This window comes from Dermacentor silvarum, chromosome 5 (assembly GCF_013339745.2).
Source record: "Dermacentor silvarum isolate Dsil-2018 chromosome 5, BIME_Dsil_1.4, whole genome shotgun sequence".
NCBI lineage: Eukaryota > Metazoa > Arthropoda > Arachnida > Ixodida > Ixodidae > Dermacentor > Dermacentor silvarum.
The window spans coordinates 188090650-188162738 of NC_051158.1; the positions used below are offsets into that span (position 1 = coordinate 188090650).

Genomic DNA, 72089 nt, shown 5'->3' on the forward strand with positions numbered 1-72089 from the left:
CCCCCCCCCTCTCCCCCACTTAATTTTGTGTTTCTTTATTTGAAGAGTTTCGAATGGTTTTGAACAGATATAAAAAAAAAAAATCAACCGGCAGTACTAAAACCTACCGCGCGCTCTGGCGTATCCTCCGTGCTCTGACGTTTTCACCACGTGTTGGGCCACCAAACTCGGCTTCAATCGCGTTGCGGTATGCTCACTCCATGGAGGAAGGAAAATATAGGAAGGAGCATTACGTCACGCAGCCAGCCTTGGCAAGCGAACGCTTCGTGTAGCCAGCAGTGGAGGCCCAACACGTGACCTCTTGCGTCGAGATCATGGAGAATCAAGGTTTGCCGAGACGTTTGGTTAGCGGTAGTTTTTACTCGGTGCGCGCTCGGCCGGCAGCTGCTCATGCATGCAGGAAGGAAAAAAGATTTTTCCTTGGTTTTGTTTTTGTTTTTGTTTTTGTAAAGAGTTTCAAATGGTTTCGAAGGGGTATTGAAAAAAGAAATCAACTGGGAGTACTAAAACTTACCGCACGCTTTGACGTATCCTCCGTGCTCTGACATTTTCACACTGTGTTGGGCCACCACAGTCGGCGTCAATCGCGTTGCGGTAGGCTCCCTCCTATCTTTTTCCTTCCTCCATGGCTCCCTCCAAACTTTTTCCTTCCTCCACGCTCACCACCGTGTTGCCCAAACATGGCGACTATGATGACGTCAGTGCACCGGATTATCACGCGCACACTGTTTTGCTTTTTGACGGCTTCTTTTTTTTTCACTGGTTTATCACTGTTATCGCTTTGACGTGCGACGCTAGACGCGCCTGTCGTGCTGTCATACTGTCATGTTTGTTGCTTACGCCACTTCTCGACCTACTAGTACCCAAAGATGGCGTCCGCGATAACGTATGTGAAAACTAACAAAATTTATCGAATTGGTTTTCAACGCGTTCTGGTCGAACGAAGTGCCACGAAGCGTCGCTTCTTAATGAGGCGTGTCCCACTACCTGCTTCTCTTGAGTTGCGTGAGCGCGAATGTTTATAGTGACAAGCTGATGCTATCTGGATGGAACCGCGAACTTCTCGGCGCTGTGGTACACAGTAAGCGCCAACGCATATAATAACACACGAAAGATTTGTGCGACCATGCTTCTCCGGTGTTCTGACACTCCGTAAAAGTGAACACATATAGTGACAGGCAATTACGCTTTTCAGCGAAGTGAATTGTCGCTCAAGAAAACGGAAAAGGACAACGATAGGCACTTAGAGCACATGCGCACCGCGCTGTATATATTGACCCGTTTACTTGCTTATCTTTCTCGGGTGACCGCGTTTCCCCGTCTAGCAAATGTCGATCAGCGCAGGACGGCCCTGCATACGGTTCTGGTATGCTGTGTTCTTGACACTCACTACTACGTGATTGTATGTGTCCTGTGTGCCTTGTCGTCTCCTTGCGCCTAATTTGTGGGGCTATTCCCTCTTGTTAAGATGAATTCCGAATATTTCCGCACGGCTATTCGTAACCAAATTCTATATTTACACTTCAATAAATAGTCACGTTTACCAAGAAGGGGATGATGGACCTGAAATCTAAATGGTCTTCGCACTTCAAAGAGCACGAAAAGTTGCGCTTTGCTCTTTTGGGGCAGGTAAAGAGGACAGGGAGGAATTCTAACTCAGAAATTTCAATAATAAAAAGTCTTGCTAGATAGGAAAGATAAATGAAATCCGCAGATGCAACGTGTTGAAATCATGTGAAGTGGTCCTTTCGCGAAGTGGTCACTTAATAGTAAAAAAAAAACTAAGTACGATGCGCAAAATTTTCTTTATTGTCATACTAGCCAACGTGCAATTTCACGCAGTTTTTGTGTTGAAGCACTATCTCGTTCATAAGCTATAGCAAAACGCAAAGAGCATTTCATGGGAAAGCACACTTCATGACGCCAACGCAGTAGGTTCCGAAGATGAAGGCGATGCCTGATATTTTTGAAGAGAAGAATGGTGAAGAGAAGTTATGCAGAGCACTACGACACAAAAGAGCGTGCTAATGATGACCATATTGTTCACGAGTTCTATTCCTGCGTCTGTAACCTAATGGAGACATGCACGGGCAAACGCGTTCTCGTGCACATCTGAATTCCCATTGGCTACGCCATGTAACCAACATGCCAATCGCCTTAAAAAGCTACTTATCTTTGGCACAAGAGAAGTGTGCGTACAAAGTTTTCGGGTGATTGTGGCACAATGCTGCTGGCACCATCGGCTCAAGGCGTAACCAGCTCCGGAAGCTCTTACACCTCTTCTGAAGCTCTGGCCAAAATTACGTGCAATCCAACTAGTTTCCGTCAATGATATCTACCGAACCAGAGTTTTTCTGAGTGTCACTGGCGTCATGTACATCCATTGTAAGCACGTATGCAGCTGAGGCAATCAATGGACGCGTCCCCATGTGACCAAACATGACATTTCCATCGATATCACCATCATAACGGTATACAGGGTACCTTGTTGTGTGGGCAGGGTGTATGGGCTTCTGTGGCACCTTCGCTACCATGCATACATATACCTTGGCACTGGACGCGTCACCACGTCAAACATGACGGTGCCCACGATATCACCATGAAAACGCTATACAGGGACCTTGTTAAATAAACAGCAGCAGCGGCGTGTTTTAAAACGCATTTCCCTTCAGCAGGGGAACACAAGGCACGTACCTGTGCGTCTCGTAGTTGTTGTTCGATGTGTACTTTGCCAGGCCCTTTGTGGTGGCCTATAAGGGACGGTATCTCTGCGTGTAGGATTCCTGGGACTAATCGCTGGGTTTCCTGCGAGAACGCCGGCGGGAATATTTTCCTGTAACATGAAAAGAAGGCAAAATGCAGTAAAACAGACCAGCATGGTTAATCGCAAAGTCTTTGCCATAGTACATAGGCAGGAAAGTACGTAAGTCGCAGCTTGTGCGCATATACGCATGATAGACAATGACTAAAAAAATGAATAATTTTTAACACGAAAGTGTTTTATTCCGGGGTCCACCAAGACTTCACTGACGCATTTCCGTCACGGAAATACGTCATAGAACATAATACAAAGAAAGAAACCAGAAGAAAAAGTTCCACAAACATGCAAAATTTGGGAATCGAACCCACGACCTCTCGGTCCGCGACGATAGATCGCCGAGCGTTTAACCCATTGCGCCACAAACGCATTTGCAGAGAGCTACACAGACGCGCCTTATATATCTAACACTCCTCCGTGTACCCGCGCTCTTGTTCGGGGCGGTGCCGCCGCCTACGAGCAGAAAAGAGAAGTACTGCATTATGACACTAACGCGCACCGACAGTGAACGCTTCGGTGGTCTCACCACTACGACGCCTCGATGCCAGCATTCGAAGGGACGCTGGCATCAAGAAGCACTACCAACGCCACCTAGGTGGCGTTGGTAGTGGCGTTCACCGTACTCAGCACAGCGGAGCGTGGCCTCCGCAATTAGCTCTGAAAATGTTTCTGAAGTTGATCGCGGAGGCTGCAATTACGACGCGCTGTACGCGCTGATTTGACTCGGTGACGATTCAGTTACGTGCTTTGTCTTGCGCGTTGTATTAGTGTGTCAGTTACGTGCTTCGTCTTTCGCGTTGTGCTAGCGTGTGCAGCGTAGTGCAGCTTCCATATGCACGACGGTTGCTCATGGTCATCGACGTTGGTAGTCGTGATGGAGGAGACGTGCCACCAGGCGTCAGCGTGGGTGCATCAACGCCTAAGGGCGCTTTAGCCACAAAACACCAATAGACATTATATATCAATGTGCAATAAACATTACACTACTTCTGTGAAGACACGTTTCACTTTCGTGTTCTATACCGATTCCTATATAAGAGGGATCAACCACATTTTTTTCCTTCATTCTCTCCACTGCTGTATTGTGAGTTTCCAGTTGCGTAGTACAACTATGTTCATCCTGCCAATGCACTCTTCAGCACGTGGTAATAATAAAAACAGAAAAAAATGCATTTGCATTTCCAACTTTGTACTCTCTGACGCAAATCGGCCCGTGTTCTCGGCTGCTAATGCAATGGCGTATTTATCGCGGTAGCGTTTATACAGACATTCGAGTCACGTTTGCTCCGTCGCCGTCGGTGTCGCTGTGCTGTCCCTAGGAAAGTCCAGGTGCTGGAAGAATGACCCATGCGCAGTGTGTTGGTGGTCACGCAATCTGCCGCGGGCGCGGGCCCGAGTTGAGAAGGCTGGTGGCGTGATGCTTCTTGCCCTGTGCCCACCAATACAATGTTGGAGGGCACGTGGTTGAGCCCCACCACCTCAAGGCCGAACTGGAGGGGGTGAGAGCACGTCTCTCCTTCTCTTACAGTCGCAAAGTTTCAAAGGGAAGCTCCCCGACCTCTTCGGCGATTTGTTTGGCCGCCAGCTCACTGCAGTAAAGGCGCATGCTACCCGCGTGCGCATACTGACCACGCCTACGTCTTTGCATTCTCGATGCATTAGCTCTTTGTCGCAAAGCTGATGAACACATGTCTTCAGGCGGCAAGGCACACGACTTCAAATGTATTGCGGATAGCACGTTCAATTTATTGGTGTTCAATAACGTGATCAACACAAGACACCATTCTCAAAGTATGCCGCCACTTGCAGGTAGCGACGCCTCCCATGATTTCACGCATCTTCTCAACACGGCAGCACCGTCATGTTGCAACAAGTATCGTTAGTCGAGAGCTCAAAGCTTAATATCAAGTGGCTACATCCTCCCAGGCACCTGATCCATATCTAGCCTTGGTGTCCTAGATACAGCCCGCCGTCCCCACATTATTCAACGTTCAGCTTTCAACCTGCTCGCCCAGTACGCGTTCATGAATCCCAGTATATTACCTTGTCCTGCACCACCTTCTAGCTACTGCACTTCTCGGCAACGCAAGCCGTCCTAATGGCTCACCTCGTACACGCCCATATGCTTTCATGGCCGACACATCGGTAAACTGGCTTGATGAAACATGGTTAAATCAGCGCATAAAAGGATGCGACAAAGAAAAATGGCACGTAGGACAATTGCCGAGTCCTCAGTTTAACTTTGGCGATTGTCCTCCGTGCATTCTTTATTCCGTCCTTTTACGGCCGATTTGACCGTTTCAAGTCAACAACCAACTAGCCCATCTAAGCCTATGAATTGGTAAACTGCTTGCTACAACGTTGACCCTCTCCGATGCACTATTCTTTGCCTCCACTACGCCCGTCGCATCTCCTGCTTCTGCGATCATCATCATCATCATCATCAGCATCAGCCTATATTTGCGTCCACTGTAGGATCTGCGATCTCCAATGGGTTACCCCTGTCTTGTGCTAGCTGACTCCAACTTGCGCCTGCGAATTTCTTAACTTCATCACCCCACCTAGTCTTCTTTCATCCTCGACTGCACTTCCCTTTTCTTGGTACCCATTCTGTATCTCTAATTGTCCACAGGTTATCCATCCTACGCATTACATAATATTTCCGGCTCCATTGTTTTCTCTTAATGTCAATTAGAATATCGGCTATCCCGGTTTGCTCTTTGATCCACACCGCTCTCTTCCTGTCTATTTAAGTTAGGCCTAACATTTTTCGTTCCATTGCCCTTTGTGCGGTCCTTAACTTGTTCTCGAGATTCTTTGTTGACCTTCAAGTTTCTGCCCCATATGTTAGCACCGGTAAAATGCAATGTTTATGCACTTCTCTTTTCAACTACAGTGCAAAGCTTGCCGTATGCACTCCAACCCAATTTTATTCTTCTGTAAATGTCCTTCTCATGACCAGGGTCCGCTTTAATTGACTTAGATAAACGTCCTTTACAGACTCTAGAGGCTGACTGGCGATCCTGAATTCTTCTTCCCTTGCCAGGCTGTTGAACATTATCTTTGTCTTCTGCATATTAATCTTCAACGCCACTCTTACACTTTCTCGGTTAAGGTCCTCAATCATTTGTTGTAATTCTGCGATAGTCATGGCTAGATCCCGCTACGCTTGCTGCCCTTCTCTATCAAGCCTATCAACCTCGTTCGCCTCCATCCCATCGCGCTTCCTAGCATAATTTTTTTTCTTTCCACCAGCCACAACCGGAAGACTAGGCAATCCAGCTTCTGGAGTAGGAGCTGCATTGATGACCTTCACAAGACATCCTCGCTTGACCTAGCCCACTAAGCACAACCTCTTAGACGTTCATCTTAATTGCACGCCTAAAGCGTATTGACTGACCCTAGGGTGTATGTGTCTATTAGGAGTGGCATTCGTCACCGTCAAGCTCGCCAAATGCCTTGCATCATCATCTAAACCATTCGTACGAGTCACGATCGACTGGACCATCGCTATTATTGGCGTGTGGCAGGCTCCAGCCGCCATCCTAGATCGATACACTATCGGCCTCTTCACCCTCATAGCACACGGCCCTCACGACTCATAGATAGCCTCGATTTTCTAAACGCCCATTGTGCTCTCATCGACTGTTCGGCCGGCTACGTACGCCCTGTCCTCCCTCTTCTCTCCCTCCCTTATAATATGGCTCGGAGCAGGTTAAGCAACAATGACTTTATTCACGTGACACTTAATACTGTGACACATACCGATTTGTGCTTATTGTCAAGTACATTTAGGGCGCATGTGATGAATACTCGCGCCGATGGGCTGAATGTAATCACTGTCGCCCTTGAACGACTGCTAACTTTTGCTGCGCGTTAACTAAGTTTAGGACATCGTCGGCCGTGCGCGCAGGAGCCACAAAAGAAGAAGTTCAGTAATTGGGATCCGTTTCGAGACTGATTTATTGTACAGTAATAAATGATTAGAGTGGGGAAAGGAAAGTGGCAAGAGAGAAGTAAAGAAATACAGTAAAAGCGCGTGAGTCAGGCAACTGCAGTAAAGCGGAGAGGGTGCAGTGGCCACTGTCGGGTCGGTGACACGGGACACGGTGGTATTCATAATTAACTTGCTCGGATGGTTTTGTTAGGGGCGTCCCTCAGCTCTAGCTTCTCGGTAGCGTCTTCGCGGTTGTCATCGAAGGTCTTATTAGGCGCCCCCGCCTCCGCTCTCGCTTCTCAGTAGCGTCTTCACGGTTGTAATCGAAGGTCTTAACATCCTCCCCCGCAATGAGCACCGGCTCATTCCTGGCCACCATTGTCCACACAGGCTAGCAATTCATTGAGCTCGAAGGGGTAAAAAGCTTGTATGGGTCGACGCAGCTCCCTTTGGTTTGGAAAAAGGATTTCGCAAGCGCGTATTCGGCCGCTTCTTCCTGGAAAGGTTTCCGAAACACGACACATTTTCCACATCTGGCGAGGAGCCTCGATCGTCCCCGAGGAGAACAATTTCACCCCTACTGATGCCTTTTCCGCTGCCTGGCTTAGTGATATGCTCTGAGCGAAGCTGCAGCAGGTATTCGCGTCTCCACCGTTGCCAGAACGAGTCCACAAGCCCGGTGCGTCGCCTCTAGCCACCCTACTTCCATTGGCGTGTTTGTGTCTCTGCTGTCGATTTCACTTGAGCGGTTTCTCGGAAGGGAGGCAAGCTCGTTAGCCTGCGACCGACGAGGAAGTGGGCTGCGGTCAAGGGCATAAGCTCCCCCGCGTCCGAAGAGACTAAAGTCGACGGACGAGTATTTACGGCAGCTTCGGCTTGGGTTGTAACCGTGGAGGGGCTGTCGTAGTCAAGACAGTTCCTTCCGAGCACTCTTTGCACAAGTACGTATACAGCTGGGTTGTTAACTAGCACATCTGCAGTAGTGGTAAAAGTGGATGTACATATAAGCCGATTCGTCATACACTCGTGTCTCCAGCAGTTCGAACGCCAGCGTAGAAGACAACTGCCAAACTCCTCTTCCGCCACCTGAACTCCCTCTCGTGGCCGTCACATGGAGAGCATAGAGGTCAATTAAAGAGCAGAAGAGAAGCTCGACGAACTAATCCGTGCAACTCAGTCGCACCAAGAGCACGTGCCTTTTGTATCGGCGCCGTTGTATTGGTCGACCACCGCCGACCAAAACAGACCGAAACGAAAACTGTGATAGGGCCAAAGAAAATTATTCAGAACGAAAGGAATAGTGAGCGTAATAACGATCATTTTGAGCTCGTGGAGGTTGACGATGGCATGAACGTCTTCCCCAAACGAGTCACTTAAGCAAGAATATAATAAATACATACTTCCATTCCAGTGAGGAGCTTTAGGTCTTGTCGTTGGTGGTTGAAAAGGAGGAGCCGGCACCGGGGTTCTCACTGACAGGCTTGATCTTACCGGAGGGTACTTGGGACCACCTAGGCTCTCCAGCAGAAACCGATGAACTGCTTGTTTTTTGTAGCATTGACTGTAGACAAAATGTGCACAAAAGAAGATATATCTTAAAACATTAAAGGTTTTCAATAGTTTGCATGGCAAAAATTTCCGCGGTGCATTTGCATCGTCTCACACTCCTGTTGATCCTTTAAATACAGAAAAAAAGTTCACTGGTGATTACGATACTCCCTAATGCGAAATTTGAGCACAGCTCTGTTCGTGTCTTTATTTCGCGATATATTGGCTGGCACAAACTATCTGTCTCGTGCGACATAATCTACGCTGTGCGGGCCCACCCGTGCGGTCATAACATGAAAGCCATCTGCAGTAGGGGCATAGTCCCCCCTATGGGCTGGGCTTTCGCGGCTTAGTTCGAGTTGATGCAAGCGCCGGCACGAAGGTCAAATGGCTCGCTGCTGCTGCTGCTGCTGCGCTTACTCGCTACAGCGTTTTGACAGCGAATTTCCGCGGTCATCGAGAGAGATGCGTTCATGTTTGCTTGTGCGCGCGTGACAGTGTGCTTGTTAATTTATTTAATGTACCTATGCTTGTAAGTTCATACGGCCTATAAAGCTACTATCCTTACTTCGTATAGCTGTCCACTAATTTGCTGTCGCAACCGATGCTTCGCCTTTCAGGCGAAACTGCGACTTTTTTACTTCTTTCACCAGATTCGACAGTTGTAATTTGATGGCTTGCATTGCTATTCCATATATTGCGAGAATGGAGGCATGTCCCGGCACCTTTACGCGGGCATTCACCTCTTCTGTCGTCCCTACTCATCTCCCTTTTCATTCACGACGATTGTCGTCGGTAGCCTTTGCCGCGGATAAGATTGCGGCGGTGGCGCTTCGCACTGCCGGTGGAGGTAGCCGCGGCCGGGAGAGCAAGCGCGTGGGAGATCTCTCCGGACAGTCCTGGGGACGTACGCGTTTTTCTCTCGTCCACCGGCCCCTTTGTTAGGGTCTCGGTCTTGAGCTCGGCGACTGCCGAGATCAAGAGCTACGGCGACTGCGTACCTCGTGTTGATCCTTTTCTGAACGCTAAGCCTAAGAGCGGTGCCTAGTGCTCACACATGGTCGTAGGTCCAAGCCGACAGAGATTGCCCGAGCTCCGGTGAGTGGACACCTAGGTTATCGCGAGAGCAAGCAGCATAGCAGTAGGGACACTTTTGCCTAGCGGCTTGTGGCGGGGAGCCATCCTCCCACTGCGACGTGCTAGCGGCACCGCTGTCTGTGTTTTTTGCCCTTGGCGCGGGAGCGCTTTGGGTCCCGTGCCGGCCCGGGAACGGATGTATGTGCTATGATGGGTGTAGCCGGAGACAAATTGACGGTTTCCTTATATCTGTAACATTGCAGGGCCAAGCCTCAAATTAAGTTGTCCCGCGCTGAAAGCTTGACACACTGGACACAAAGAACCATAGCCCGGAGCAAGATTTTTCGGCATTCCCACCGAACCGTTTTATTAGTGTTGCGGAGAGACAATTTGCAGAATCGTTTCATTTTCTCTTTCCATTCATGCAGCTAAGTGGCCGTCCTCGGCGAAATTATCCCCACTTGCAATTGGATGCTGTAAAGGATATATTCAGTCATTAAAGATTAAAAACAAATGAAACAGGAAAAATAAAGAACCAGACAATAGACATTGAGGCGCGAATGGCTTCACCCGCCACCGTCGTTCAACCGCTACTGAGGGAAGCTAAACTTAAGTATCCCACCAGCGCGCCGACAGAAGGTCCCATTCTTTGTGCAGCCAACTGCCCCGTTAGGCGGTGGTCCTTCCGGTCAGCCCAATAATGGATAGATCCAAAGAGAGTTTTTGCATTTGGCAATGGAACGGCAGGGGGTACTCTAACAAGAAAGCCCTTCTGCAACAGTTTTTCAGGTCTATGGCGGTCAAACCTCAGGTCATTGCTCCCCAGGAAACTAATCTTAGTCTCCGCTGCCTCGCTCCAGGGCTACAGAGCAGTGTCGGGCCGGCCCAGGGGCGAGGCATTTGTACCTTGATCAATAAAAGGCTTACTCATCTCACGCACGACCTCAAGCTGGGGAACGGTAGAATCGAATATGTCATGGTTGAGATCCTGCTCGACGCGCCGCAGCGGAATCAGCGCAGAAACAGCGTCTTCGTCCTCAATGTCTATAGCAACCCCAGGGACTCGCGCCAACAGTTCAAGACCATCCTCAAGAAAGCGACCGACCTGGCCGGCCCTCAATCCTTGGTCGTCGTCTGCGACTTCAACACCCCGTACCGCCTCTGGGGTTACGTCTACGACACTACCAAGGGGCGCAACCTGTAGCAAGACGCCAACGAGATGAACCTCACTCTGGTCACCGATAAAGCTTTTCCCACGCGCATCGGCAACTCCGTCAACCGGGACATGACACCCGACCTCGCCTTCGTCAAGAACGTTGAGGACGTGGGCTGCGAGAACACCGCCATGGAGTTTGGCAGCAACCACTACATTATCGAGACCCACTTCAAGGTGGCTCGGAGTAGGGTGAGGTAATTCACGCTCGTCGATTCGGACCATTTTCGCAATATTCGAGAAGAGCCCGGGCGAGCTAGAGCACCCACCAGCCTTGAATAATGGTGCGAATGCATCCGCAACGACGCTTCCGCGGCCACCAAGAAAGTGGAAACTGATCTCGACGTCGAGAGAATGGACAGCAGACTCACCCATCTGATCGAGGCCAAAAACGCCCTGCTCCGCCGATGGAAGGGTCAAAGACTCAATCGCCGACTCCAAAAGAAGATGTCGGAGCTCAACAAGGTAGTTGATGACCACTGCAAAGCGCTATGCCAGCAGCAGTGGGACGAGCTCTGTGAATCCATGGACAGTTGCGCAATGACAAGTCCTGGGGTATGCTGAAGCACCTTCTCGACGAAAGCGGCTCCAAGTGAAATCAGTAGCATACGTTGGCCCGGGTCCATCACGAAGCCACCAGGTCTCACACGGCCGATGTACTCGTCTCCAAGCTCATTCAGAAGTACCTGCCCGTCCGGCGCGACGGGGATCCAACTCCCGGACTACCGAGGCCTTCCTCGCTCCGAGCTGGACGAAGACTTCTCCGTTGCCGAAGCCAGACAGGCCATCTTCGCGCTCAACCGCAAGTCTGTGCCGGGTCCGGACGGAGTCACCAACAGAATGTTGAGAAACCTCAATTACCCGCCGATCATCATTCTGACCGACAAGATCAACGAGTCCTGGAAGAGCGGCATGGTTCCTGCAGAATGGAAGATGGCCTGCACGGTGCTCTTTCCCCAGCTCGGCAAGGCCACGAACATCGAGAACCTCAAGCCGATTTCTCTAAACTCCTGCGTCGACAAGGTCATGGAGCGCGTCGTCCTCAACAGGCTCACTGGGTACCTCAAAGACAACGATGTTTACACGTACACCATATGGGCTTCCGCGAAGGACTCTCGACGCAGGATGCTATAAAACTAATCAAGCATCAGATCATGGACGACCGTTCCTGAGACGCCAAGGCTTTGCTCGGTCTGGACCTCGAGAAGGCTTTCGACAACGTGCTCCACGCCTTCATCGTCAAGACCATTTCAGACCTGGGTATCGGTTCCAGATTTCCACGCTTTTCCATCGGTTCCAGATTTCGGGGGCTGTGGGCTGGTCAAGCTGCATGTGAGCAGCTTTTTTCCCTCCGTCCTCCCATCTAATATGTATGATGGCAAATAAACTTATTATTAGATTCCACAGCTACGTCAGCCCGTTTTCTAGCGGACAGGAAGGCCAAGCTTCGCACTGGAGATTTCCGCTCCGAGGATGGGCTCCTCGGAGGACGGGGCACTCCTCATGGCACCGTAATCTCCCCCACAGTATTTAACATCTGTATGATTGGTCTTTTCGAGAGGTTGGCACGCGTCGTGGACGTCAAGCACACCATCCACGCCGACGACATTACCATCTGGTGCGCCGGTGACTGCGAGGGCAGAGTGGAAGAAGCCATGCAGGAGGCGATCGACGTGATCGAGGAGTATCTCCGCCCCACTGGACTTTGGTGCTCCCCCGCCAAGTCAGAGCTTCTGCTTTACAGAAAAGGGGGGTAGACCCAAAGATTGGAAGCCAGTCTCCGAAAGCAGCATCAGTCTTTGCACTTGTCACGGAGGGGTGATACCCAGGGTCAACGTCATTCGGGTCCTGGGCATGTTTGTCGAATTCAACGGCGGGAACGGAACGGCTCTGCGCAAGATCATAGCAAAGACGGACAACGCTTTCCGCCTCGTTCGCAGAATCGCAAACAGACACCGAGGCATAAAGGAAACCAGTCTCCTCAGCCTGATCAACCCATTCGTATTATGCCATTTTACGTACACGATTTCTATGCACAACTGGCTCAGTGCGGAGCGAGACAAGCTCAACGCTCTCATCCGCAAAGTAGTCAAACGGGCTCTCGTTAAGACCCATACCGAAGATCTCCTCAAACTGGGGGTACACGACACCGCCGAGGAGATTGCTGAAGCCCAAGAACGCGCGCGACTCGCTCGCCTGACCACCACAGCGGCAGGTAAACGCATCCTCGAAGAGCTGGGTTACCCTCCTGCGGTATCCTCGAGGGTCAGTACCCCGATCCCTAGATGCATTCGAGACAAGTTCGAAGTGGCCCCCGTGCCTCGAAACGTCCATCCCGTCAACAACGAGGGCAGACGCAAGGCGAGAGCAGGAGTAATTCTCAAACAGATCAAGCAACAAGGCATCAGAGCAAGCTTCGTAGACGCCGCGGAGTACAGCGATGAGAATACCTTTGCCGTCGTCGCGGTCGACTCCAGCGGCAAGATTTCCAATAGCGCTTCAAATCGCACTTCAGACCCCGAAGTCGCCGAGCAAGCCGCCATCGCGCTCGCCCTGCTAGACGGTCGTGGGTCCGATATCTATAGCGATTCCAAAACGGCAGTTAGGGCTTTTCAGAAGGGTCGCATCGCCGAGCAAGCTGCTCGTCTTCTTAGCGTCTCCAGTCCGGATGCTCTCATGCATCAATCGATTCACTGGTTTCCCGCTCACGTAGGGTCGGTGAGAGGGTGCTACCCCGAACCTCAATGAGTCTGCTCACGATGCTGCCCGCGACCTCACGGACCGCGCTTTCTGTGTACGGAGAGCCGACAGCCCTGCCCCCTACGGCCACAGGGATGCTCCCGCTACTCACAACGAGGTCAAGAAATTCTTCTACATGTCTAGAAGGGTCTTTCCACCGCCTCACCCCAAATTGAATAGGGCGTAAGGTGGTTCTCTTATACTTTTACAGACAGGCACATATCCGTGTCTGGCCGTTCTGCACGTAGTTTACCCTGACGTATATCGCGACGACGCCTGCCCGTCCTGTAGCCAGACCTACACTCCAGCACACATGCTCTGTGAGTGCGGGTTGAGATACCCCAAGTTCAACAAGGAGGAGTGAGGCTCTCTTCTGCGTAGCCCCGCTCCAGATAAGCAAATCCTGGCTGTCCGGCATGCCTTCGAGCGGCCAGTCACGCGTGTATTCGCGGGCTTCTTTCACACTGGGAAAAACGCATTTATGTAGCACGTATTGAGCAACAGAGAGCTGTATCGGTAGTTTTTCATGTTGCTCTACAACTTTCTCATTGACACTTTGATAATTAGGACAGTGCTTCTCGAGTTAGATAATTAATTACAATTACCTAATTAAATCTCAGTAACAAAAAAGTTACTGTCGGCTACTCCAACTGTACTGGAAACAATACGCACTAGGTTTGCTTCGCGTAACACCGTTCCTCTTTTTTAAATCATGCTGCGTGATAGCTGGCACACCCATATATATATACCGGGTGTTCAAAATAAAGCTTTACGGAATTTCTAACAATCGCCTGTGGCAAGCAGCATAATTCTTATCTTTGAGCTGGGTTATGCGAAAATGCAGACATTAGTAGCACGAGAAATCGAAACACATATTCAAATAATTAAAAACGGTTGACTAATGAACTTCTTAGTTATTTATTTTATGACACATATTGGAATTTACGAATTGTAGCCGGTGAGTTTGCAGGACGCATTCACGGGAAATCATTTTCCTGGATGACACCAGTTTCGAGATATTTCCCAAGACGAAATACACGGGCGTTCCAGTTAGTTTTGTGCTTCAATGTATAAAACAGCATTTTTGTAAAAGTGTAAGTGGAACAACAGTGCATTTTTATGGCGAGTTTGATGGCTTATATCTCCAAACTGGTGTCATTCAGGAGCTTCATTCCAAGTGAATTCACCTGACAAGCTCACCGGCTACAATTCGTAAATTGCAACGTGTAGTAAAGTAAGTAACAAAGAAGTTAATTAGTGAATTTTACAGCGGACCTGTTAGAACCTCGCTATAATCGCTATAATAACCTATAATCGTTATAAAAACCTAGCAATAAGCAGCTCGCCCGCCGAGCCGCTTCAATGGAGAGGGGCCGGAATGCCAAGCGCGCGAAGGCAGCGTCGGAGACTGAGAAAGAGCGAGTGGTTTGGTTCGCAAAATGCTCGGACTTGTCGGCTTATAATTTATACCTGGCTTAACGATGAGTGTACACCTAATTATAATAATTAGCTAAATCAAAGGTTAACCATGTGAAACAAATACTTTACCAGGCTAAACCAAGCTTTCGCTTTGCATATCGTGGGTTAGCTGAGCTAAGCCGCAGCCATTTTTTTAACTAGGACAACAGGATAAGTCCAAGGGCTTGCTGAAGGCCTTATAACGCTACGCGCGAGCATGTCGTTGACTTCGTCTTCTATAACCTTGCGTTCAGCAGACGATACACGGTAAGGGTGGTGACGAATGATGCGGGATCCGTCTGTTTCAATGCGATGAGCAGCCATGGTTATTTGACCCAAGCCATCCGAACAAACGTGAAAGCGAATTTGGTGTTTCCTTAAGATGGTCAGCAAGGCATCAGTCTTGGTTGGGCTGAGAACTGAACTCACAGTGGCCCTGAGAGCACTGGGTAAATCGTCTGTGGGCGTATACAGTCTGCGAAGGACGAAACAGGTAAAGCAGTAACTACAGATACTGGTGCTACGTCGATAAGGACGGCAACAGTGTACCCCTGCAGCAGTAGAAGTGGCCCTGATGTCGTGTTGTAGGCAGTCAGACTGGCGCAGCCGCGTGAAAAACGCACTAGACCAGAGGCGATGGCGATTCCCCGAAAAATGCAGCGCTGATAAGGGGAAACCACTGCGTCGCCGTCGATATTTTCTCTTGATCTAACGGTAAAAATTCGGGCTTGGCCGGGTGGAAGAACAAAATCTGGCGCTGTGACAAGGTGGGGCGGCGAGGAATCGGCAGCGTGAGAGAGCTCGGTGTCCATAATATGTATAAGTGGTTCTCCGCACGAAATGACAGCAGATGCATCTGACAAGAAATCCCAGCCTAAGATGATTCGATGGGCGCACGACGAAAGCACAGTAAGCTGTATATGACGGCAAATTCCGTCGACGAGGACGCGAGCAGTACACTGTCCGGTAGTATAAATCGGACTGTCATGGGCGCCAGATAAGACCGGGCCAACATACGGAGTTAGCAATTTTTGTAGACGGAAGCATAGTTCGCGATGAATAACAAAGATGGCGACTCCAGTGTCTATAAGAGCGTCGACTGAAACACCCTCCACACAAACATTACCTTCTGTCACAACTAGGTCTAACACACTAGGCCATGAAAAAAATTCTACTAATACTTTACAAATAAGAATTGAGATTCCTTAAGGTGAGCTTCACTCCCGGGCGAGAAATGGAAGGCCCGATGTTCGAATGTATATTTATGGCGACATGTGAGACAGCACCCCGCCCGAAAACAAGGGGAAGCTCATCAAGCAGGTTGGAAGTGGCGGCGAAAGACCAATTTCAAGCGGGCGAGACGTTAAATACTACTGCTACTTAGCGCTGTCACAAGAGAATTATGCGTGTAACGTATATGCTAGTGATTGTGGCACCATGCTGCTGGCGCCGTTAGGACAAGCCGTAATGAGCCCCTGAAGTGCTTGTACGTCCTCTGAAGCTGTGCCCAAAGTTTCATGCAATCCACCCGGTCCTTGTCAACGATATCTATACACCGAAACAGAGGTTTGCTGAGCGTCACTGGCGTCAAGCACATCTATTGTAAGCGCGGATGCACCTGAGGCAAGCATTGGACGCGCCACCACGTGATCAAACATGATGGTGCCAACGATATCACCATGAAAACTGTATACAGGGACCTTGCTAAATAAACGGCAGCAACAGCGTATTTTCAGATGTATTTCACTTCATCAGGTGAACACAAGGCACGTACCTTTGCGTCTCGTAGTTGTTCGACGTGTACTTTGCCAGGCCCTTTGTGGTGGCCTAAAAGGGACGGTATCTCTGCGTGTAGGATTTTTGGGACTAATCGCTGGGTTTCCTGCGAGAACACAGGTGGGAATATTTCCCTGTAACTTGAAAAGAAGGCAAAATGCAGTAAAAACGACCAGCATGCTTAATCTGAGAATCTTTGCCATAGTTCATAGGCAGAAAAGTACGTTAGGTCACAGCTTGTGCGCTTATAGGTATGTTAGACAGTGGATAAAAAAATGAAATCAAACATTCACCTTTGTTCTCTCCACTGCTGTATTGTGAGTTGCCTGCTGCTTAGTACAAATATAGTCAGTGCGTGTGATAGCTTAAAACAAAAAAATCCATAATTTTTTTTCTTACTTTACTCTCTCTGTCGCAATACTGTCTGTGGTTTCTGCTGCTGAATGCAATGGTGTATTTATCGCGGTAGCGTTTATACAGACACTAGAGTCGCGTTTGCCCCGCCGCCGTCGATGCCGCTGTGCTGTCCCTAGGAAAGTGAAAGTACTAGGACAATGACCCTTGCGCAGTGTGTCGGTGGTCACATGGTCTGTCGCGGGTGCGGGACCATGGCCCACGGCTCGATGCTTGCCCTGTGCCCACCACTAAAATGTTGGAGGCCACGTGACTGAGCCGCACCGCCTGGAGTCCGAGCTAGAGGAGGTGAGAGCACCTCTTGCCTCCTCTTACAGTCGCGAAGGCTCAATGAGAAGCTTGCCGACCTGTTCGGCGATTTGTTTGGTCACCAGCTCGCCGCAATAAGGCCGCGTGCTACACGCGTGCAGATATTGACCCCCCCCCCCCCCCCCCTACTTCTCTGGCATTCGCGGCATGTTAGTTATTTGCCACCAAGTGGAAGAACACATTTCTTACTATAAGGTTCCACACACAAGCGGCTATCGTGTGGCGCTGCTAATCACGAGGTCATGGGGTCAAATCCCGGCCGCGGCGGCCTCATTTCGATGGGTGCATAATACAAAAACGCCCATGTCCCGTGCATTGGGGCCACGTTAAAGATCCCCTGGTGCTCACAATTAATCCTGAGTGCTTCACTGCGGCGTGCCTCATAATAAAATCGTGGTTCTCTCTCGTAAAACCCCAGGATTCAATTCAGTTCACGCGTCTCCTCAACACGACAGCACCGTCGTCTTGCAACAAGCGTCGTTAGTCGAGAGCTCAAATCTGCATAGCAAGTAGATACCTCCTCCCAGGCACCTGATCCGTCGCTAGCCTTGATTTCCTCGATCCAACCCGCCGTCCGCCCAGAATTTGCAAACTTCGGCCTTCATGCTGTTTGCCTGGTACGCGCTCATGAACCCCAGTATTCTCCCGTGTCCACACTACATTCTAGCTACTGCCCTTCTCGATAACGCAATGGACGGATCCATGGATGCTATGAGCGTCCCCTTTGAAACGGGGTGGTGGGTTGCGCTACCAAGCTCTTATTATTTGGCCTAATGTCCTAGTTTTATTTTTGAGAAACACACAAATACAAAGAATTCCAGGCATCAACCTTTTTGAACCATTACTGGAAACTCTGTTTCTGTATACGACTCCGTTGTTTGTGGTCTCCCTACTTTTCTACCACCAAACCTCCAACCGCCTCTTACTAATCTCTACAGCTGACATTTTTACTTTGCCCGTGCTATCCCTGAGCCCAAGGACTTCAAGGAAGTCAGAGGAGCCTAGACTTGCAGCTGGGTAGATTTCTTCACATTGCAATAAAACATGTTCCGCCGTTTCTCTAGCTTTACCACAGCAAGCACATGCGGCTGCGTCCTTGGTGTACTTCGCTTTATAACTGCGCGTTCTAAGGCATCCTAATCTCGCTTCTAAAAGTAAGCAGCTTCCCTTTGAGTTATCATAAATTGTTTCTTTCCTGATTTCCCTTTTTCCTTTGAGGTAGTTAGTCATAGTTATTTGACTAGTCATAGTCATAGACATACGCAACACGTCCTAATAAAGCGCCCCCTACAAGCCCACGTCCTGCCATGGCCGACACATCGGTAAACTGCTCATTATTGCCGCAACCGTTCGGAATCTTCGGCTGCTCACGCCCATGTAAAGGTCCCTTCGACTTCACTACGCCCGTCCCAATTACTCCTTCTGCGATAGCCGTGGATAGCGCTTGCTCCCTTTCGTCAAGCCTGCAATCAGCTGCATTGATGACCTTCACAAGAAATCCTCGCTTGACCTTGCGCACAAAACACATGCCTCTCGGACGTTCATCTCAATTATATCCCTATAAGCGCGTTCATAAATACTAGGGTGCTCGTTTCTGTTATGAGCGGTATTCTTCACCGTCAAGCTCAAAAAAAAAAAAACCTTACACCTTCATCGAAACTATTTGTGCGAGTCGGGATCGACGGAACGATCGCTATTATTGGTATGGGGCTTGCGCGAGTTGCAATCGTCGACCGACCCACTTCCGGCCTCTTCACCGTCATAGCACATGGCACTCATGAACTCATACCTATAGCCTCGACTTTCACACCACCCATTATGCCCTCTGCGACTGTTAGGCCGGCTATATTCTCTGGGCCTTCTCTCTGACCCTCATCTCTGAAGTTATGCCCACGCGCGGTGTCCCCTTTAGTACTCACGATCACATACAACCGGCACCTGCCTTTCTCTTGTTAATTTTCAATGACCACGCAAGTGCACCCGCAAGGATTATAACTGGCCCACACTTGTTCACTGCAAGAACACCAATCTGGCATTTCTCCGCATACGACTCCTGCAGCTTATACAATGCCTCGACGTCACTTGCGTAGGGGTGCGGCAGACATTCGGCGCTGGCGTGACGAAATGAAACCAAGGGGAACCATCCTCGTTAGACAGTACCGACATGAAATTAAAGAAAGAACAACGTTAGATTGACGTTTACTGTGCGTTCCACTCATACCAGTGCGTATACACAGAGCAACTCATCAGGAACACTAGTGTGCTTATAATATGCTTGTGCACAAGGGTCATATGTCAGCAGCGAAAGGGAGAACAAGAACTTGCGAGGTGGTCTACCATTGCATTCTTTTCGCTTAGGAAACTGACTCAACGGGAAAACGCAGGCAAATACTTAATCGGGATCATTAGCACGCAGATTTCATACGTTTCTAAAGATTTTAGACTTCCTGCTTGCATGCACTTACGCCGATTTTCTTATTATCTTGCATTCTATTGGTTCATATTGTGTGAGCGAATGATCTACAGTTCTTACTTCGTCGATAAACCATGTCATCCTACAAATTCTTCTCTGGGTGTGTTTAGCTGTTGAGGCCCATGTTTCTCTGGGGTCTCCTGGCGATATCCCCCACGATAACGGGCCAAGGCCATAGAGGGAAAAAAAGTCGCAGTTTCGCCCGAAAGGCGAAACATCAACTGCGCTAGCAAATTAGTAGAGAGCTATACGGAGTTAGGATAGTAGTTTTATCAGCTGTATTAACTTCGCTTACTAACTGAACTAACAAGCATGGTGTCAGCGCGACCAAGTAAACGTGAATAGATCCCACTCCATGACCGCAGACAACCGCTGCCAAAACGCTGGCGTGAGCAAGCGCGGCGGGAGCCGCGAGCGAATGTTCGTGCAGTATATCGCTTCAACGGAAACTGAGCGGCGAAAGCATAGCGCATACAAAGGTAGGAGCCGTGTGCAGATCACTTTCAAGATACGTGCGCGCGACCGCCCGCAGCCACGCACGCAGTTGTTGGCAGAGTAGAAGCCGCACCCCTCCCTCCCGCGTTGCCTTCTCGCTTTCCTCTTTTCGCGCGCGAGGTTCAGCCGCCAATTCCCCTTGCAACCGGTTGCAAAAGACACAGTTAACTGGTGCCGCAGCACAACGTCGCCCCTACTCCCACCCTCCAATCCCCCACGGCCTTTCGCGCGACGGAAGACATAGCGTTTGCTCTCCGCCGTGCGTTCGCTCTCCGTGAAAGCGAGCGCCCTTCGCACGCTTTCACTCGCGCATACAGCCTACGGCACGCGGCGACGATTTTATCGCCATTGGACTTTATACAGAACCTCACGGCGATGGCTACGGCAGAAATCCGCTTGGAGTGTCCATATAATTGCTATCGCAATAAAATACAGTTCCGCTTCTTGTTTAACTAGCACCGTCAAAGCCCTTCCTGGGTCCGCTATTGAAACAGATTGTAATTTATGAACCTCATCAGCAACATCTCATGCCGCATGCTAAATATAGTCGAAACACTGCCGCTGGACGCACAAGGTAAAATAGCCACCGTAACCTTTGAAAACCACACATACCTGGTCTTTCACTTAAAACAAAAGCTGGTTACTTCGTTTCGTTCCCGTACCAGCGTTTGCACAAATTGACATGATATATGCCACAAGTAGGACGTGCACCCTAGCTGCACCCGTTGCCCAACATGTGGGTAAACGTCTTGTTTCTTACCACTTACCAAGACAAAACCAAACAACATGTGATCGCAAAAGGTACATCGAAATACCAGCGTATCCAGACTGTTTTTACCTAACCGCGTGCCTCTATAACTTATTTGCTTGTTATACGCCACGGTATTTTTATAACCTAACAAGGAGAAAGCATATCATCATTATCATCATCATTGTCGTGTCCTCCTATTTCTTACGCCCACTGCAAAACGAAGGCCTCTCCCTGCGATCTCCAATTACCCCTATCTTGCGCTAGCTGATTATAATTTGCGCTTAAAAGTTTCTCATTTTATCACCCCACCTAATTTTATGCCATCCTCGAGTGGGATTTCTTTGCCTTGGCACTCAACCGTAAATGGTTCCCTGCTTATCTGTCCTACGCATTACGTAGTCCTGTCCAGTTTCATTTTTTTACTCCTAATTATCTACGAGTGTTTTATACCCCTGCACAGATAATTGACACGAAAAAAAAAACTTTCTGTTCGGAATATCCTACTTTCTTTCTGCTGTATGCCGTACTGCCTGCATTTCTTTCAGCGAAAGGCCCTTCTTTTATTTCCCGTTCTTTTTTGTTTGCGTCACATATGCCTTTAACGTCAGAGGCAGCAAACCACAGAATTTGCGCGTTACGCATGGTTGCTGCACTGAGCACAAGATTTATTTCTAAAAAGAACTTTTTGCCGTTGGTTGAAGCATTGTAATTGAACCACACAGCGATAAAATCGTTATGACTAGACAGCTCTTGTATTCTAGTGCAGTGCATTGTTCACTAGCCATCAATAGTCTACTACGACAACACTGCAACCACAGCCGAAAATGTTCTCTTAGAGTGACGTATTTCTATTCTAGCGGTATCCTTGTACGCTCGGTAGAACAAAAAACAATGAAATCGTTTTATCCTCACGCATCCATTTTTTTTCTTTGCTTATGCAGGGCTTGCATGAGAGCATTGATTTATTTTGCAAACGCAGATACGCAATACGAAGCTCGGTCGAAGCTGCGCCATGACATCGAAGCCTCCTAAAGAGCAGCTGGTTGTATACATTCTCTTAAGTTTTGATATTATTAACTTTATTCGCGTAATCTAGAACTAGACGCACAACACGCAAGTAGCTGTGCGTGATTCATCCTTTATACCGTGCCCGTTTTACTTATGCGTGGCGCTTTTTAACGGTGATACATTGCTTCCTTTTTGTTCCGCAGAGAATATATTGAAATCTATTAATAAATTACTACTTTGGTTTAGGGTGCCATTTTTCAGCCAGGAGTTTTCTTTGCCCCGAAAAACGAGGTGGTAAGCCTTCGGTTGTACGTGGCGCAGACCTAATACGTGCTAGCGAATTGCTGGGTGAGAGCCTGTAAACGTCGAGACGAATAAAATAATATACAAAACATTTTCTACAAAACATTCGGAGTGCTCATAGTCCGGAATGTACATGTGGCCACGCGGATGAGGATGTACAGCCTCTTAGAATGTCCGCGACACACACACAGACAATGACTAGCACGTGATTTAAGTGCCATTAGACCGCAGGACCTTCAGCCTCAGAAAGATCTTCGGTCCTTGGCCAACATATTCATTGCAAAGATGGGCGTTAATGATCCTCCAAAGATTTCTCGAAGTGAGCAATATTCTCGGAAACTATTGCAAAGAGTATTGATCTGTGATAAGCTCCCTCTATGGGATTTTTTAGTTTACTTGATTTTGGTCAGTTCAACACATGGGTTCATGTGCCTTCATTTAAATCTAATCAGTGCTTTCCTATGTGCCCTGATTTTAGTACAGTTACGTGACCGGACTTTGTGTCCATTTTAGTGCACCTATGTTACTGAACTTTGTGTTGCTGTGTTTCTGAGTTGACTTTCAGTTTTAGCGTGGCATTAGTGTACTTATGTGACTAGACTTTGTGTTATTGTTATTTGTAGTCTACTTTTAGTTCTAATGCGTGTAGGTGAATTCTGTTTTTTATATGTCTATGCGAAAAGGAGTATCCAGCGCCATCTAAAGGCGACAATATCTCTCAATACCATATCACAAAAAGAAAGAAATACCCGCCTCAACCACCGCCACGGGGAATGGACTGGTACATTTAAGCAATATCATGATGGCAGCCGCATACACTACTCACTGAGCTTCTGCAAAAGTACCGGTTCAAAGCCTATGATGGAACATCAACGATAATGCAGAAATTATAGCCCTTCGCGCTGCTGTTGCCTTCGGAAATGGCGAGGTACCATATACATGGTGAATAGCCTGTGATTCCGATGCATCACTCCAGAGTTTACTGTTCGCTCTGCGTCACAGGTCACAGGGACCACTTCGTCGAGGAGCTCAGACAAGTCCACCATCAACCAACTCACAAAACACACGAGATAATATTTCAGTGGTGCCCTAATTACCGTGCCTCGCATGGTAGCGATAAAGCAGGCACAGCTGCCCAAGACAGTGCTACGTGGGTTGCCATCACTATTTTGTGGTCCGATGCGGCGAAAAAATTTCGCGCGCTGGCAGGTCACCTAGCATTGCACTGACGGAATGCATCCGAATTTACAAGCGACGCACTCACATCTTGGACCCTAATTTATGACTTCGTATTCTGCTCAAACTCTGATAATATACAGGATCAGCTTTGGACTTGTTCCCACGTTCAACACACAGTACAAGAAATATTTTCTGCCCACCAGATTTCACCCCACTCATAGAGCCAATAGATCACTTCGCTTGAAAAAATATGATGCGTCGAACATCGTATAGCCAGAGAGGTATTCTAGAATAATTCTCCGGTTGACTACTCTACAAAGGAGGATTGGGTAAAGGCAGAAAGAATGAGAAGAAAAGAAGTTGAAAAAATCTGTCCTACACTAAAACTTTTCAACCAGCCCCGATAATCTTAAAAACACAAAATCACTTTTAAAGCATTTCGGAACGACGTCGGCTGAGAGCATGGTCCGAGAATTCTGGCTTCCGTAAGGGAACGGATGTCAATCTTGTCGAGCGTGGTATTGACACTTTTGTTTGTTCATTGAAACGACTACAATCGCACAGAATGTGCACTATCGCCTCTTTCCACCACGAATTTCCCATTCCAGACCCCTGGTCACTCCTATGACGTAGGAGTATATGATAGCAAAAGTTCCTGCAAGCCAGACACCACAAATGACTGTTAGCTCCCGTCGTGGTAAGCCATGCGGAAGCCGGAGCTCTAAGTGCCGATCTAAGAAACAAAGGCAAACGCATTGTAACGTCTACCGAATTCCATTGGACCAAAGTGAGCTAATGAGAAAGCACATGGAGGTTTCCCGCTGCATCAGTATAGCAACGCAATCATCACTGTCATGGGCAGATTGAGTGGCTGCATCTGCTTGCTGCAGTTTCACGTCCTTTCTCAATGTCCAATGATCAATTCCTATTGTCTCTGCGGTAAGCTGTTCCTCGGTAAGTTGTTACTCAGTTCTGCGGTATAATGCAGAGGGCAAATTCTCGAGGAGATGATAGGTCGTTTCGAGGGCAGTGCCTGACTGATGAGTTGAAGTGCTGCGCACGGAGTTGCAAGTTTGGTAGCCATCGTTGAGGTCAAGTGCAATGTCTTGAATTGTATCTCAATAGATTTTTCTGGGACACATACTGCAGCTGCTGAACTAGAGTGCATGGCTGATTCATCGCCGTAAGCATGTAAGCGGTCACAGTGAACTTCATGTAGTAGCAATAATATTGGCTGCCATAATGCTGCTGGCGGCATTTATGCCTTGTGATAGTCCCCTCGCCTTCACTGTGCCGGAAATGGTAAGTCTTACTTGAAGTGAGCTACTTGGAGAATATGGTGGATCATTTTGATACCGCAAATAAGATTGTCTTGTGATCTCGAATACTACACCTTCGTGTTAGCTCGGTTTGTGGAGCAAAATAAATATTTGCCTATCTCTCGCTCACGACGTTACTTCACCCTTCTACCCATGTGTTGCTTGGAATTGCATTTTCAAAAGCCTGCTCATTTCTCATTGGAATGGCCAATAGCCCATTTTGTGAATATTGCGGCTGCAGTGTGCAAAAGAACTGTGAGAGCTCCAAGTGAGGCTTCGGCAGCAACATTGCGGGCTCTACTTAGTTGTGTCGCAGAATGGCGGAGCCTTGCTTCTGCATTATGATTTTATTTATTGCGATAGAATTATAGGCGAACTTCACACACTGCGGAGGCATCACATTCTTCTGACGAATGGGACTACCAGCGTTTCATTACCAGTTCGATTACCAGCGAAGCAGTTTGCACGTGACATAGAGGCAACACATAATTTAGATCAAAGGTATAAACAGTGGTGATGACGGCGGTCATCCCGAAGAAAGACACAAGCACGCACACGTTTATTTTGATCGGTGGTCTTGATCGGCCGCATACATTCGCGTGGAAGATTACCGCCACCTCGGGGAACCACAGGAAACTACACACGCGCGACGGGACCGCCACTTCGGGAGAGCGGAAGGAAACTAGGTACACAAGCGCTTAGAATGATGACAAAGAGAGGGCGGTGCGAGCGTACACATGGCCTACGCGGGTCGCACCGCTGCAAATCTTTGAGAAACGCTTATGTGCCTGCGAGTCTACTGATCCTGAAAATGGTGCCAATTGATAACTAATGTACGGAACATGCATATCCAAGGGAGGAGACACAAGCGTTTGCATAGAATAAAGCTATTTTGCATCCATTTCGGGAGCTGAGTTTTTTCGCACGCAGATTTGTTAACGGACACGAAAACTCCATGGAACCGTAGCCATAGATAGCTTCACTGTAAAATATGGGCTGATGCATAAGGATGTGCAGTCTAACAAAGCTCCCCAAAGGGCACTGCTAGAAATGAAAGGATGCTGCAACAAAAACATGTAGGGTGTCGACATACCGGAGTGCGTCACAATGTGCGGTTTATAACAAACTGATAAATAATACGAGGATAGAAACGTCACTGTGGTATATGAGAGTGTATCAGGTCGCCCTTGACACAGGCGCCCGTTGCTGCCCAGACGCCACAATCATCGCTTTCCTAGTATGCAATTGTACAGGGTGCTTCAGTTAACTTGGGCAAAACTTTAAAAATATGCAAATGCTACGTAGCTGGACAGAACCAATTCAGATAACGTTGCTTGCCGTCGCTTGGAGATAGATTATTTGGTGCATCCCGCCTAATAAGATAATTATTCTTAAATCATTTTTCAATTTTTCAATTATCATATATTAGATTAAAATTGTCAATGAGAAAATTGTAGAGCAATATGAGCAACTGCCGATACAGCTTTTGGTTGCTCAATACATGCTACATAAAAGCGTTTTTCCGTGCGTGAAAGAATCCCGCGAATACACGCAAAGTACCTCGAGCGACCAGGGGCACGGCAATTTTGGATGTATAGCGGGCTTTTTTCATGCTTATAAAAACAATTGCACGCTCTCTGGTGTTGTGACCAATCCAAAAAAATGGTCGGGAACATTCGAGACACGCAGTTACTTGTCTAACCGGTGGTGGAAGAAGCTTACCATTTTTTTTTTTGTATGTGTGTGAAAATGGAATTCGGCAAAATAAATGCAGGCAACTAGCTTTTATCGTTTTTATTTTCTGTTTAAACAGATAACTCGGAACACTATTTATAACCTGTGAAAAAAGAGTTGACGGGTGGGGTGGGTGACGAATGCGCGCTGGCCAATTTGCCCACGCCAGACGCCACGTAACCGCTTCAAACCACTACCTTTATACAACTTAGTGTGAGGAGCTGGCGTTGATTTGAGCTGTGCGTAAACTAGGGCTGTAAGCATACCAAGATCAGAGTCTGTGTGCTGATAGTTTCAATTTTCGACTATAGTTCTAATTGTCGTCGGATGTCTTCGAATTCTTAGTTTTGTTAGTTAGCGGATAAGGTAGTTAAATCGTAGTGCGCTAAACTGGTATTGCAATTGTGCTGCATGGCCACAGCTGTTTCGGAGCGGGCACGATTGTTAAACGTCTTCTTTAAAAAAATCAATTTGCATATTGCAGTCGCCAGTATTGTTAGCAATGAGACCATTTCACTCGAGGTCAGACGTTAACGTAAACCCTACCTATGTTTCGGAAATCTGGGTAGTGCTGTACAACTAAATGTATAAATGAACTGAGGAAGGCACAAGTATGTCTAACTGTCATGCTTACGCATTTTCCCCCATTAACTGACACTTACCATTTAATGCCGCAGTCTACTAGCCTAGTGCGAGGCGCACTGAGTTTCAGGTGGTCTGAAGTTTATATATATATATATATATATATATATATATATATATATAATAATAATAATTTATTTCTGCCTCAAGAAATACAGACAGAGGAGTTGCAGAAAAAGATGTCGTAAACAGCTTGACTTGGCCGCAGCCCCGAAATACAAAGCAGCAGCGACCGGCAATCTTATCGCAGACATGACGGCTTGTTTCTGTAATATCTAATACATGGCAGTTAATGTTCGCCATGATGTTATTTACGAAGACCAGAAGCCATAGTGACCTCATTAGGCACCCGTGAGGAACACTGAACATTAAAAAAGATACTGTGACTGTATTTTGTCTTTGTAACAAAATGAGCAACGCGTGTGACACTTCTTACGTGCACTACCATTACACCCCAAGCAATAAAAATGACAAATATGATTTCAATCAACGGTATCAGTTTAAAACTCAGTGAAAAGAACATCGGAACGCGGGACGCCATTTCAAAAACATTGTTGTCACTCTTGCAGATTCGCACCTCTGAGCTCACTCGAGCGTGTTCACACTCACTCATGCGATGGTTTCAGGCAGAGTGAACCACAGCTTGTCAATTATTTGTGAGTTTGTCGACTGAGTGTTATAGTCGCGTCGTAGCATTTGACTTAATCATAGTGTCTGAGGTCTACTGTTAGGATGCGAGGAATATTTGTGTTTATCAGATATTCAATAGTGCCAGAATTTCTTTTTTTGTAAAGTGACAATGAGCCATCAACCTTACAGAACTTACAGGAAAGTGAGAAACTTAACAATGAGCACCAAGAAATTGTCACAGAATTGCCATAGATTTTCTAATTGATTGATAATTATTTTACAGTATGCGGTATGCCAACATCTGAATAAAACAAAATTGAACATATTCAGTATGATCATCTAAGTTTTATTGGAAAGTATATGAACAGCTTTAAACAGAGTACTATTTTTTTATAGCTGTAAGCAACAATCATGGAACGTTGAACTCAAGCCCAATTAGGTTGCTTAGAAAAGAAGATTAGTACACTGAAGCAAAGGATATTTCAAAGCTTTAAAAAATTGTCTTACTCTGGAGGAGGAGGAGGAAACAACTTTATTTTGTTAATTTGGCTTAGTGAGAGGTGGCTACCAGGTGATGCCTTACAACCACCTTCTCGGCTCTTTTGAGGGCCTGAAGTTGAACCTCCAGGTTCGGGTTCATAAGTATCGTTTCCCACGCTTCAGGCGAAGGAGCGGCCAGGAGATCTGGTGGGGGGGGGGGGGGGGGGGGAGGATCTTCTCTGCACTCCCAGAGAATATGATTTAAGGAAGCTATGGACCCACATAATGAGCAGTGTGGGTCTGTCAAGTCAGGGTAAAAGTGTGCGTATATTTGTGGGCTGGGAACGGCGATCATTCAGTCATCGTTCAAGCAATTTTTTCCCATTAAGCATGGACCTGGCCTTGCATCTATCAGACCAACTCACATGAAGCTTCTTTCCGCTGATGTCTCACCTGTCCTTGCTGATATTGTTAACGATATCTTCCAATTTCAAACTTACTTTGTGTTGGTAAAATAATTCCTGTCTTCAAAAAAGGCAATCGTGAAAATATTCACAATTACTGTCCCAATTGTATATCGCCATTTTTAGCAAGGTTATTGAAAAACTTATCTACACTCGCCCCATGAAGTACCTAAATTAATCTAGGCTTATTCCAGTTTGGGGTCAGACATAGCTATTCAACTGAGTCAGCACCAATTCCCTTAACTTACAAAATTAACCAAGCCATTTATCTGGGTCTAATTGTAGGGGCTATATTTATTGATCTTACAAAGGCGTTTGACACACTAAATCCGTGCATCTTATTAAATAAGCAAGAACAGTTCGGCATTACTGGTCTACCTCTCGAACTTCGCCGCTACTTGTTTAATCGTTCCATTGTTTGTGTAAATTATCATTGCTCTACAAATAAATTAATTACCAGTGGTATTCCTGAGGGTTTCATTTTAGGTCCGTTGCTTTTCTTATTATTCATCAATGACTGACCAACTGTACTGACAGACTTAGAGTGCCTATTATATGCCGACGACACCACTCATCTCAGCAAACAATAAACGCCCAGCAAATTACACTCAATACTGATTTCTCCAACGTCTACACGTTGTGTACCTTAAGCAAACTGCGTATAAAACCAGTTAAAACAACGTTTGTTCTGTTAAATAGTCCATCAAAAATAATAGCAAATACCATAACAATTGCTTTGAATGATTATGGAAAACCAATATCTTAAAAAGGGAGATTTCTTCGTGTTACCCTTGACAAATGCCTAAAATACCACTGTCATGTCAGTTCTTTACTGTGCAAAGTGTCATTTGGCATTCCTGTTCTCATCCAAGCACGTGCATACTTTCACTACATATTCTTACTTCCTTATATCATGCATATACAGGGTGTTTCAGCGAACACTTTCAAATAATTTTAAAGGTTGCCTGTGCCAGATGGCACAATTCTAGTTCATGACCTGGTCTGCCCGAAGAGGCGGACATTACTTCCACGAGAAATTGAAATGCATAATCGACGAATTAACAAAAACTAACTAATTAGGTTTTTAATTATTTACCTTATGACCCATATTGCAATTTACAAATTCTAGCCGTGGAGTTCGCAAGGCGGATCCACTTGGAACGAATTCTCACGATGACACCAGTTTCAAGTTTTTCCCGTACTTTGGCGTTCCGGTTACTTTTGTGTTTCAATTTATAAAACTAGGTTTTTTTTAATAAAGTAACCGGCACCGGTTACTTTTGTGCTTCAATGTATAAAACTAGGTTTTTTTAATAAAGTAACCGGAACGCCAATGCATTCCTCCGCAACGTTCGGGAATTAATATCTCGAAACTGGTGTCATCCTGAGAACTCGTTCCAAGGGGATCCGCCTTGCGAACTCTACGGCTAGAATTTGTAAATTGCAATACAGACCATAAAGGAATTAGTTAAAAACTTAATTAGTGAATTTCTGGTAATTACTCGGTTATATATTTCTTTTTTTTTTGCAAGTAATGGCCGCCTCTTGGGGCAGACAAGCTCATGAACTATAATTGTGCCATTTACCACAGGCAACCTTTCAAAATTTTGCGCTGAAACACCTGGTATAGGTAGCCATTTAACATATTGTTTGTCTACATGAGGCAACACATATCCTACTCACATCAAGCCTTTAGAACGCCTTCAAAACCAAGCAATAAAGATCATGACATTTAGACCGATGCGCTGCCATTCCCGACCTATTTACGAACTTCGTGTTCTACCCTTCGGTTCTTGTTTCAATATAAGTTATCACTTCTAATGTTTCCCTTCCTTAATCTTGACCTACCTACGGATGACCTTTGTTTGTGTCGCATCGTTAATTCATACAACACAAGGTTTCCTGAACAGAATAACCTCCTTTTACCAAAAATCGCATCAAATTATGAAAAGTTTACCCTCAGATTCGGGGGTATAAGTGTTTGGAATGCAATTATTGCAGACAATAATATTGCCTCTGCTTTGCACTCCTTTAAACGAAAATTAAAAATAAAATTGTAAGAGCTGCTTTCTCTGTGATCTATTTTTTTCGTGTACTGTTTTTCCCACCTATTTCTTTTTTTTTCCTTTTCTTTTCTGCCGACGCGTATCTTTAGTTTTTTTGTGGGAATTTCTACTATTTATAAATTTCTTCACTCTTATTGGTTATGATGATTTTAAGCAAATACGTTTGTGTTGTATTGTTATAAATTCGCGAGATATACGATCTTGATAATCTCTCTTTAAGCCTGTGTTAGCTTATCCTAATGAAATAACCTTTTTTAAGAGCACATTTCTGTATTTCATTGTATTATCATGTTATTTTGTATTTATTTAACATTCCGCTGTGTGTAATCGCTTGATTAATGTATCTTGCTGCTGTTTATAAGATAATCTTGTATGCATTGTGAAACAGGAGGTCCCCGGACAGTTCTACCTTGGGGACCTCCTAATGTACTCCTGAAGATGTATGCTTATTTTCTCTTGAGCTGCAAATAAACTTCAAACTTCAAAACCTAAAAATATCCCATCAGCTGTCTGAATAACGCAGTATTATGTAGCTGACTCACTGACTGAGTGAGCACAGTGAAGCAATTCGGACTAATTTTAACTACCTTACCGTCCGTAGTCTTTAACTACCCCACATTCCCGAGCTTTACGGTATACAAAATCGAAAAATGCGCGTACAGAATAAAATACAGGAAAGTGAAGAAAAATATTTTTAGTGAGTCAAGTGAGTAATCGCTTTGAAAATCGCTCGATGAGTATCAAACAATACGTTCTCTATTGTGTTAGTGGGAAATATGGTTTTACACTATTTCTGTGCCTTATCGAAAAACATCTTCGAAAAAATGCCATGCGTCAACTGCGTCTATTTGCGCAGTGCTTCGCGACGGTTTTTCAATGTGCAATTGTTTTTCCCTCGAAACTAACATCTCACCTTAAAGCACGTGCACGTCATACAACAAGACTGTCATATGCTGTCCCAAATACCAAGAAAATGACTCATGCTAGAAATGTCAAACTACACATCGATACTGAAACCAAACAAATATGGGAAGAGCTTGTCGAATAAAAAGAAAAAGAAAATAGAGAGCGAGAGTAACATGTTTTGTGTGTGTGTTTCGGAATTCGCATAGGTGTTTTCAAATACAAGCTGTAACTCTAAGCAAATTTAATGCTTGCGGGCAATGACGAAGAACTCTAGCTTTCGCATTCTGGTCCTTCTAGCCATATGTACATTTTTTCCAAGCATAGAAAAAACAGAACACTTTACTGCTTTCTCACTTGGCTACTCAGTTGCCGCAGTGGAAGGACCAAAATATCAGACAGAAAATGCGATGTCCAATGGTTCTACTGTAGTTAAACGTGTACAACATTTTCCACAATCTGCTCTCGACGGCGATGAAAGGCCGCCCGATAATGGTGAGTAAAAACTGTTTGGGACCTTCACAAAGCTTAAGCATCTAGTATTAATACCCGCGGAAGCGATTGCGCATGAACTAGATGGAGAACAATCGTGAGTGCATAGACGCTTTTCTTCGGTCAATTTAGGCACTGCGACAACGTCATGAAAGCGGATCTCGATAGGTACATCTGGCATACTGCTTCGCAGGTGCTTCATTTTTGCGAGTGGACGCCTTGACGTAATTATACATGTTCGTGCCTTTCACAAGACGAGCTGATTATGTCCGAAAGTTCCTGAAGTTTGTCGTTAATTCTATAAGTACATAGACGGGTCTAATGAGGAGTTATTTATTTATTCATTTCGCATACTTTCCTGACCCGAAGGCATTACAGAAAGGAGTGGTAAGTTCAAAAAATAAGCAGTACATTATTATACAATAATAGGTTTTACAAAACGGTAGAAAATACATTGGTATTGAACTCGTCAACATCACAAATGGCAGCGACAGAGGTAGGAAGGTCGTTCCAGTGAGCGCTGGTCTTGGGAATAAAAGAACCATGACACATGGCTCTGTGATTGGGTATCTAGAACTAGCTGGCTTTTTTTTAACACGAAAGTGTTTTATTCCGGGGTCCACCAAGACTTCACTGACGTATTTCCGTCACGGAAATACGTCATAGAACATAATACAAAGAAAGAAACCAGAAGAAAAAGTTCCACAAACATGCAAAATTTGGGAATCGAACCCACGACCTCTCGGTCCGCGACGATAGATCGCCGAGCGTTAACCCATTGCGCCACAAACGCATTCGCAGAGAGCTACACAGACGCGCCTTATATATCTAACACTCCTCCGTGTACCCGCGCTCTTGCTCGGGGCGGTGCGCCGCCTATGAGCAGAAAAGAGAAGTACTGCATTATGACACTAAAGCCCGGGATACATGGAGCGAACTTTCTCGACGAACTTCACGCGTCAAGTAACGACGCGGCGACACGACGCAGGATGTTTGCTGTGTTGCATACATGCGGCGAACGCCGCCGCGCGTTGGCCGCCGTGTTGGCGGCGGTCCCGGCCGCCCGCTTCGAACTGAATTTGGCGTTGTCCTTGTAGAATTCACTTAGTTGGAAGCAAATGACTGCGGTAAACGGCTTTCGCTTAGTCTCAGGCCGCTTCGACGACAGAGTATTATGGATAACCTTGAGTAGTTTTCGAGATCGCTTCTCGTTTCGAACGCGTCTAAGCCTAGCGAAAGAAATATCCGATGCCAACGCCATCTATCGGGGAAGTCGGGAGATAGGCATGACGACAGCATGTGGCCTCTGAGATCAGAAGATTTCTGTTGAAGGTTGTTGTAGAGAGCTTGCACTGCTTGTCTGTTTCCTCGCAGATCAGCGGATATGGGATGTACAAATACAACGCGATTCCTGAGAGATCATACTAGGAACTACTCAATCGGTGCAGAGACATGCAGACACAGCAACACCAACGCGATTGCAGACGACGCGGAAAAGGCGCGCGCGCGCGAAACACCAGCATGCATTGCGACCGGAACTAGTGCCTCCTGATTGGCTGTCGTCCACCGCTGCGCGCTAGACGCTTCCGGCGGCGGCGTTCGCCCGACGAAAATGTTTGGACAGGCAGATCGGCTGCGGACGGCAAATTTCTTGACGCCGGCCGTCGGACGTTCGCCGCCCGACGAAGTTCTTCGCTCGGACGCCGGTTATTCGCTCATGTATTCCGGCCTTAACGCGCACCGACAGTGAACGCTTCGGTGGTCTCAGTACTACGACGCCTCGATGCCAGCATTCGAAGGGACGCTGGCATCAAGAAGCACTACCAACGCCACCTAGGTGGCGTTCACCGTACTCAGCACAGCGGAGCGTGGCCTCCGCAATTAGCTCTGAAAATGTTTCTGAAGTTGATCGCGGAGGCTGCAATTACGACGCGCTGTACGCGCTGATTTGACTCGGTGACGATTCAGTTACGTGCTTTGTCTTGCGCGTTGTATTAGTGTGTCAGTTACGTGCTTCGTCTTTCGCGTTGTGCTAGCGTGTGCAGCGTAGTGCAGCTTCCATATGCACGACGGTTGCTCATGGTCATCGACGTTGGTAGTCGTGATGGAGGAGACGTGCCACCAGGCGTCAGCGTGGGTGCATCAACGCCTAAGGGCGCTTTAGCCACAAAACACCAATAGACATTATATATCAATGTGCAATAAACATTACACTACTTCTGTGAAGACACGTTTCACTTTCGTGTTCTATACCGATTCCTATATAAGAGGGATCAACCACATTTTTTTTAAGTACCCGTAAACGGAACCTTAACAGAAGGCGCTTCTGCGCTTTTTGTAAAAGAATGTTTTTAATAGTTTTTTTTGTTGATAAATCGTAATGATAGCGCTTAGAATATAAATTGAATCGTAGCATGCAGCAGCTACTGCAAATCGTGTTCCGTTGGTGTGGAACTTGATAAGAAACGCGTCCTGCCCATAGGTGAAGAAGATAGGTGACATTTTAAACACTGTTGGTATCAATGTTATTGTGATCGTAAAGTGGCCATGATGTGTTTCCTAATGTCACTGTCTATATAGACCAGCCGCTCCTTTTTATTGCGATACCAATTATATGGACACTTCAACCGGATTTCTGCCGTCGGCGTCGCCGTCGTCGTCGCCGTCGCCGTGAGGTTCCGCATAGATTCCAAGGGTGATAAAATCGTCGCCGCGCGCCGTATGCGCGAGTAAAGAAATACATTACGCTGCTGTAAAAAAAATCTGGATAAATTATGACCATGCATTCTAAAATTGGCCTGCTCCTTAAGAAACTAAAGTTCTGCTTCGATATTAGACCAAGACACCCAAAAAAATTGTCGCAGTTTCGCCTGACAGGCGAAGCATCAATTGCGATAGCAAACTTGTACAGAGCTATACGGAGTAATGATATTAGCTTTATCAGCTGTATAAATTTGGACATGCAGCAGCATCGGCAACACGCAGAACTGTTGTCGACGCCATCGGCGTTTTGCCCGCGTTCGCTCAAAATGCGTGCGGCGCTTGGTGACTGTTGCCGGAGCCTTTGATATAATAGGCACTTCGTGCCGCAGCTAAACGTCGCCTCCCCCACGGCCTCTCGCGCGTCGGAAGAAGGCTCGTTTGCTCTACATATATGGTGATGTAAAGGAGGAAAGAGACGCCTACTTCTGCAGCCCTTAAGCGAGCACGGCGCAGAACGCGCGTTTGTTCTCCGCCGTGCGTTCACTCCCCGTGAAAGACGCGCCCCTCGCGCCCTTTCACTCGCACATACAGCGTTCGGCGCGCGGCGACGATTTCTTCTCCAAATGACGTCATACGGAACCTCACGGCGACGGCGACGGCGACGGCGACGGCGACGCCGACGGCAGAAATCTGCTTTTGTTTGTCCATATAATTGCTATCGCAATAAAACTAGTTGAAGCACGCCATATACATAGACTCTGCCTCATGTGAGAGCAAAATTGTCTCCCTACTTGCAGAACAGGGCAGTCAAATCCATGATTGGCCTGCTTTCGTATGCGCCCAGCATATCTGGCATGCAGCGCGCATCTGTGTGGGTATTTACTTTTGCAACCGAGAAAAAAAGTCAGCTTTGAGTTGACCCGAGTGTCTGAGTGATTGTCCTTCGTTCGTGTCCCGCTGTTTTCGAAGATGCTTATCTACTAACTCGCCCCTCTGGCCAGTTTCAAAGCGATGGTTTAAGTAAGAGATGGTTTTAAGTCGATCATTCTTAATCATCACCGTTCCTGAGAGCTCAGTGTGGAGCACGATTTGGAATTGTACAGGATTAGTTTTTGTGCACTTGATAATGTGCTGTAAACGCTTAAGGTCTGATTGGTGTATAACACAGTAGTGAAATGGAAGCAGAGTTCGGCACCCTGGACGTCTTCCACGGGTTATGCTGCTTTGCGTGTCCCTTATACCCGTCATCTAGTAATGCACGAATAAAATATGATTTCCGTTCATGGCAACATTCCACCTGCAACAATAAATGTAACCACTAAGTAGCCGGTCTAAACAGGCTGGCTTGTCAGCATATAGTTCGTATTTGCTGTAATGTAAATATTCCAATGCCGAAAACATTATATAACATCGCCGTATAATCTAACAATTACACGCACAGATAGCGTTTTATGTCAGTCAAAAATATTTTGCACTTGGACAGCTTAATTTTACGTCTTTGTTCCATCAATCTATTTGTGCACACCACTTTCTTACACAGTAAGTACTTCACCCATGGCTAAGCTATAATTTTTTGTTTTATAGCTCATGAAAGTTTACTTTGTTGCGTGTTTACAACTATGTTTGTAGCAAGCGCTAAATTCCTACAAGACCTTTTTATGCATGCTTATTTGTTGTTGCTTTGTTCTGCTGCAGAAAGGAAATGCACCGCATGCACCACAGAATAATAGGCGCACTTTTAACCTTCATGAGTAACTGAAAAGACGTCAACGGCAAAACTAAAGCGAGCATGCCTCACTGGAAGCGTCACATGTGTGCACCGTGGTAAAAAAGGCGCAGTTTCGCCGGAAAGGCGAAGCATCAATTGCGATAGCAAATTGGTAGAGAGCTATTCGGTAGGGAGGGATAGTACTTTTATCGGCTGCATAAACTTGGACCATTCGCTTTCTAACTGAATTGACAAGCGTGGTGTCATCGCGCACAAGCAAACATGAATAGATCACACTGAATGACCGCAGAACGACTGTCAAAACGCTGGCGCAGCAGCTGCAGCGGGCGAAGAATCGTGCGGCCTATCGCTTCAACGGAAACTGAGCAGCGAATGCACAGCGCATACAAAGGTCAGAGCCATGTGGATATAAGAGACGGTGCGGGCCACCGTCACCACAGCCAGTGCAAGCGTATTTGTTGGCAGAGAAAGCTGCTCCCACCCCCTCCCTGCCGCGCTGCCTACCGCTTTTTTGCTTTAGCGTGAGAGATTGCGTCGCCTATTCCCCTTGCGCTCGTGTAAGATACGCATTTGTGCCCTAGCACAGCGTCGCCCCGCCTCCCTCCCCCCCCCCCCCCATAACCCAGGGCCTTTCGCGCGACGGTCGTGTTAGCTTTTCGCCGTGCGTTGGCTCTCGGGATAGCGCGCGTCCCCCGCGAGCTTAATGCGATCATTAGGACAGCGCCCTGCTTGTCTATTGTACATTTTCTTATACGGCAAAGCTGTCACGCGACTGGGTGACCCCTTAGATTAGGTGACTACGTGACTCCCTAGATTTGTTATTAAATTCACATGTTCTCTGAGGTGCTCGCTGATACACAAGCCTCTTTGGCCTATGGAGCAACTGGCACATGAGAGGGTAATTCGCACTTATAAAGTGGTGCCAGTAAACAAATGCTATTGTGTGTTTCTTATCACAAGTCATTAGGCACCCTGATATAGAGCGATGTGCACTATAACATTTCATGAAAGTCGGCGTTTCCCTCATTCGTATTTTATTAGATGCGAGAGTATCTTATGGGGGCAGTGTCCGTGCTGCGGCGTCCGTACCCACACTGCGCATGCGCAACTCTCCTCATTCTCCTCTCTTACGCAGGTGTGCGCTCTCCTCCTCCCCTCTCCCCTCTCCCCACAGGTGCGGCGCAGCAAATCATTGCATATAACTCTCTCTCTCACTCTCCCACTCTCTCTAAGGGTACGCCGGTAGGCGGCGCTAGTGTCGCGGCGCAGTATAAAGCGTGCCTTCGCTGTGCTTCCGTCATCTCTCTCTGTGCAACGATGTGCGAAAGGCCATGAACAACGTCAATGTCGGCGCTAGTTGAAGCGGCAGCGCCACCGCCGCGGAGCAGAGGAAGGCTCGGGAAGCCGAACGTAAACTTCAGCGTCGGCAAGCGGACCCCGAACTTCGGGCCAGAGAAGCCGAACGTAAACGTCAACGTCGGCAGGAAACTTCTACGGAAGCAACACGGGCTCGGCACGCCGAAGTGGAACGTCAGCGTTATCAAGCCGACCCCGAACTCCGGGCTCGGAAAGTCGAAGCGCAATGGCAGCGTCGAGCGGCAGCTCCCAATCCCGAAGCGACGGGGCAACGCGAGTCTGCGGCCAGAGCAGCAACACGTTCGAGGCCATTACAACGCCCGGGCGTCGACGGTGCTGACGCGTGGTTTAAGCGCAGGACGTCACCCCGTACAAACGTTCTCTTCTCAATACATTCTCTCACTCTAACTTTCATTGGGTTGTGTTGCCAAGTGAAACGAAACGGAAACTCGATGCGCACCCCCCGCGATGCTTTCGCATCTCACCATGGTGCCCGTAGGGTGAGATGATGTGAATTTTCAGCCTGTCATTTGACTTTACTCTATTAGCTTCGAGCTTCAACAGGTACAGTCGCCATCGATATAAAAGGCAACAGCGATTTTTTTAAATAACTCGCAATGCATATGCTCAAATCTAGAAAACTTATAAAATAACAATAGGCTTTCCCGTTAAAGGGTCAGTATCATGGAACACTCTTATGGAGGCCATGTGTGTGTACCACTAGTGGTGTTTGAAAAAATGAAGATGTTCCCCCTCCTACTGATGATAACTGCACCATCTGTTCCATAGCAGTACTCTTTAGCAGAAAAAAAAGCTGCCATATATGACACGTGGTTTCGGATGTCAGCTTAGTTTCTCACAAAGTCCCCAAGTATGCTAAATTAATGCTTCGCTGAAAGGTTTAGTCGAAGTATGCTAAATTAATGCTTCGCTGAAAGGTTTAGTCGAACGCTGTATATTATTAGCAATTTTCGTTACACCATAGACCTCATTCTGTGTACATAGAGTAGCCACATGAATTTTTTTGTCTGTGTGTGTCTGCCATTTATTTGGTTTACTAAGATTTCAGGAACTAAACAACTTGTGGATTTTGTACACAGAGCCTCCTAGGACACAAGTGCCATGTAGCAGAAGGCTGAAGTTAGTAAAATGTTGACTGCCTATTAACCCAGAACCTGCGCAGGAACCAGTAATACCTCTTTTCAGCAATCTTTCGGGCGTCAACGATTACCCCAAAGTGACTTGACCCCCCACTGTTACATTGCCGACATATATGGCGCAAAATGAGCACTAATTGATAAATCTACAAGGTGGTTTCCTTATTCGTGAGCAAGTTAATCTAGAAGTGTTATTTCTTAACAACACACACACAGTGCATATTTTCATTATTAAACGCGCTAAGAATATCGCCCACTTGTGCTAAAAGTTTTGTTATATTCTACTATAAAAACCAATAAACTAGTTTACCTGGACATTTTGCGTCAAGTAGAACTTGGCAGAGCAAGCGCTTCCAGGTTGTTAACTGACGCACCTTGCAAGGCGTGTGTAGATGATTTCAATTAGAAGAATTTAAAACTATAGTCAGCTTTCTACAAGCCGGCGAGCTTCAATGGTGCACAGCGCTGAAAATTGACGCCACAAACTTTTTATATTTTCTTGCACAGGTACAGATGCTGACAGCAACCAAGGATTGATTGCATAATGGGTCATATTGACACGTGAGCCAGGTCTGGCCATGCAGCACAAGGCATATGTGGTAATAGTAAAGTACGTGTTATCAAAATTGTGGGCATAAGAAACCTAAAATCCGTCATTCTCCAAATGTGTAAAATAAATGCTATGAAACCATGGCTCAGACAAACGAGGTGTGGTATGAATATAAAAGATATCTCGCGAAGTAATCATAGGCTAACAATCTAAGGAAGGTATAACATATACCTAACTAAGGTATAGTCAGCAAACCTGATCCAAATTCCGCTTCCTCTATACTGCGCTTGCTCCCTGTCTTCTTCTTCACTACACTACAAAGGAAACTCGTACGGTTTCCTCGAAAGAAAAGCCTCGCAGTTGAAAAACTTTGTCCTGCTCCCGGACTCGAACCCGGGACCACCACCTTTCCGGGGCCGCCGCTTTATCATTTGAGCTAACCAGGCGGCTAGCAGATGGCAGGGAGAAGTCGAATTTATCAGCAACTCGAAGCAAAGGCAATTGTTTGACGTATTAGTTCCGCGGGAAACCCGCTAGGTGGAGAGAATATGTCCATCTTCTTTCCACCCTAGCGGGTTTTCTATGAACTATTACGTCAAACACTTGCCTTCGCTTCGAGTTGTTCTCTGCTGTAAACTATGTGGTCGACCCTCTGACGCCGGTCTAACGACTCTGCCGCGTCGCGGTCGTGAGACCGTGCACGTCAGCCGGCTTAAACCTTATTATGATCCCTTTATCGTGTCGTCACCGTGACTCGCCAGGACAGCTACTCTTCTCTCGTGGGGCCATTGTAATGAGGAAGATAGCACAGCGTCACTGCGGCTGTAAGGCTCCTGAAGTAAGGAACCAAAGCTTGGAGTATCAGTGTCGCTGCTTTTCCTCGCTTGGCTGGAACTGCTCGGCTGCTTGCTGTGCTGGACCTGACGTGCACTGGTGGGATTCCCGCTAAACGCCAATAAACCCCGTACCAACACACAAGCATATATATATATATATATATATATATTTGTTACGTGTAGCTGATGCCCAAGGCTATTTCCAATTTATTTACAGGGAAGCTAACGGAGGTCAAATGGCGACGCTATATCAAGCGGGAACACGTCGCCTCCTTCTCCTCAGTGCAGCCACACTGTGGCGGCGGCTGTTCCGTATCATCACCCCCGGCAGTAGAAGCACCATCCCGGTGCTTAATCTACACATAGGAGATGAAAGGTCTGTGGTATGGCTTTGTTCTCGTCACGTGAGCGATGTCACTTGCAGCTGACGATGACGCTGAGAGGTCGGCGGGGATGATTTCATACGTGACAGCGGTCACTTGTCGCACCACATGGTATGGGCCAGTGTAGCGTGACAGCAGCTTTCAGAAAGGGCCCACACGGGCGAATGGGGGACCAGAGAAGCACCAGAGAACCCCGGACAAAAGTGCGCGTCGCGATGGTGGCAATCAAAGAGGCGTCTCTGATGCTCCTGTGAGGCCTCGAGACGGTTGGCGGGCAAACTGGCGCGCGTGATTGGCGATCGCGTCGCGGGCGTATTCAGTGGCTGAACGTGCGGGCGAGGGCAGCAACGTGTCCAAGGACAACGCGGGTTCTCGGCCCATATAAGAGATAGAATGGTGAATAACGGTGGTGTCATGACACGATGATTATACGCGAAAGTCACATATGGTAACTGAAGATCCCAGTCGTGGTGGTCGACCCGCAACGTACTTCGAAAGTATGACGGTGATGGTCGGTTTGAGGCGCTCCGCGAGGCCGTTGGTCTTGTGGGTGGTAGGACGTGCTGAACTTGTGCTTTGTCGAGCAGGAGCGGAGGCTGTCCTCGATGACTGCCGAAAAAAAAGCTGCGGCCACGGTCAGTGAGTTATTGGCGCGGAGCACCGTGCACTAAAATGATGTCGTAGAGAATAAAGTCAGCAACGTCAGTAGCACAACTTGTCGGGAGGGCTCTGGTGATTGCGTACCGCTTAGCGTAATCACTAGCGACGGCGACATATTTATTTCCGGAGCCCGAGAGAGGAAATGGTCCAAGAAGGTCTAGACCAGCACGAAAAATTTGTTCGGGTGGGATGTCGGTCGGCTGGAGACATCCAGCTGAAGGGGTGGGGGGCTTCTACCGGTGCTGACAGGGCTCACAAGCAGCAACGCAGCGCCGCACGGAGCGGGCAAGACCCGGCCAAAGAATTGATGGCGTACACGGTCATATGTGCGCGAAACGCCCAAGTGTCCAGCCAAGAGAGCGTCGTGAAGTTGGCGGAGGACAGTCGAACGCAGGTGTGATGGAATCACAAGCCGAAGGTCAGGGCCGTGTGCATCGAAATTGTGGCGGCATAATCTCCCCTCCTTGAGGAGAAACATCCGGAGAGAGGTATCGCCAGGCATTGACTCCAGAAGGTCGAAGAGGGCTCGTAATAAAGGATCGCGGCGTTGCTCGTTGCCGATTTGAAGCAACTGGGACACAGAGAAAACGGAAGCGATGTCGTCCGCATCAGCCGGTTCGTTGACGGGGTAGCCGGACAAACAATCGGTATCCTGGTGCAAGCGTCCGTCTTATATACTACTGAGAAGGTATATTCTTGCAGGCGTAATGCTCAGCGAGCGAGCCGTCCAGCGGGGTCCTTGAGCGAGGATAGCCAGCAGAGAGCGTGGTGATCAGCGATGACACAGAATGGGCGTCCGTACAATCATGGAGGAAACTTCGCAACAGCCCACACAAGACGAGGCACTCGCACTACGTGATCAATAATTGCACACGGTGGGTGATAGAAGTCGGCTGGAATAGGCTATAACGCGATCATATCCACGCTGGCGCTGTACCCACACTGCTCATATGCCCTGACCACTAGCATCAGTTCGAATTCCGTTGAAGCAGATGGGCCAAAGTGGGCCAGAATTGGAGGCGTGGTAAGGAGAGTAGTGAGCTGCGAAAAAGATGCGGCTTGATCAGGACCCCAAGAAAATGGGACGTCTTTCTTCAAGAGGTCGGTAAGAGGACGTGCGATGGTCGCAAAATCCTTCACACAGCGTCGGAAATAAGAGCCCAGCCCTACGAAACTACGAACGTCCTTGGTTGACTTTGGAACAGGAAGGTTCGTAAAGGCGCGAATTTTGTCCGGATCAGGCCGCACGCCTCTGGCATCCATGAGGTGTCCAAGGACGGTGATTTGGCTGAGAGCGAAGTGACATTTTGACGAGTTCAACTGGAGACCAGCCCGGCGGAACACGTCAAGCATCACAAAAAGATGGTCTAGATGCATGTCGAATGTGGGCGAATAAACGATGGCGTCGTCCAGATAGCACAAATAGGTGGACCACTTGAACTCCTGAAGCAAAGAGTCCATCATTCGTTCAAAGGTGGCGGGCGCGTTACAGAGACCGAAAGGCATCACCTTGAACTGATGAAGACCGCCAGGGGTAACAAATGCAGTCTTCTCATGGTTCATGTCGTCGACGGATATCTGCCAGAAGCCGGAGCGTAAGTCGATAGAAGAAAAATAGGTGGCACCGTATAGGCAGTCTAGAGCGTCATCAATACGTGGCAAAGGATACACGTCCTTTTTTGTGATTTTGTTCAGGTGGCGATAATGTTCCACCTGAACAAAATGTTCCACCTGAAAAAGCGCCACGTTCCATCCTTCGTTTTGACAAGTACGACGGGAGAAGCCCAGGGACAACAGGAAGGCTCGATAATGTCCTTGTCACGGAGCGGCATAGTCTCTCGAGCCATCGACACACCGATTAACGGCCGCCAAAAACGTCGTGTCCTCACGGTGCGGCATATAGTTTCGAGAAAGCGACACGCCGATTAACGGGCGTCAAAAAAACGTCGTGGCCCCATGGGGCGGCGTCTAGTTTCGAGAAAGCGACACGCCGATAACAGACCCAGGTGTGTGCGTGTGCGTCCGTGTTGTGCAGTGCGGGGGCTCGACCTTGGAGAGAGGGGAAGCTGCCATTCCTTCGCCCCTGGTGAAAGGGGCGTGGCCAAGGCTTTTGGGAGGAGCCAAGAAATAATTAGGTGAACTCTGCATACCTGCAGTTCTCCTACATAGAGAACTAGGAAAGGGAGAGGCTATTTAAGCGCAGGTTTCGGGCCCTGACAATTAGTCTACAAGCTGAGCCTGTAATCTGCTGAGAAGCAGTCAAGGAGCTAGTGCCGTCCAGTATCACCTGGGCCACCTAGCCGCGTCGGAACTACAAGTAACTAGCTGACGTACGAGACGTCAAACCAGCGTCTGCAACGAGGCTCACGGTAGTTCGCCTCAAGTTAGCTTAACCTGCTTGAGGAAGTCGTCAGATCTAGAATACGGGGAAACCCAGCCCAGCAATCGCATCCACCTCGACAAGATCGGCCCACCAGCATTTTTCGGGAAAGCTCTGCGCGCCGACTTCACGGTTTATGGACTTGCTGCTGTTGCCCGGCCGCATGTATGACATCGTTTGTTTTCATTTGAACTTTGTTTTAGTCATATACTGTTATGTGTATTCTTGTGTATTTGATCCTCGCACTATTTCATATGTATATGCATTGTTAATTGCTCGTCACATTTCTTTGTCGTCATCATTGAGCTATATTAAGTTCAGGTGTGTTAGTTTGTGTTGTGTCTTTTTATAATTTTCTTTAATAATTAATGTATATTTATGAGCTGATAAATATCTTGTTTTTTTGTTTACTACCAACTCTATTTCACTGTGTTCGCTTGAGTACGGAACGACCAACCGGCTTGTATAACCCGTCGATCGACTTCGCGCCGACGGCGAACAGGTGACAGCCGTGACAGTCCTTTTCAAGCATCTTTTTACTTCCTGTTGGATAACAACTCGTTCCGACGCAGAAACACGATATGGACGTCGGTGAACAGGGTTCGCATCACCAGTATTTATGCGATGGGTCACGACGGACGTTTGGCCAAAGGGTCAATTGTCAAAGCCAAAAATGTCGCGATATAGCCTTCAAGAACGCGGCAAAGGGCTTCAGCTTGAGCAGATATAAGGTCAGAGGAAACCATCTTCTCAATACCGACGTCAGTACCGTGCGATGACATCACGGTATGGGCTGAGCTGTAACTATCTTCGACTGTGAATGGCTCGACCTAATCGTCCTGCAAAGCGCTAATTATAGCCAATGAGATCCCCCGAGGCAGAACTTGCGCGGTTTGCGCGAAATTGACAAGGGGAAGGCAGGTGCGGTTGCCAGTAATTGTAAGCACCGTGTGCGGCACGGTAACACCATGTGTAAGTATAATGGTGGGGTTAGACTACAATCGCACGTATACTTGTGCCATCCCAAACTAGTCGTCATGTGTAGCTTATGATGTAGATTATACAAGCGCATCCATGTTCTAGATATGATGTTGAATCACACACCATGGCTGATACCCAAAATGGGGATCCTCCGAAAAAGTAATTCTCGTGTTGATAATGCTGATGATTTGCATACTGTGGCACATACCCGCAACAAGGAATTGGCGAATAATCAGGCGGTAGATATTGATCCACCAACTAGCTCTTTGGGATGATCGCCGCTTGTTGGTATTGAATATGACTTCCATACTACGGCACATACACCCAGTGGCGGCTTGGTTAACAAGCGTATATGCGTGCTGATTAGGATGTTAATTTTCATTCCATGGAACATGTCCACAACAGGGGATAAAACAAGAAGCCGACGGTACATATTGATCGTCGGTACGATCGTTGCGTATTGACGATGAATATAATTTGATTCTATAGCGCAAGCCCACAACGGGGATTCTGCCAACAAGCTGCTTGTACATTTAAAATGCGCATATATCAGAATGCGTCATGGAATACAAGCCAATATCATAATTTTCGCATTGCGTCGCACAGGCACACGCGCGCGTGTGTTTCCTTTCCGCCAAGGACGTAGGAATGAAATAGGCAAGATTATAGCAGTTCATTGTTGTTCCACGAAAGCTTCGCTTCACATAACATGTGCGTTGGGTTTGCATAACTTTTATTAATTCCCAAGCTTGAGTAAGCGTCGCCTACTGACACGTGGTTAACAATGCACTATCCTGCGATAGACACAGTTGCCATGCAGTGGGCTTTCGTCCATGCGCATTTCGTCAGAGCACTATCTCCAACAGGGCTATTGTTTTCGTTACGCGTACTTCTTTGCGATACAGTCTCAGAAAGTTCCATTGTTTCTGTCAAAGATCGTGACAGGGCTGCTTAAGTTTATGGGGCCAGCTATGGCTCGTGCTGGAAACAATTTAGGGGGTTTGAAGAAACGCGCGCCAGAGGTAAGCAGGAGAACCAGATGTGCGAAATCTTAAAAAGCCTCTGGGCAATGAGCTCTTAGGAAATGATGAAGATATGCAGATCTAATGCACATGTTGGAATATGCGTGTAGTGAAGCTTGCGAGAAGCAGGTAATGAAATGTTGATAATCTGGCCACGCGTGCTTAAGGGTCATATTAATGGACTAGTTTGTGCCACACTTTGTACCTCCCGCTTATTGGCCAATCTCTCGCATTGGGTATACGAGATAGTATGAATCATTGCCATAATCTACACGCGGACGTGTTTCTTGGCCGATCACCCGTTGGAGGTAGGTGCTACAGTACGGAAATACTTCTTAGCCAAAGCACCATTCTGAATACGTGCCTTAGTACGGAAATAACAAGGATAATTAGCACGCGTAAATGCTTCTTGGCCGATGCTCCGTAGTGGGTATGTGCAACAGTTAAAATAATGTTCATCAACACGCAGCGATAATCTCAAATGGCGTTGGTACGATATGTAGTGGCCATGTGTAAGCCGGTTCCCCATCGTGGGTATGAGACACAGTGTGAAAATCATCATAATAAGCAACAAGTGGCGACCACATGAAAGAGGTAGTTGGTGATGAGACGAGATAAATGCACGTAGAATTGTGGCTTAAGATGGCAGAAGGCGCTGTTTCCAATGGCTGCGTGTCAATATGTTCCCTGCTGGGAGCAGTGCATCGTCCATTGGCCAAGGATCTACAGCACCATCGACCGATAATACCGGTAACTACAAGATCGTTTTACCTTACTTATTCTCTGGTAACGCACTCTGGAAATCGGATGTGCAGTGGGGGAACTTGCATATATCTCTCGAAACAAATCTGCGTTTTTCTGCACTCTGACCTTGCCAGCAGCCCTCATCACGCCGTAGACTTTCCAGGTGCCATCGTCTCAGTAATCAGACCCAGGGACATTACCAGAGCTGGTCAATAGTAAATGAGCCACTTATGGCTTGTTACTTGTTTAAGCAGCCACACTATGTAAAAACATGCTGAACGGAGCGAACTGGAAGTGAAGGACCTCAAATGCCTCGCTATAGATCTTGAAAATAGGGACATTAGGATGATAATTCTTTGGTTGCCCTCTCGTCTTGATTAAGGCGTATTGCAGAAGCGCTGGATCCTCATTAAGCAGTTCAGTCTGTTACAAGAGAAATGTGGCCCGCTGAAGGCAAGAAGGAGTGGCAGATGACAAACCGTGACGTGATGTGATCATTAGGAAACACCTGTACACCAGTTCTGGGCATCATCTGCTGGCCATTTATGGGCACCAGTTCTTTATCCTGGTCTCCGGATGTCCAACACTTTTCCTAAGGTGCAGCAGGACAACACATATAGGACGGCAGTGCAGGATGCCGCGCTACACCAAGTGTCATCGCTTTGGACATCTCCCGGAAGAATGTGTCTAGTGTTATGACAAATTAAGGGGTAGTCGTGCAGCGTCAGATTAGGCCATCCCAAACCATCTTAACGATGTTAGTGAAGTTGTGGACGCATCTGGGGAAGCCCCCGTGATTGGTAAACAAAATGAGGAGCCCCACGATCTTTCCTTGTAGACTATATGAATCAGCCAGGACCCTCACCAGAAGCTGTTGCACGTATTTCGGACAGTGAATTCCCTCTAACAAGGTTAGGAGCGCCGTGTTTTCAGGATCGGCCTCCATCTCTTGATATAAAAATGGCTGTGGACGCTACTAAGAAGAGTTCCGCCCATAGAGATGATGCAGATGCTTATGGAAAGCAGTCGATAACTCCTAGAGCAGAGGAGACAAAGGAGTGCATTAGAGGATGTACGCCAACCGAGCGAGTTGCCAATGCCGGTTCTGGCTTTTAAACCCTGCAGACGTGCGCGGCTCATGCACGGCCGGTCAGTGAAAATAGCGGCTGGTGATAAAAAAAAAGCGGATGGCGGAGAACCACTGAGGTTATGATGTGAGAATTGCCATGGTCATTTCCATATTAGTGAAGCTTGCATTGCACACACAGGTTCTCTCAAAAGGACTTTCAGTGCTTTATTCTATATTTTTGATAGCGTTCCAGTGCTCCAGCTTCTTTATTCAGCCTAGTACGCTGTGACTGTATTGTGAGATGCCATTATGCTTAAGTATAGGTCTGGTGCTGCAAGCACAAAACAATGGTTTGATTTTATGACAAGAGAAGTGCGTAAAACGTCGCAAAATAAAGTCGTGCAAAATGCGACAACGAAAGCGAGAATTCTTTTTTTTTTCTGTCTACCTAACACAGGGCATAAAGCCAGCGTATGCATGACAGTGCATTCGTACTTGCGAACTATGGGGAATGCTTCATGTCGGACCATGTTTCTCATTTTGTCACTATATTGTCTTCTGTCAGTGCTGCACGAAAGAACCCGTACTTGTGTTTTAGCAGGAAACCCTAGTACTAGTGTCAAATACCCTCCACTTAGATCACGACTGTTTGCGGGGCCTCCTCCGCCACCTCCTCCTACTCCTCGTCCCTCACCAAGACCGACTCCTGCTCCTAAGCGTCCAAGTATGTGTTTCGTGCTCTGCTTAACTAATCAGCCTTCCATTAAGATCCTTATACCACGATCTTGAAATTGGGCTATGGTAACACTATTACGCTCCCGTTTTTTTTAAAATTTTATGCCGTGTGCTGAAATGTACGAAAAAATTTCGGCAGGGCCCATCTGATGACGACTGTCGATGGTAATGCGTTCAGCATTGAATCAATACAGTGACAAAACGCACTGCTGCCGTAAAAAACGAGTTATATATCAAACGTGTACTTCAGCAGGACTCGATCCTCTTTCGTGCGTCACTAAGAACACTCGGCGCCATCTAGCACGGCCACCGCGAAGCTTGCGCGTGGCCTCCAAATTGCATGGCACGCTGGTGCATGCGAACGCTGAGAAACGCGTCCTTCGGCCAATCGGGCTCCTCTCTAACGATTCTTTCTGGACACGCTGTGCCATTTAGTGACGCTACCCAGAAGTCCACCGGTGTCCTCCGGGAGTAGAAGCGTGGTGTACCAGTGCCTCCGTACATAGAGTTTCCTACATGAATTACTAGAGCGAACTCTGGCGCAGAAATCGTTCAGCCACCACGGGAATCACGGGAAGTACATGGATTTGCCTGATCTTCGTGCTTGTGGATTCGGAGAGTTCTTGTGGCTTCGTTTGTTACCCATTATTCGCCTTCGTAGGCCTAAGTTTCAAAGCAATATATACTTTTACAAGTGCAGAAGATGCTGCGAACACGCACAATCACTGCTAATTATAACGGTTAAGCTTGTTGAGGTGGCGAAATCGAAACGCGCCAAGCGTCTCAAGGCACTGGTTTGCCCGCGATAAATTTATGAGGGCATTTTATGTCGCTTGTTGATGCTTCAGTTCGTGGCACAATGGTTTTACCATTGGGCTTGTCCGCTAGACGTTCCTTTAGGCGCGGCCCATGCTCAGTGCATTTGTGGCGCAGATTGATAAATCATGGGGCTCCTGTCCTTGAGGAACCCCTGTGACGTGCGTTCGCTTCCGCTCATGATCAGGAAAATACCAGGAATCTTTTATAGCGTTAGAATTCTTAGGATACTAAACAGACTTTCCGGGTCCTATCTATCATCGTCTGAAGAAACTGACGCAAGCAGCCACACCTCGGGCCATACCCTAATACACTTATTTAAGATGGTTTCTTAGCACACATACTATCCATGGTTGCGCTTTTGCATGTTCCCTCAAATTGCCGTAGAGTTTCAGAATGCATACATAATTTCATGTTTCCTTCCTGAGGAACGTTTGCTATCGTGAATTCTTTTTTATTGATAGCTCCTGAATGAATAAGGGTGGGGGGGCGGGGTGGGGTACTCAGTATTCAGGACCATTTGTATTTCTGTCACAGGAACGAAGTAAACAAGACATTCGAAGAAAACTCTTCGTGTGGCGGCGTAGATGTGAAATTTCGAAACAAGATTTTACCCACAAACCATCAGATGTGAAGATTCAAAACATTGCACCACAGCCTCGATATCAACTGTTTCATGGTTGTATATATGATATGAGCACTTTTTTTCGCTCCCCTTTTGAATCATTTTACCTCGAAGATCTAAATGTACGAAGAAAATAAAATTATTATACAAGCACGGCAACACCGGTGTCAAAATTAATGCTTTTTGCTGTGTACCGGTATTCAGAGCAGACGGTCAAACATTGGCCACGCTGCAGGCAGTGACGAACGCTAACATGAAAACGTGCGTATCGTATAAGGCCGCTTGAATCTTGAGTCATGTAGCATGTATCATTTAATGCTACATTTAGCCTCATGACGAGCTTCGCCTACACTACACCAATACACGCGCAAGCAAATCGATGTGCTAGTAGTATTCGTGTTGTTTGCTTCCCATGTAATTTTTCTTTACCTTTTGGCGGTAAACATGTCATTGTACGTAGGGCGCTCTCATAGATGTAGGGCGTGAGCGCAGATCACGAGCTCTTGGCGCTGAGACCGTTGCTCTCTTGCGACTGTACTGGTTTTTCGCCTGCCGCTTGCCGTCAGTAAATCTCCTTATCAGCAGCAATGGCCGCGATTGGTTGGAGTCTCATTTTCCCTTTAATAGTAGTATATGTGTCGCCATAATGATAAAATTGCTTGGGCTGTGTGTTTCAAGAGACGAAGATTAACTCACGGTGCCGTAACGCGAGGTTTGTCTTTCTTTGAGTGGTCGAAGGAATCTTGCCGCTCTTTAGGGGCTTCCTGCACCGTCTAGATGGAAGCTATGTCTATCGCCTCTTGTGCGGCACTGAACACGCGCTCTCGCGAGAGATGACACCCAGGAGCCCACCAACCCGGTGTTCAGCGGGCCCTCCTTCACGGACGGCGAAGCAGCGCTGGCTGCTTTCACCAAGGGGGCTGGTGGCGCAGCCGCAGCAGCACTCTTTGTGGGCCGAAAAGATGCCGGAGTCTGCTGCGACGTTGCCCCCTTGCTCGCCGTATCAGCATACTCTGCGTTATGGAAAACAGACACAGTCTCGTGCTTCTTGATGCGAAATGTTGCTTTGATTTCCAAGGTAATTATTTCTTTCTCATTTTTTCCAGGCTTCACAGGATCGGGAATATGCCGGGTGGTCGCCTTTACAGTTCCCACAGTGGGGTGTGCCAGAACAGTTATCGGAAAGGTGGTTTTTGTAACATCTTGCGCAGGTGAGTTGACGTTGACCTCGGCAGCTTTGCGAGCTGTGGTCATGCTTCTGTCACTTGAAACACCGACGAGGGTTAGGAATGTAGGGTCTTCGGCGAATTTTAGTATAACCTGTCTGGAGGGTTTCTGGTAGTACACCAGAGGCAAGTGTAATGATCAGATGTGCTGGTGTAATTTCATTGGTCTCGCCTGATTTTTATTATTTATACTTCAATGACATTCTGGTCTTGCCAGCCTTCCAATAGTTCTGCTTCGGTTAGTTATAAGAAGTCCGCATCTGAGATCATGCCTCGGACGGTGTTCAGGGAACGATGTTGGGCCACTCTTACTGGGATGTGAGCGAAGGTTGTGACATTTGCAAGCTTTTCATGACGCAGCTTGTCACGAACCTCAAGGAGGAAGTCGCGACTTGCTAGCTTGCTAGCTTTATAGCTTGGTCCATTAGTGTCCCTCATTTATCCCTGTGGATAACGTAGTATCGTGGGAAACATTCTTTGTGTGGAACTAAAAAAGTTCAGGAAGCCTTCGGTGCATACGTGCTTTGCTGCGGTACGATCAGTTAGCAAAAGGGATGATGCTCTATTTATGTTCGATGTAGTTACTTCGGCTGAAATGGCAGCCACCCACCACGGAGCCCAACAAGGGGTCGCTACAAGTTTGTCAGAGCATTGATTTGCACACGCCAGCCGTGCATCGCTGCTATAGCCCAATGCGCCATACTCGAGGCTGGATTTACCGCACCAAGTTAACACAAGCCACCTGGGAGAGACAGAAAAATTGGGAAGAAAGGAGATGACAAGACAGAAAACGTAAATTGATAGGAAAGGAATAGATTGAGGGACGGTGACAGGAAAAGGCGACACCGATTTTTCCCGGGAGCGTCTATCCGAGGGTGCCATCTACATGAAGCCTCCGCCTAAGGGGTGTGTTGCCTCAGCAGTGTGCCTCAGCCAAAGGGTGCATTACCTCAACCTGGCCGATGGGCCGTAATAGACAGAACACCAGGCATCGGCTCAACCCCCAGGATTTCCTTTTGCCCGGACACGGCTAAAGCCACGCATGGTTAGGCGTGGGAGAGTCCAACCCCTATGTGCTCGGGTCAGTCGTGTCACAACACACCAAACGCCTGCTGAAGCAGATGCGCCTGCCGGGAGTCGAGCACGTTGTCTACAGTCTACATTCGTCCAGTATTGAGATATACATTTCCGACACTGACACAGAGGAGCTAGTAGGGGTATTGAAGAAAGAGACGTCGAGGTTAACTGTCGGCGAATGGCCACAAACGCGGTGCAAAGTGGAATAACCAGTAGCTCTTTGGACAAATGAGCAAACGTCACAAATATAAGAATTGTCCCACTTGTTATGGTCTGTTCCGATATACATAGATGTCATGTCAGCTAATGTGCGATGAAATCGGCCTGTCAAGTCACTTGTTTGTGGGTGGTAAGCTCACGCCGTCTTATCCACTGTGCGACAGGTTATGACTACTTCTTCGAGGACTCTCAAGAAAAACGCCTTGCCTTGATCACTCAGCAGGACGCGAGGGGCTCCATGACATAACAGGGTGGCTTCTAAAAACAAGGTGGCCACGTCTGACGCAAAGCCAGAGCGTGAAGAAGCTGTCTCTGCGTAGCATGTAAGGTGGTCGACCGCAGTCACAATCCATCGGCGTCCTGTCTGTTTGATAAGAAGAGGTCCCATGAGGCCTATCTCCGGAAGGCATCTCCGCACATGGAGTAGGCTGTAGCAGGCCACCAGGAGGCGGTGTTAGTCCCTCCATTAGTCACAGAGGCGACCGCCAGTGTGCCCGAGCCCTACCTTCCCGCTATATTCCTTTCTGAATGATTCCTAAGAAAGCATAAAACCATCAGCAAATGCAATTTTTTCGTTAATATAAAACGTTTTCAGATTCACAAGTTAAGTTTTTGGTTACGCGAGTACAGGTGCACAAGAGAACAAAATTTCTAAGCTCAGTTCCCCGTCATAACTTACAGTAAATTTATTTTCATTTTTCTTCAGGCTTCCAGTATAAAACTTATTAAAAACGGAACGATAAATTGTTGCTTATATGTGTAAAACCATCAAGCAGTAAATGTCAACGTCGAAATATTAGAGTGGACTCTCTTCTTCCATTGGCCTGTGCATCCTTCCAAGGAGAACGTCGTGGTTAAAGCTTTCGAAATATTCTCGGTGCCACATCAAGGTGTTTCTTGCTATATCAGCCCGAACCTGTAGTAGAAATGCCAACACCTCTTTAAATTTCTGTAAAATAACTGTTCTTGCTACAAAATTTCACAGTAAAGGCTTATAGGTCGCCTATCAGTGTCATATATCGAAGAGACAGTATTTGAAGACAATCGCCACAGAGTGTAGCCTTTATTCCTGAAAATAAACGTACCCACCCTTGAAAGCTTGTGTCGAGCTCGCAACATTAGAAAAATTCGGAAGAAATCATCTCATGAAGGTTGTCGACGGTAATGTCTTTGCTATTGAATCAATATAGCGACACAATGTATTGACACCGTCGAAACGATCTATGTATAAGGCATGTACTGCAGCGGGTCTTCTCTTTCGTGCTTCCCTAAGAACACTCGACATCCTTCAGCGGTGCCACCTCAAACCCTACGCCGTGCCTTCGACATGCAAGGTGCGCTGGTGCGTGGCGAACGCAGATAAACGCGCCATGAGGCAACCATGCTCCTCTCCAGAGCTCCTTTGTGGACACATTGCACCATCGGGTGGCGCTGTCGAGAACTCCACGCGTGGCCTCCAAGAGGAGAAGCACAGTTCGCTGATGCATGCGAGCGCTGATGATTGTTTCCTCGCTTGTCTCACACCCAATGGTCCATATCAGTGGCCCAAGTTTGTGAGAGGTTGATTGAAGAACGGCACATACTTAGTGTATCTAGGGCGCAGCTCGTTAAAGCCTCGACGTGGAGGAGGTTCATTGAAAAGCGGCACATAACCAGTGCATTTGTGGCGGAGCCTGCTAAAGCGTCGGGTTACTACCCTTTAGGAACTCTTGCGGCAGTGGGATCGATTCCCCCCAGCATCGGTTTAACGTAAACGACCTATTAAGGCGTTAGCATTGTCATGGGACATCACGCACTTTCGGGGGCTCACCGTCCATGTTTCTATGTATGTTTGTTCGTAGGGTAGCGCATTAGGCTGCCGTGCTGAGAGAACAGGGTTGAAAAGCAACTGTCGGGCTAACTTGGGTCACTCAGTATGAGGCAATGTGTATATCTGCCACCGTTCAATCAACCTTTTTCACGCCTATATGGACCATTGTGTGTGTTGGACTGGGTAGATACCGCTGTTCACTGAAACCCATTGGGTGCGTTCCAATTCTGTGCCAGCATCGGAGACAGTCTACGTAGACAGCTCAGGAGACGCCCGAGACAGCTTCGAACCCATGTAATGCAACGAGGTTCGAACCATCCGGAAGACGTATGCATAAAAAGAGGGGAATCCGGTAGCCCCATGACGCATTTCTCAGCGTTCTCATTTAGGTTGCCATGCGCAACCTTCACGGCGGTGGCACCAGACGGCGCCGAGTATTCGTAGAGAAGTGTGAAAGGGGAGTCCCGCTGTACTAGTACACGCATCTTGTGACACTATAGTGTCAGCTTTGTGCCGCTATAGCAATTCAGTGCTAAACACATTACCGTCGACAGTAATCGTGGGATAGGCTCTGACGCAATTCTTCTTTTCGAGTGCCAAGGCCTTTTAGTGCCACTCTTGTGACAGCCTAGGAGGAAGGAGGGAAGACAAGAGGTGATAGGTAAAGAGCTAAACCAGAATAAGTGTCCGGTTGGCTTCTCTGCACAGGCGGATGGGGTAAGAGCAGAAAATAGAAGGTGAAAAAAATAAACGCATCAGTTCGTACATTCTATAGTTCTTCAATAAGTCCCCTTTCTTTTAAAAGCACACTAGCATCATTAGAGCACTTCGGACTGACATCGGCTGGGATCAGGGTCCAAGAATTTAGTTTAGTTTTCAGCTACCATTTTGGCGTGAATTTACTTCAAATAGTAGTGACTGCGTTATAAATGCTGCCAAAAAAATTAGCACCCTTCTTGGTGTATGTGGCTGCCTTAACAATGATAGGTCACTGTGTAGTTTAAAAAAGATATATGTAGCCTTTTTGCATAGAGCAAATTAAGTATGAAAGAAAGTGAATTATCGGAAATTGCTTTAGAAGTGCTGCAATATAGGAGAGTGGATAATTCATACTGTGCAAGGTCTGGAGTAGGCAAGCCAGAGGGATGACCGTATGTGAGTTCTTTTCTTTTTTTCCTCCTACTCTGTCGCAGGCTCTGTACGCCGCGACCCCCTTCTTCCGTTATTTAAGTTCGAATAAATAAAAAAGGGAATCGGAAGCCTGAAATTTTAAAGGGTGTTGTTCTTTATGAACCGTACGCGCACCTACTTCTGGAGATAGTCAAAAATTTTGGTGTGCAGGTGACAGGCAGTGTAAAAGAACAGGTTAAATAATCCAGGTGGCAGACAACATCAAAGAACAGCCTAAATATTTCTATGCGGGCGCTTACAAGCCAAAGTTTTTTGCAGGCGATTACAAGCATATGCTGCGATAATTGTGTTTAACTGAGAGGATGAAGCAGTAAATAAGAAATTTTGAGCTCAGTGCAGTTCCTGGTCTTTAGAAATGATGGTATAAGCTTTGTCAATTTGAAAACATTTTACTGTTTTGTGACACTCTGCAGTTGTTTATGCGTATTTCGGCTTTAGTTTATTACAACATTTTTGAAATTATATGTTAGGATTTTCAATTGGGGCTCCAGAAACCACTTGTCGATAAACAAACAGAAGACGAAATTTATTATTTTGTCACGTAAAAAATTGCCAATACGCTTCACGTACCTACACATAGAGCACAGGTAATTGTCAATACGCTTTAACTACACATAGTCCACAATTTTGGAGAGGTGATGTGCTGCGGTATCTGAGCGTGCTATTTGACTACCAGCCTTCCTTTAAGGTGGTATAAAGCACTTTTATTGAAGTAGCGAAATACATTTGACCTTAAAATCGACTGCTTCAGAAAAAATGTTGGGCGTAACGTTAGGAGACTGGAAGAGAGCAGTGTGTATCGGAGCACATGGCGATCGCCCATCTTCTAGCAGTAAAGGTGCCCTGAACCACTTTTTATCGAAGTGCAGAAATGCATTTGAAGGTAAAATAGGCTATTTCAGACATACTTTGCTGCAAAAAGTATTTCAGTGCGTTCAGCAGAAGCGGGGTTGGCAATCAAACAAAACCTTCGCAGTGCTTCCGCTATTTCTTCAATACCTTAAACTGCGAAAGCTACGGCGGAGCAAGGCGTGCCCACAACGCTCCACCTGCCGAACGTCACCGTGGTGCGCCGTTCCAATTCGTTTGTGATGTTAGCGCAGACGCCATTACTTCCGATTTTGGCGCCTACGACGCGCCCCGCGTAAGCCAAACTCGGTTGTCTTCGGCGAGCCGCAGCGCCCTTATAACCAGTGGTAATACACAGCCCGAGAACGAGTATTTATTACCAGGATGAATAATCAACTATGCCCTGTCAGCCACCTTATGTTCACAGCAGCGTATGGTACCAGCGGACTATTTTTTTCACCAAGTCCGAGTGGTGCTTCAGGACCCCTTTAAAAGAAACAATTACGGCAGTACTCATCTCACGATGACTAACGACGCTAATGCGAATCGCAGTCAAGCAATGTAACCGCAGATAATACTCCTGAAGTTCACGCTTATTTAACGCCTTTAGTGGAAGTTCTGAGACTATTGGTGCTTCGGCTGTATACCACATACTCTGATATCGTCCCACTTTGCAATGGCACTCGCTTGACAAGGTCGCCCATGAGAATGTAGGCATGACGACGACTGTGTGACAACGACGCAATGACAGCATGACACCGATGGTATGGCAAAGAATAAAACGTCTGCGCGACGATGTGACGATGTCTGTGCGACGACAATGGCATAATGAAGACGGCATGATAAGAGCCCCGATCAGCTGAAATGACGTCGATGCAATTACCACGACGGCGTCACGGCCCCGAACACATACGTAGTGGCCCAAGGATTTAGACAACTTCCACCACTGGGTCGGTGTTGACGTTGGCGCTCGCGCTAGCTCTCCACGCGCCTGGAGCCACGTCCCCACAGAGACCACTCGGAGCTAGCGGTTGTCTTCAGCAAACCGCAGTGAGCTTCGATGAGCGGGCTCATTGATGAGCGTAATTATGGTGTTCAATTTCAAAATATTACGGTTTCTTATTTCCCTATTTTTGCGTCTCGTGACTATATTTTCAGTTTTCCATGTCTTCTTCGTTATCTATATCTTTCTCTTCAACCTATATATTATTCCATGCTGAAGATAAAGCGTTTACTTCTTCTGGTCGTTAGGAACAATCTCCTCATTAGGCATCGCTAAGCAGAATACGAAGCAAAGAATCTAGCGTGGTCATTTGCACATTATATTTGTGCTAACACAAGAAATAGTCCACTTTGACAGCCTAGTGAAACAAACCAACGTGACCCGAGGTCTCGAGCATGCATGTAGCCGATTGTAAAAAAATGCGCACGCACAGCTGCAGAAGAAAACTACCCCTTCCCCCCGTGCAGGGTAGCCAACCGGAACTAGCTCTGGTTAACCTCCCTGCCGTTCTATGCATCCTTTATCTCTCTCTTTCTCTATCCAATTTTGTAGGTCCTACGAAATTGAAATGACAAAACATTATAAAAAACATGGAATGCTAAAAGTAGGTCAACGCAAGGAAACGCTGTTAAATCAAAGCACAGAAACAACTGGGTCAAATGCAGGTATTCTTCGTGTCTGTGTCCGCTTTGTCTACGTTTAAGTGAGCACATTTACTTAAAACTGGTACGCACAAATGTTTCCCATGCAATAATTTATTGCAGATAAACTTTAATTTCCGGTTTAGATTTCTTGCCAGTTCTGTAATATAATTGAATAATTTATGCGCTGGAAGGAATCTATGCTACAAAATTACACTGTCAATATTATGTTAATATCAGAATTTAGAATTTCTTATACAATTACGGCACACTGTGTAAATGAAGAAAGAAAGGCGAACGCAATGTTTCTAATGTTGCACTTTTGCAGAACCACGCTATAAAATGTTTACAGAACATAAGTTAGTTAGGCATAAGAAGAAGTAAATACTTGGCCGCTGAGGTCTTGGTGTGGGACGAGGTGTTGAAGGCCGAGGTTGCCCTTGATAGGGTCGTGACCTAATTGGAGGATTTTTGGGACCAGCGCTAGGGTTTCCTGCGGAAACACAAATGTGGCGTTTTTCTTGTAGCATTGACAGAAGACAATGTATAGACAAAAACGCCAAAATGGTCAAATATGAAACCTTTCTCATAGTTCACAGGCATAGAAGCCCTTTACTGCCATAGGCTTGCTCTTATATCCTTGGGGAGCTTGAAAAAAAAACGGTGTCTCGCTGTCGTTTTTCGCATTTTGCAAGACTGTTGGGCGAAGTGCTCTGTGCTTTTCCTGCAGTACAATCAAACCATTGTTTTCCGCTTGCAGCAGGAGACCTACACCCATGTCAGTGGTGGCTCGCAGCATTGTCACAGCGTACAGACAAATAAAAGGTTGAATGTCGGGACCCTACCAAAAAGAAAGAATAATAAAGAATCAAAATTTGTATTGAGAGATTCTGTGTCTTTCATGAAAGCGTAATTATTCAGGAAATGATGGCGAGCACCACACAAGAACCGCTTTAGCTTTAGGCCAGCCTCTATATTACATGACGCAGATAGTTGATCATAGAAGGCCATCTTCAATTCGCTGTAGGTAGGCCGCTATGTCTTGATTGTTTTTCCAATATGTTAATTGCATGAGAAGTGTTCGCGAAAGCATTGGAAGCATCCCATTGAAAAAGCGCTCGCAGATTGTGTGATAAAATGATAAAATTCGCTAGGTACGTTGATGAGCTCAGCTAATGCTCAAGCTATCTATCACCACTTACTGCGCGTTGATCGTGTTATAAAACAAAGTAAACCAAGCACATCACAACGCATTACTTTCCTTTTACAACGAATCGACTCGGTAATTAAACAAGCAGTATTTAAACAGTCATACCGAATCGAATGAAACGTCATTGTTCATCAGTGCTTGTATAGTACGGCTTCTGGCGGATGACATGCATGACTTCACTGTGTGGTCTGCGTCGTTATAAATCGAAAGTAGAGCCACACGACTTTCCCGTCTAATTCTCTTCGTTATGGTCATCATCATCATCACCCTATATTTATGTCCACTGCAGGACAAAGGCCTCTCCTTGTGATCTCCAATTACCCCTGTCATGCGCTAGCTGATTCCAACTTGCACCAACAAATTTCCTAAATTCATCACCCCACCTAGTTGTCTGCCGTCCTCGACTGCGCTTCCCTTCTCTTGGTATCCGTTCTGTAACCCTAAAGGTCCACCCGTTGTCCATCCTAACATTACATGGCCTGCCCAGCTCCACTTTTCCCGCCTAATGTCAACTAGAATATCGGCTATCCCCGTTTGTTCTCTGATCCACACCGCTCTCTTCCTGTCTCTTACCGTTAGGTCTAACAGTCTTCGTTCCGTAGCTCTTTGTGCGGTCCTTAACTTGTTCTCGAGCTTCTTTGTTAACCTCCAAGTTTCTGCCCCATATGTTAGCACCGGTAGAATGCAACGATTGTGCACTTTTCTTTTCAACGGCAGTGGTAATCTCCCAGTCAGGATTTGGTAATGCCTGCCGTAAGCATTCCAGCGCAATTTTATTCTTCTGTAAATTTCTTTCTCATGATCATGGTCCCCTGTGAGAAATTGACCGAGATAAACGTACTCCTTTACAGACACTAGAGGCTGACTAGCGATCCTAAATTCTTGTTCTCTTGCCAGGCACATTGTGTTTGTCTTCTGCATATTAATCTTCAACCCCCTCTTACACTTTCTCGGTTAAGGTCCTCAATCATTTGCTGTATATGAGTCCCCATTGTTTCTTAATGCGACAATGTCATCTGCAAACCGAAGGTTACTGAGATATTCGCCGTTGAACCTCACTCCTAAGCCTTCCCATTGTAAGAGTTGACTACTTCTTCTAAGCATGCAGTGAATAGTATTGGAGAGATTGTGTCTCCTTGCCTGAGCCTCTTCTTGATACGTAACTTTCTACTTTTCTTGTGGAGAACCAAGGTAGCTGTGGAATCCTTGTATATATTTGCCAAGATATGCAGATTACAATTGTTTTGGTTATATGAGCGCTCAAATATCAACACGGTCGTCGCAGTGGTGATTGTCGTTCCGTTGCCAAATACTACAGTGTGAGGCATAAATTCTATGGTTTTGATGCGTAAGTGAGCGAGCTGGACATCTTCAATTCGCTGTAGGTAGGCCGCTATGTCTTGATTGTTTTTCCAATATGTTAATTGCTTGATAATATTAAACATTATTCCTCTCGAATATTGTCTATGTTCTAAAAAGCGTTAATGTAGTTCTATAAGAAGGTTAACGCAGGCTTGGAGTGTATACGTTAATCTTTTCTGTCAGCTAAAGCTGGCCATATTAAGTGTGAAGCATTTTATCGGACTGGGCTGTCGGAGGCGTCCGTCGTAATCACGCTCACAAACAAGTGCTCAAAACCGGGTCAAAACAAGTGCACAATTGATCAAAACGAGTTCAAAATATACTAACATGATTCAGAATAATTTGAGACAGGAATAATTAAGCATTGAGTGCATAAATTAGCAGAAACTCGTTAAAATCGGTTCTGAAATGCCAAATTGGCACCAGGTTGGTACCCCACAAACGTTTGATTGCTCCAACCTCCAGAGCTACTTCTGCACTGGCGCATCACTGCTTCGCACTTCCCCAGGTATCACGTTAGTGGAGCTGCATTAGCGCTGGATTTGAACTACACAAGCGCATGATTTGAGCAGAATTGGAGCTACATTAAGCGCTCGATTTGAGCAGGCTTTGAGCTGGATTGTAACGGCATTTGCGCTACTTTCTGCAACTACACGTAGTTGCAGCCGCAGCCGAAGCCAACGGTTGCGCGCTGCAACCGTTTCATGCAAGTTTCGCGCAATGCGCCGTCTCGCTTCTCCCTCGTCCTTCTGCTGAGGATTTCGAGCCTAACTTTTTTATACTTTAGGTCCGCTCTCGTACGTTCTCGTCGGCGCTATTCATCACCATCAATGTATTTATGCTCGCTTCAAGACGAAGGCTCCTCCTAGTAATCTTTATTTAACACTGTATAGTGCCAGCTGATGCTGCCCTATCCCTGGAAATTTCCTTATTTTAATGCGTCTCGCAGTTGTCTGGCATCCTGACTGCACTTGATGCTCTGGTGCCCTGATTGCACCGTGCTGATATTTTCTGGCGTGGTGTCAGCTGTGGCAGCGTGGAAGCCTCCGAAGAAAACCTGACACTTCTGGGACAGGAGGCTAGTCACCTCCTGCCTCAACTTAGCGCTCATGACAACGAGTGTTATCATGCGTAAGCTGTAATTTCTAATTCGCGTTGCGTGGTAATCGGTGCTTAATATTAAAGCGAAGCTGCTCACCCGCTGTTCACCTTTGGGTGGCGTGCTCATCCAACAAACGGTAGCTGGAAAAGGGGGTTTGTGTTGTGCTTTCTTTTCCTGCTGTTTAGCTTCCAGCGAATGCGACCGTGTACATTCGACATGGTGCTGCAACTGCTGCGTCCCATTATCACAAGACAAGACAGCAGTTACCGGCCTGTAGTCTGCATGGTGGTGTGGACATTTTATTTGGGGTGGACGAAACCGTATGAAAACACATATCACTTTCGGCGCTGCGCTTATTTGTTGAGCAGCTTTGCGACCACGGTCACGCAACTGAAAAATCGACCAGCGAGCGACTGGCCCAATATAGTCGCTGGTGTAAATGAGCCTTAAGCGTCAAGCTTACAATCTTGTGTATCTGTGTTCAACAATGTTCATAGAACGCGTCTTTCTTTTCTCCTTTGTGTTTTAGTTTTTGCTCTGGGCTTTTTCCACAATGGTTCTTGTGGTTCTTTTATGCCTAAACCCAACTGGTCGTTTCACTTAAGTGCTCGGGACGTTGCCTTCATATTACCTAGGCAGCTTCTGAACGTGTTATATTATACAATGTGGTTATAGCTGCACTGAACAACTCCGGGCAAGGCTGGTCACAATGCAGAATCAATGGGTACCTGATGCTACACTTGACACAGAGTTTTCTGGTATATGGTGTCGATATAATGTCCCAGATAACGCTAGCCAAGCTGTTCAGCGACACGAAACTTTGAACACTGATCGTGCAAGATGCAATTTTAAAAACTAATGTGCTCGGTCGCCAGACCTCTGACGTCGGAATGCTTTAGGTTTTATATTTGTATCTTGCACCATGTTTTTTAAGTCCTCTCCTTTTTTCAGAACAGCTTGGCTGACGTTAGCTGGGACACACGGTATGTGACTCGTTTCCGTTTAACGTTTTAGGCTCGTCGTCAAAGTCCGCCGCTCGTATTTTGTCGAGATGCGTCGTTTCGCCAATTGCCTGCTCTCACCATACCTTTTCTTAGACTAACTCCCATTGTCCGTGATATATTGATGACATTAAGCAAATTACCTGCAGAGCATCTGTTCTGCATTGAGTAAATGAGCTGAGATAAAACCGCAAAGGCGCTGCCGTTTTGATGAGATCGTCGTCACTCTGTCGTCATTCCTTTGTATAAGTGGCGTGAAGTATAGTGGCGTGAAGTATAGTACCATCTGGGTAGGTCGCCACTGGAAAGCGAGGCTTATCATAGGCATATTTCAAGAAGCATTTCAGTTATAACAAAGAAGTTATTTTTCTGAGCACTAGCGAGATTTGCAAAAGCCTGTTATACAATTTAGTTAAAAGCGCAAGACACTATTTATAGCACCGCAAAATTATATTCAAGTTACAATAGCTTCCGCGACGGTAATATAGGCGCCACGTTTCCAAACGACTTCGACTAGAAGGCCAGCCTTATTTGCACATTGACACAATACGCTGCTCACAAACTCTCTTAACGTTAAACAGATAAAATGGGGACAGATTCTTTTCTTTTAAACCGAGAAATAAATAGAAGAGTGACACTTTGCCCTAAATTCACCAACCAGTTGCGTGTCACACGAGGCACTACCTCGCCTCCGGAACTATACTAGCACACCACACGCAACACCACGTATTGTACATTTTCAGGAATAATTAAGCCTCACTCAACATAAGCTCTATGATTTAACAAAATTTTTCATTTGTTCATTGGCTATGTGCCACAGTTCACTGAAACTGGTTGACGCTGCCTTGGGGCAGTGGCCGTGTGGTAGTGGGTATGCGGCCCTCTTGAAATAATTTCTTTGCTTCAAACTTGGGTCAGTGTGTATGTGCCTCTGGCTTTGTGCAACTCTTGAGTGACAAGAACTTCCCAATTCCTCCGCTGCACGTTGGAATCTAGCCTGCATCATGTATATTCAGACAATCTTGTCTCAATGTATATATATTGAGACCGTGGCCGCACCGCTAGATGGCGCTGCATGTACAGAGGGAAGCTCGAGAAAGAGACCACGCCTTATACACAAGGCGTCTCTGCGGTGGGAATACGGCGGGCCACTACATTGCTCCAATGCTAATGGCGTTAACGTAGAGGTTCATCTTAAGGTGGCTTCTGTCGTTATATTTGAGCGAAGCTATCGATGGCTATGCCATGGAGTCCGCGCGGAAAAACTACCATCATCAGCAATGACTTGAGCGTCTTCATCTTCTTCCACAGCGGACTCTGTTACCGCTCACCATGCCGGCGTAAAATTTCACTTCTCTTCTGTCGTCGTAATGGGGCGGCCGTGTTCACGGGGGTATGAGCCATTGCTCAAGGAAGTACGAGCCATTCGTTGTCTTACGTGAGGAACAGATTTAATAACAGAGGTGGCACGCGAATGCTATCATCATCAGCAATGGCTCTAGCGTCGTCTTCTTCCGCAGCTGGCTCGTTGGCGCTCATCATTCCAGCGTAAAATTTCCCTTCTGTCGCCGTGACAGGGAGACCGCGTTTACGGGGGTATGAGCCATTGCTTAAGGGGGTATGGCATGGTATGTTATGATGAACTTTATTCAGGTCCTGAAGATCAACCCTTAGATTGACGCCGGCGGCTCCCCATTCATTGCCTTACGTGACGGACAGATTTATTAACAGAGGTGATACGCGAATGTGTGTGCGTACCTATCGTCACGATGACTACCGATCAGGACAATAAATATGCTCGTGCTTTCGTTCACAATTCTGTGTCAACTCCGTGTCGTTCGCTAAACAGCTTCGCTGGTCATCCACCTTCACAGAATGAAATTTATCATGATTTTCTTTTGAAAGTTATATTTGCTAAAACCACTGAGACCATTAGACCTTGCGGCTTCTGCCCGCATCTTGAGTAATTGTCGTGGCCACGTTTGAATGTTTAAAACAAGCTTTTAGCATTGTGGATAAGAAATCAATGTTGGTTTTTAGTACTCACCTATCTATTAGGCGTAATTTGTTCTACCTTAACGCATAATCTCAATATTATGCAACATCAAGTGACGGCACCGATATCATTCTTGACACGAGAGTAAAATTATCCATTAAGCAATTAGGCAAGGCTTTAGATTTGATACTTTGTCTTAGCTGAATAGTTTTTCGATGTGTCGGAAAGGCAGCACGGCACAAAACTTACAGGGAAAAAATGAAAGATTCCGACAATGCTCAACTCAAGGAGATTGCCGAGGGTAATGCGATTAGCATTGAAGCAATATAAGGATCGACATAACGCATTTTCACTGCCGGAACGTGTCATGTACGCACCGTGTACTGTAGCCGGTCTTATCTCTCACGTTTCTTTATCAACACACTGTGCCGTCTTCCGGCACCATCTAGCAGCCGCACCTTAAAGTTCACGCGTGGTACGTGTACGAAAAGCCGGCCCGTCAATGTGTGCCATCGCTGAAAAACGCGCTTGCCTCTGAACATGCTGTGCCTCTAGTTGTGGTACTGAAAGTGAGCTCGTGACCCTCAAGACGCATGACAAGCCGGTGTGGGTGAACGCTGGAAATAGATCCCTGGCTAACTGCATACTAAGCAGCACATAACTATTGACTCAAGGTGGAGTGAAATAGCTTCACTGGAGAGAAGCACATACCCAGTGCATTCGTGGTGAATCGCTGTAAAGTATAAGGCTTGTGTTATTAAGGGGCCCGTGGGACGTTGGTTTGATTCCACCCAACATGAGATAAACTTGATGTTATTTTGTTTTTGTTTTCTATTAAAGAGGTCGTGGAACCTAGATGGTCGCAGTGTGGAAACTGAGAGAAGTAGCACAAGAACGCTAAACGTATTAAACTTTCAACAACAACAACAAAAAAAAAACACAGCAGATCCAACGTACTCTGTTGGAGTCTATATACAGAGAAGAGAGATAAATAGAAGAGAGGAAAGGCAGGGAGGTTAACTAGACGTACGTCCGGTTTTCTATCCTGCTTTGGGGGATAGGAGGTATAGGGATGAAAAGAGAGAGACGACATAGATAGAGCACAGTTTCCTGCACATTTGAAGATTCACACCGAGTCTACACACGGTCTTAAAAACCTGTCGACTTGAGTTACCGTAACAACGCTTTTTGTGGCTTTCTGTGCCATCGACGTGTACGGCCGTGGTGCAAGGATCTTCATTTCCAAAAATGGTACACAGTCCATCCGGTTCAATGCTGTCCGGAGAGCTTCACGCTCGACGTCGCGCGGGGGACAGAGGCATAAGACCTGTTCAACCGTTTCTATAGTTCCACAAGAGCCGTGCATGGGCGCATCCCCCATTCCAATGCGGAACGAGCAGGCCTTTGTAAATGCCAGTCCGAGCCAGAGGCTGTACAATACTGTCGCATGAGAGTGGGAATCTTTTGATGGCACTTGCAGCTTTAGGAATGGATCCAGTCTATGAAGATGACACTTCAGGAGGTAGGGAGAAGACCAACATTTGTGTGTCATAGCTTTAGCCACGATATGAAGCTTTCTTGCAGCGTCGGTTCTGGATAAGGGGATTGGAACTGGTCAGGCATCTAGATTGGCAGACCCAGTGGCTTAATCGGCGAGGTCATTACCAGCAATGCTGGTATGTCCAGGTAGCCGCTGAAATATAATTCCCTGCCCTTTAGCGATAGCTTGATGATGGCCTCCTCTAATCTCATATGCCGGCTGCTTATGAGTCCTGTGATAAATAAAAAATTTAGACTTTGAAGTGCTGCCTTAGAATCGCAAAAAATTACCCATTTCTGAGTTGTCTCTTGCAGGAGGTATGTTACAGCAGCACGCAGGGCAGCAAGCTCTGCCGCCTTTGATGTTGTCATGTGTGACAGATTGAATTTGATTGTAGTTTTCTTAACCGGATTGACAACAACCCCTGAACAGCTGGCCGATGAGACCGAACCATCGGTATCGATGTGTATTCGGTCCTCGTATGTCTCTTACAAAAGTAGTAATAGCTTATCTGCTTCAACGTGTACGTTCCGACCCCATGTTGGCTGCTTTCACACCTTCAGCTAAATGTTTTGCACCTACTACAGTTAAAACAATTGCACAGCAAATTTATTCAAAGACATGTGAAGTGTTTATTCTCGGTTGCCCATGTTATCGTTTTTATTTCGCAGTCAAAACGAAGAACCTTGAAACTTGTTAGCCATTCACGCTACCATTTTGGGTTCTTTCTTGCAGTACCTTTCTTGAGTACATCACTGCGGTATAAGACGAAGTATATATCAGAATTCCTTCACACATTTCAGAAAAGCAGAGAGACAGGGTTTGAAATTTGAGAAAACTTACAAATAACGTTCTCACTGATCACGGTCCGATACGATAATTTCTCGAATCTGCAAGAAACAAGATATGCATGCAAAAGGAATGTATCCGCATTCTGCAAATATTAGCAACTCTGCCATGAACTTATTAAGTTAACGAAGCCCTAGCAAAGGCCGGTGTGAGGTCTGACGGGTGTTCTAATTAAAAGTGTTCTGTAATGGTTTTAACGCTGTTGAAACGTATCCTGATTGCTTAAGAAAGTACATCCGAATCCTTTGAAAATAAGGCAACGCGATACTTGAGCAATTTTCTCAAGAGTTGTTTTATTCACTTGCCCTAAAGGCCATTTACAGGCATTATATAGCGGGTGGAAAAAAAGCTATGATTGAACATTATACATAGCACAGCAAGTAAAGAAGAAGTAAACATTCACGAAAAAGAGATTTACTGAAAATGTATAAAAGCATAGCCAGATACGGGAAATTAGTACACTACCAAAAAGAACTCTTTGTCTAATTAAATACAAAATAAAAGTACATTTCAAAACCCTAATTCGTATCAATATGCAACCAGCACGTCAGTTTATTAACAAAAACACTATGATTGTTCACAGATGCGATTCCAGCTGGCACTTTATTGCAATGGTAGATAGGAATACTGGTGACTGATGTAGAAGTTTAGTGCGGGCGATTATTGGCTGTTAAAGCGGTGATCATATCGGGGAAAGACACGAAGGGCAGGTATGATATAGGCTTCGGTGAATGCCCATGAATTGTGATAATTCGTTTAAAGTTTAAAGTAGCGCGAATACTTTTGGTGACAAATATACAGCCTTGCCTAATCAAGAAAGTGGTCAGGCAAGGAGGCACACTCTCTCCAATGCTATTCACGGCATGCTTAGAAGTATTAAAGCTATTTGACTGGATAGGCTTAGGAGTGAGGGTCAACGGTGAATATCTCATGAACCTTCGGTTTGCAGGTGACATGGTCTGTTCGGTGACACTGAGGATGTATTGCAACAAGTTATTGAGGGCCTTAACGATGAAAGTGAAAGAATAGGGTTGAAGATTAATGTGCACTGACGTTCTCAATAAAAGTGCACAATTATTGCATTCCACCGGTGATAACATATGGGGCCGAAACTTGAACGTTAACAATGAAGCTCGAGAACAGTTAAGGTTAGGTTCAATCGCCGGGAAAGGGAGAGAAAATTCATGATCGCTAGTGCAGAAATGTATACTTTCACATTCGCACAGATAGGACAGCCACAGTCTGGGAGTCGCCAAAGAACTAGCACATTATAAAACACAAATGTGAGGCTTTCAGTTCTGCCGCAAATGCAGTTAGTGGTGCCGGACGAGCTCTCGATTTGTTTTTATTTGCAATACTCTCAACAAAAATTGCTCTAGAGAAAAAAAAAGTGCTACAAGAATAATTTCCACAATAATAGTAACAAACCACACACGCTCTAGGCTTCAATTCTTAAGGCAAGGTGATGTTTACAATTGCCTATTTTCATGAAAAGGATGGTCACATTACCAAGAAGCCTAAAATGCAGAAGAACTTATTCAATGTTAGCTCGGCATTCTTACATTAAACCACCGCACTTTGTATCCAGAAAACCGGCACAAGTAAAAACGGAAGACGAGCCGCAGATGAACAGCAAGAATCATGCGCGGGGATCAGGATACGTTCAAGACAAGGCAAACAGATGAACAGATCTGCATTGAAGGGCACCCAGAGAAGGGCTCAAACTGCCAAACAAGTCTTGTTGTCAAAAGGATAACATCCAGAGAGGGGTGTCGGGAGAATCTCCGATGCCCAGGTGATCAGTTACTTACTGAAGTGAGTTGCAAAACTTCCACAAGTGCGTACTACAGTTCCGTTCCAAGATTCCTATTTTCGGCGGGAACTTGAAAGGAGCTGCGAAATCTTACATATCTTTCATTTTTAAAAAATGTTGCCTAAGCAAAGATTTTAGGGTGAAATTTTATGTTTTTATCATTTTGAAATGTTTCCTTAATTTCACAAGTTTGAATTTCTTCTTGCATATCCTATAGTAATCTGTTCCGCCACCACCTTCTATGACATTGATAGAACGTGTCCTTATTTTGAATGCTTTAAGGATGATACCTGGGAACCAACTAAGCTCAAGTGCACTATATGCTTGATGAAACAATGTCAAAATTTCCTTCAATTGCCTCACGCAAGTAATTGACATTGCTCAAGTGTTTGAGGATTAATTTAAAAAGAACTTAGGTACGCAAACACGCACTAACAGCAATAAAATAATAACGACAGCTATTTGGCGGTGCTTCTATATTTTAGGGACTAATAATTTAAGCATGCCGACTAAGGTTAACTGCTAGATGGTTTTAACTCTATTTCAAGTTCAGTGTTTTAAGTGATTTTAGTGTGGTACACTGTACCATGTACACTAATACATGAATAATTGATTAATTGATTAATTGATTGATTGATTGATTGATTGATTGATTGATTGATTGATTAGCTATATAGCCCAATGCTGCAACATAATGAGCATCTTTATCAGGATCATTGCGTTATACTCATATTCTTGCGCATTCTAAGATGCGAAAAGGATAACTGTCCGGGAATCATTGACGTTGACTGGAAATAAATAAAATAACAAACACTTGTAGGAAGATATCCACTTAGTAAAATTATGATACCCTTGAAGGCGTGTATGTGTTGCAGTGCAGATATGGAGGTAGTGTTTGTTTCACTGAGTAATTAGGTATACAACTGAGCCGTTAAGTATTACATATAATAGTACAAGTGTCTATGCATGTAAGCTGATTGATAATTTGTGTATTGTATCCTGCGGTAGGAGTGCCCGCGTGGAAGGTGACTGCCCAAACTTTTCTCCAGCCACCTGAGCCTTCTCTCGCAGCTTTCGCATCAGGATAGGCTATGGAAGAATAGAAGGGTAGCCTTTTTTGAGTGCTCAAGCGCGGCATCTGAACTTACGTTCTCACGTGAAAGCACGTGCCTCTCAGAGCTATAATAGCTGGCTTTCGGTGAAACCCCCACCCCCTCCCAACTTGTCTTCGCCAGAGCATGTGCCCTTCGTATTGGCTGCGAAGGTCCGACAACCACCAAACTTTGCGATCACAACAAGGACATCGAAAGGGTCAATGAGGTTGCTCGCTTTAAAATGCATCGGGAACGTAATAATGTTCTTTGTGCGCTTGTGCAGGTTGATCTGGCACGAGCGCCTTCACCAAACGAGTATTAGTTTTGGGGCAATACATGTTGAATTGCAATGGTAGATCCAGATCAAGTATTTCTGCTCTGTGTGGAGCAAGTCTATTCCAATGGCAGAATGGGAGCGTGAGTTGTGTGTTCCAATGGCAGATTGGGACCAGCCGCCGATTCTGGATCACTCTGTGGAGCAAAAATATCTGCTCCGCCGAAATCGGCGGATTTCACCGGAAGTCCGCGTGACGTATTTCCTTCACCCGTCTCTGCTTTCTGTCATGGTCGCCTGTTTCCGGTCGCGGGCAGTATAGACATGGAAAACATGAACCGCATGGATGCTGCGACGCGCCGTGCGCTTTTGTTCATGCTACTAGATAGTGACAGCTCCGACTCGGACACAAGTTCCAAGGTCCAGTGATGATTCTACCGACACCGACAGTAAATGTGACACTGCTGTGTGTCAACGGGCGTTTGATTTGATGTTTCGCCTGTCTGCAAAGAGGCCTAAAGTGATTGGGTTCGTCGAGGATGTCGTTCGGCGATACTCGGACGACAAGGTACCATACAGCCCAAGGTGGTACAAGCGCGCCAACACGCGCGATGCTCGCGCGAAATACCAGAAGGAAACGAACCCAAAGAATCCTGGGACGATGCACATAAATGGATGGATGCTATAAGCATCTCTTTTGAAGCGGTTGTGGTGGGCTGCGCCACCAAGTTGTTGTTCTCCTCTCTATTTTACCTCTAGTTCAGCGCCCTCTCAATTCATTTCCGTGTACTAAGTGCCCCGCGGGAGCGCATCCATTCCATTCGCAGATTTGGTGCGAGCTGGTGGGAGCGATCCGAGTCGGAGCGATGCGCTCCGTTCGTGATCTGGCCGAGCGCTCGCGATCTGCCATTGGAATTCAACAACAGTAAATACATACATACTTTCACGCTTGTGGGGAGCTCTTGGTCTTGTCGTCGGGGGTCTAGGAGGAGGAGCAGGCGCCGGGGGTCTTACTGGCATGCCTGATCTTACCGGAGGGTTTCTGGGACCAGCGCTAGGGTTTCCCGCAGAAACAAAAGTACTGCTTCTTTCTTGTAGCATTGACAGAAGACAAAATATGCACAAAATAAGTAAAATTTTAAGACATGAAATGTTTCCCATAGTTTACAAGGCACAAATGTCGCACCGCGCATCTGCATGGTCTTATATATTACTGTCTAACATGTGAATAAGGAGAAAAAAATAAATTTATTGCCCCTACGCTTTTACACTTGGAACAAATTTGTCACGTGCATTGTTGCATTGTTCTCCTGCGGCAAAATGGGAATATGGTTACTCATTCTCTCTTGGAGACCTATACTGTAATATCGAGGCTTATAGCTCTTGGAATTGCAGTGATCTTCAGTGCAAGAGAAACATTATTCAGAGAGAAAGCATTAACACTCAGCACATCTTTCCCGCAGGGGCGTCTGCTTTAGCAGGCGTTTGGTGAGTTGCGCCACCACGTACCCGAGCACACGAGGGTTGGACCCTCCCGCGTATAGCCGTGCGCGGCTTAGCCGTGTCTGGGGAAAGGGGATCCTGGGGGTTGAGCCGATTGCTGGGTGTTCGGACCTTTAAGGCCCCCCGGCGGAGGCAACACACCTCTTCGGCCTCTGCTTCACATAGACGGCACCCCGGACTGACCCACCCGGGGAAATCGGCAGTCCGCCCTTTCCTGTCCTCCTCCTCAATCTTCGTCTTTCTCTCTGACTTTCAATCTTTCCTGTCTCCTACTCACTTCCTTTTACTTCTGATTTTCTGGGCGGCAAGGGTTAACCTTGTGTGGGTAGCCAACCTTGGATATTCCATATTTGGT

General features: G+C 46.6%; 2 long non-coding RNA genes across 2 annotated transcripts; one reads left to right on the forward strand and one right to left on the reverse strand.

The window, feature by feature from the left end:
* Positions 1–9714: 9714 nt before the first annotated feature.
* On the reverse strand, positions 9715–16803 carry LOC125945260 (uncharacterized). The gene is made up of 2 exons (XR_007466757.1): positions 16565–16803; positions 9715–9854 (listed from the first exon to the last, which is right to left on the reverse strand). It is a non-coding gene; the product is annotated as an uncharacterized LOC125945260 (long non-coding RNA).
* A 277-nt stretch (positions 16804–17080) lies between these two features.
* On the forward strand, positions 17081–39803 carry LOC125945479 (uncharacterized). The gene is made up of 3 exons (XR_007466918.1): positions 17081–17268; positions 32106–32231; positions 39681–39803. It is a non-coding gene; the product is annotated as an uncharacterized LOC125945479 (long non-coding RNA).
* Positions 39804–72089: the final 32286 nt, after the last annotated feature.